The following is a 67,403-nucleotide window of genomic DNA, read 5'->3' as shown; positions in this document are numbered from 1 at the left end:
ACTTCAGCAATTTACTACCAAGCCCAAGTCCTTTGCCTTGTCAACTCTTCACAAATTTATTATTTGTTTAAAAGATAAAAAGCTTCCTGCTTTCACTCAAGTCTCATATTTTTATGGGGCTTGCATACAAAGTAAAATTTGTTTTTCTCCTATTATTCTTTTATGTCAATTTATTAGACAAGCCTAAAAACATAGGAGGAAATAAGGAAAAATTCCTACCCCTACCATGCTATGTAGAAGTTAACACACTGGGTATTTTTCTGTTAAGACTGTAACTTATTTAACTTTGAATGCCTTATACCTGGCACAAAACTAACAAACATGTATTTATGTTGAATTTTTGAATGTCTACTCATGTGCCATGTAGTCTGCAAGAACACTCAGTTGCGCATAAATAGTGTAAAAATGCCCAGAGGAACTTATTTTTAACATGGTAAAAACAAAAAACAAAAAAAAATAAAGCAGACACTACTCAGTCTAGTAGTCACTGAGTTCAAATAATCTACAGAAACCAAAGGCTCTATCATTTCTTTACTTTGCAACTATCATCAAATCTAAAATGCATCTAAAGGTGGAGTTCAGAAAAAGGTGGGTAAATGGTGACTCATTCTCAGAAATAAAGAGCAGAAATCAAAGTATGACTCCATGGGGAACTCTGGAATAAAGCAGCAAAAATTATTCTTTGTAATTTCCCTATATTATTTTGTTACGCTATTACTTTATGTATATTACTTTTGTTTCTGTAGTGATTAGCAGCAGGATTGTTGAAATGAAAGAGGCCTGAATGCTTGCCACTAAGGATGGCAAGGAAGCTGGAGAAGTTACTCGGTTTTATTCCACACCTAAGCTTGCAGGGGAAATCCATGAAATAAGGGTATTGGTAGCTACTGAGAAAGTAGTAAAGCAGGATGAATCTCTGAGACCTTCAAACAGAAGGTAAGGGGAACTGAAGAAGTCCCTTTCAGACATGTTAAAGACATCTGAGGCTGGGAATTAGAAATCCCCAAGTGTGGTTTCCACACACACAAACACACATACGCACACAAAAGAAGTATAGCGAGTAACAGTTTAAGCACTGAAAAATTAAAGAGACTGCTTTCAAATCCAGCTCTGCCATTTCTGGATATAAGAAGTTGCATTCCTCCAAGCTTAAGAGTGTACCTTAAAAATACAAAGTAAATGGGGGAAATAGAGAACCTAGCTCTCAACACCAAGTTCAGCATAATTTTCCATTTTCCTACATAACACAAGGAAGAGACCAGAGAAGAGCACTTTTAAAAGTACCTTCTTGATTTTTGTCCAAAATCCCTTATCTGAAAGCAGTATACACAGATCTCTTTCAGAATTCAAAAGTGTTTGGACCTTAGAAAATAAATACAGTCATATGTTATACATATCATGTCACCCTACCTAACCCTCCTCTAGAAGTGTTAAATACACTAATATTTGGCAGTCAATCTTAAGAGTTTTCACACTGAGATAAAGACTGTTAACCTCATATCAGGTTAAGCTTGTGCTGAATCAAGAAAATACTTTGTTATCCAAGCTTTTCAGATTTTTGGAACTGCAGACTAAAGACAAGGGATTGGAATATCCAGCCAGTTGTGAGCATGCTATCTTAATGCTTCTTTGCCAGAAAGTCCTTCAGTTTAGGAATTCCTTTTCTCCTGTGGGAATGCTGGTTGAATGAGACAGGGTCCTGACTGATCACGTACAAGTTTATTAAGAAACCTCTAATCCAACTAAAAAAAATGAGAACAAAGGGAAAAAAGGAACCATGAACATTGATAAGTAGTGGTTACACAACCCATGCATTTGTGTACACCAACTCAACTTCTGTAAAATTATGTTTTTCAACCTAATAAGCCTGGTTATAAATGTCTCCTTGCAACCTTTATTATTGCCTAGAAAACAGAAGGATGTAGAAACTATCATAAAAACAAGAATGGAGAGTTGAAGTACTTCGAGCAAATCTGAAGAGTGATAGCAAAATAACATACTAGCAGAGCATAGTAGCCAGCCACCAGCTCTACATAGCTCCTTAGGAAAAGAAGCTATATTTTACAACATGCTTGTAAAGGTAAACTTAGATAATAATAATAAATACATATATAAAAAACACTGTCTTGTTGAAAACAAGAAGTGTTAAACATGTATTAAACATGGTTGAGCCTTAAAGAAATATTTACATTTGTTAACAAAACGCATCATTCAATACATATTTAAATTTACTACAAATGAACCAAACTATCAAAATAGTTAATTTTATGAGTCTTTTACACACAGTCGATGTTTTGTACATAGTGCATGTGTAGAATAACAAGGTGTTTTTATTATAACATGTAGACAGTCCACATCAGTGTGCACTAGCATTTTCTTTTCCTAGTCTTTTGCTCAAATATTAACTAGTGACATTGGACAACTGTGGCTACTACCATCAAACTATTTTCAACATGATGGTCCAAACACAAATGCTTCAAAACATAAAAACCTCTAAAATAATGATACTCTGGGAATAATCTAAAATACACATTTGCTTTTAGAACTTAGGGTATCAGGATAAAATGAAGATTCTCTAATACTCTTCATTCTTTAATGGTCTATAATGAAAACAAAATTTGATAAAATCTTAGCTTGATAGATAAAAAATAATTAAATATTTTGCCAACTGTTCTCATAATTACAGTACTATAGTCCTACCTCATCCACAGGAGATATGGTCCAAGACCCATCAATCCCTGAAAACGTGCATTGTACCTAACCCTATATATATATTGTTTTTTCTTATACGTAAGCTTTACAGCTTCTCTTTGGCATTCTGGAACTGTCAGCATCACTACTCTTGCACTTTGGGGCCATTAGTAAGTAAAATAAGGATTACTTTGAACATAAGCACTGCAATACCTCCATAGTTGACTAATGGGTGTATACACTGGACCAAGGGGTGATTCACACACGTCCCAGGCAGGATGGGGCAGGACGGAGCAGGACGGAGCAGGACCAAGTGAGACGGCACAAGATTTCATCATGCTGCTCATGATGAAATAGTGTGCAATTTAAAACTTATGAATTGTTTATTTCTGAAATTTTCCCTTTAATATTTTTCAGACCACAGTTAACCACAGGTACAACATGAAGATAAGAGGGGACTACTCTATATTTAAATACCAAAAGCATTGACTTCGAGGTCAAAGCATATTTGGATTTTTATTTATTTTGATTGATTTTAGAAAGAAGAGGGGAAAGATAGAGACAGAAACATCAATTTGCTGTTCCTCTTACTTATGCATTCACTGGTTGATTCTTGTATGTGCCCTGAGATCAAACCCACAACCTTGATGTATCAAGACAACTCTCTAATCAACTGAGCTACTTGGCTAGGCCCATATTTAGGTTTTTAAACCCTAGTCCTAATCAGTAACTTATACAATTTCTGAGCTTTAGTTTTCTGGTATGTAAGTCTAAAATACAAACTTCCAGGGTTGTTGTAAACATTATTAAAAAATAATGCCTAACAAATTTTAAATGTTCAACATATTCCAAATATCCTCAATATTTCCCTAGGAATGTGTTCAGTGTGGGAATATCTATAGCAAAAAAAAAAAAAAAAAAAAGTAATGCAAAGTCAGAATTCATGGCCAAACATAACTATTTATTAATTTTTGTAATAAACAGTTTCTCCCTTTAAAAAAAACCTAAATTTAAATACTTCTCCCCATCCCATCACGTACAAGTCTGTATACATTATTTACATCTCTCAGAACACATTACAGATTTTCAGACATTCGGTATCCTCTTTTAAAATAAAAATGATAAACCAGTTAAACTTTGATCATTAACTACAATTTGAGTAATTTTGGCACAGTTTACAACATAGCATCCATGTTACATTTTATATTTTAGACCATTTTTCCCCTTTCAGCTACTTTAATAGAGAAATTGTCCATCTCCAATGGAGCAGAATCCCTGTCTTTACACATTCTCTGCAATACTTATGCAAATGTGAATGCTGCTCCTATACTTCCATTGTATGGCACTGGCAGTATTCTGCTTTTGTCCTCATAAATGATTTCTACTCAGACTTTTAAGTGTTCTCATGTATACTGTATTGTCTCTCAAGCTAGATTCCATGACACTACTTCTAGATAATTTTAAGTAATCACGTATTAGAAATGTTCAAATAGAACGAAAGTTAAGTGTTCCCCGACAAGATTAGTGCACTCAGCACCCTAGTTATGCATGTACAAAAATAACAAATACAATTTAGTGGCTTTAAAAAACTACTTCCCCTAAAAATATTTATCTCAGCAGAACAATTTAAGGAGAAAAGTGTTCTTAAAATGAAAATGTACTAATGTAATCTATATTACAACCTGCAGTTATTTCAGAAATAAAGTAAAAAGAAAAACATGTGCAAACCAGTAAGAAACACAATAATATATAAGAGAAATTAAATATTAACAAAAATTAACTTATATCATTAATGATCTCATCTTCAGTGACATATTTAAAGAAAGCTGTCAGCAACAACAAAAAAATGCCTATGGAAGTAGCATCTTCAACAGTTCAGCTAAAACCTATGCATTAACAGCAAGTAACTTAGAAGGACTGACAATGAGGACCTGCACAATCAATCTGCTTTGTCTTCCACATGGGTGTGTTTTGGGGTGGTGGAGGGTATGCATAGTCAACAGCAGTAAAGAAGCAATTTACCTCCAAGGAGAAGGGGATGAGAGGTAAACATACAGCTGGGAAAGGCCAGATATTTCAATGTCAATCTCTGAGAACTGAAATCCAAAGTTATCTATTGTAGAGTATTATACATAGAAAAAGAAATTTGCATCTCGCTAGTAAAATTAAGAATACTCAATGTTTTAATCTGTATTTTCTCTTTTGGCAAAATTTATATATCAGTTCAGCTACAAGTAGCATACGTGGAGCACAGTCTTACAGCCTTCAAAATGAATTCTTCCATACGATTAGTTCATTAGGAAACCCCCCAAAATTCTACTTGTCTGCAGTCAGAATTGTTATTACATCTCAAAATTAAACTTTTTCATTGGGATAGTTTTACCTCTAAATATGTATCTTATACACCATTAAACTGACAGCTGAACAATAGTAATTCCTATTGTGAATCTTAACATTATGATAAAACTCCAGTATTTAAATTATTTTAGAAATGGTCCTTAAAATACAGATCTAGAATAGCATTTCTAAGAATTGGTGCATTCTTTAATATTCTAGATAAATTTCAAAATAAGTAAAGTTTTCCTCTTGGTATGCAGACACATTGTCAAATTACAAATATACTTCTGGTCCCACATCTTTTAAAAAGACATTCACAATTTTAAAGTTTTAAGTGAATATGAAATGGCTATAAGATTTTAAATATTTTATCAGTGGTATGTAGGCTGAAAACTCTGCCTAATTAACATATAAAATTTATTCCAACTTCTTGGTAAAATGATCTCCAGTCTTTAAATTCAAATTGTTCATCTGGGTGAAAATGTTTTTGTTTTGTTTTGTTTTGTTTTTTTAAAGGGATGGAGGTAAAGGCTGTTGTTTCCTTAGACTATATGTATTTTAAATATTGGGCCCATTTTTTTTCTTAACAGTTCCTTCAATCAAAACTATCTTACAGTAGTCAAGACTGAATTCAAGAATTATCAGGGAATGGAACAAAAAAATAGAAAGTAAGATAAAGACTTTGATTTTTTTACTATTATATTTAGCTGAAAAATAATTAAATTTAAAAAATAAATCCTATACATCCAAATGATACTGTCTACTTCAAAATAATGACATTTATTAAATGATGCTACCCTATACTCAAAATATTCTCTTCTGCAAATTCAGAACCGATGGCACATTCTTTGCCTCTAATGGTTTAGTTCTAAGAAAACAGCAAAGCAGAGTTACTTTGGTGAATGAGACAGGTCACATTATTTGCCAAAAACAGTTTTTGGTGTAACTAAAATGATAAAATAGATCCCCTTGCATAGTCATAAACTGATTCTCAAGGCATCTTTGAAAGCATTCCAAAAATTCTACACCTTTGCAGCACAGCTGGAATAAGTAGTGCTCCCAAAGGAACCACCCTGAAGATCAACTCTCATTTAGATGTTTAAAGTATAACATTTATTTTAAAAGAAAGTCCTATAACTTAGTAATTGCATCTCACTTATTTTTACCGTTTCAGTGGTTATCAAAACCTCTCTCAGAGAGGGTGTAGACAAAGGTATAAAAGAAAGCTGTCATTTTGCTATTTTCCCCATAAGGAAGGAAAATGCTAAAACATAAAATGGAGTCTGGTAGATTACATGTAACATATAAATATCCACATCACCTGTAATTCCTGAATATAAGCAGATTGTAGTGCTTCATCTTTCCTGATAAAATAGGCCATAATTCAGTCTGAGATATATTACATACTAAACATGTCTTCTCCTAATACATTTTATGCTGACCATTTAGAATTCACAAATGACAAAGGTAAAAAGTGACAGCAATCTAAAATCTTTTAATTTAAGATAAACTGACCTCCAAACAGTAAGCTAACACACATTCTTACTGTGTTAGTGCAGTTTAATGCAGTGGGTTTTATGAGAAAGAGTACTCGAGTCAGGAAATGAAAGCCAATAGCACCATCTACTGCGAACTAAAAGGTTTTCACACTCTGTTTTTTAAGTTCTCTCCAACATCATGACTCTGTCATTTAAAATAATTCCTAAAACTTGCTTCATACCAACATTTAATCAAAGCATTGTAAAAATACTGTTAACTTGTTACTTTATATTTTATGCTTTTATTAGCAGATGAGAAAACCAACTTCTGTTGTACATCTGTGTATAAAGAACAGGGGGGAAATCCTTATCTTGATTATTTATAAACTTAATAAAGAGATTTGGAAAAAGTCCAATAAACAGTTATAAGCAAGGTCTGCCGCAAAGCCAAGACTTGATGCTTACTTTATATCTCACTAATGCTCACGAGAACCGACTGAATCAAAGCAATTTTTTATTAAGTCAGTTATTTCTCATGTGCTCTGATGAATGCTTTCCTACTTGTAGCCATGTAACACCATGTACAATGCCAGGTCTCTCCCTGGGAGAACTTCCCTACTTTGTTACCATATATACACATACATAACCCATTACTTCCCAATAATTCTGTTTAAAGGAATACTCAGAAGCAGGCACCTGAGATTCTGGCACAGTGACAACCCCTATATACATACAGTGGGAAAGTAGGCCCTACTACTAAACATTAATTTATAGAAACACTTTTGCATTTTTACAGTGTACTACTGTATAAGGCTTAAAAGAACAAGAACAATTTTTCATTATTCTCTCTACACTTGGTTATTGCAACCCTTTTGATACTAGGTTGATGCAACATCAAATGCACTGTGGAAAACTACTTGAGTAATCATGTGCTTCATTTTCCTAAATAGATAAGACCCCAATCACTTGATGCCAAATTTTATTTTTGAATCAAACCATAATGGCTGATCTTAAATATTGGGATATTAAAAGATTTTGTTAGGGAAATCAGCTAGTCCTCACTGCTGTTTTTAACTAAGCATTACCAATGAATGTCCAATGTGTTTGTCTCTGCCTGTCTCTCCCATTACTTCTACTGTTGGTACCTGGAGAGTGATTGCTATCAATAAAATGGAGAAAAAGGCAGTTCCCAGTGATCAATGGCATTAAACTGTATCGACTTGTTAATAGTAAAAACAAACTGATTTTATTTTAGATTCTTCTAATATTTTCAGAGCGAGATTTCTATTCTACAAGGGAAAAGTTAAATATTTCTAAATGAAGGAAGCAGATTTAGCAGGAAAATTAAAACAAAGTCTGAAAAGAATATATCTCAAGAATAAAACTGAAGTTAAAATGTTAATATTTATTTTAAAAACTAATTTGCAGAATTTATTATGGGAATAATTCACTAGAAAGTCACAGAAAATAAAGTTAATAACTACTGAATTATCACTTTCATTGTTTGATATCACTGCAAAGAAAAGTATTTCCATTCACAGTGGAAAATCAGAAGTAAGAATGCTTCAAATTGGGCCAAGAATAAGCAAAGAATGTACTGTATCATTTAAAAATGAGAGGCAAACACCAGCTCCATTCACTGAATGGAAATGGTGGAAAGTGGTCAATTTCTCCAAACAGTCCTTGAGTTCCGTATTTAATATCAACACCTAAAATTAGTAATTTATTTTTAACTTCTCATGGAAGTTGATTCCTAAAAAAGAAGTCTCTAAGACTCTGCTTATAACAAACTGATGATTAAAATCTTCATGCCATTCTATTCAAGGGTTTTAAGACAGGACCTTCTTGAACTTGACTCCCCATACTTAATTCCATTCCTAAGTCCCCATACAAACTAACCCCCCCCCAACAAAATACACACTCCTATCCCCACTTCTTCATAGTAGAGGGGGATTCTGCAGATTTATGGCTCATTTGGCAATTGCTAAGAAACCTCACAGTTCAGCATCACCTCTGAAGATGGCAAACCTGTATATAACCTGAATATTCACACCTACAGTGCAGTTAACATGTAGAAAGACAAAATGCAGTAATAGGTATTTCATTTCAACATCCTCAAGTTTCAACATCACAGATATCAAGAGATGGAAAAACATCTGCTTGTAGGACTTTATGCATTTGTTGAACAGAATCATCATTAATATAAAAAATAATTAAAGTATTACTAATTTTTTTATGTTCTACACGCACAACTTGACTAATTGTGTTTCTTCAATGTAGTAAAAACTGGAGATCACCAATTTAGGTAAACTATGGCTTTAGCACAGATATTTTAATATATGAATCAGTTAAGTGCCCTGGGTAGTAATCTAATATTGTTTCTAGCCCTGTTTGGTTCTATGTCTGTGCTTTGCACCTCAGAAGTGAGCCTGCCAAGGCACTTAAAAACATAAGTCTTTTGGGGATTTCAAAACTTGGCCACCATTTACACAACACAAAACCCCATCCATCAGCAGTCCAATCAATAAGCATTTTCTTTCAACACACAGTATTATCAGAAATTCCACAAGTAACCAAAACCAAGTTAAAAAAAATACCATATGCCACTAAGAGAAAATTTACCCCTATCAAGTGTATAGAGAATGATTCTTGGCTTTCTCTAGCAATAGAATATAATTTTATTTATTCAGAATGAAGGAAAAAGAACCCCCAAGGCCCCCCAAACCTAAGACAAAACCACTGAGATAAAAATAAAATACAATGAAATCCAATACACTCCACACAACTTCATTTAAGGAACAGTTCTGCATCCTTTATCTGTCCTTTGAGGTGAGTTTTTCAATCAGTTCTTGGAGTGGTGCAAGTTCTCTTCTATCAACGAGGTTGAATTCCTATGCATGATAAAGAAAGGCAGAAGAAATAGCAAAAACATTATTTACATCTCAATCCAAAGCAGATTTCCACTAATACTGGCTGGAGATTAACTTTTACAGTAAGCAAAAGTAAAATCTTTTTTTTAAGTTTCTATTCCCTAGCTGTCTTAAGCAAATCACTTAATCACTTCTGATATTGTTTTACATATGTAATAATATTAGGATAAATCCTCCTACCTCATAAAATTATTGTGGGGATTAAATGTGATACTGTTAACCACTTCAAGTAATCCCTGGCACAAAGTAAACACTCAATAAATGGGAATTGCTGCTCTCTGTTAAAGGAATAACTTGGGCGCCATTTAGACTTAGTGAACTAACTAGAGACCAAAACATCCAGCATCTCAGGCAAATTCACAATAAAAGAATTAGTTTATATTATAAACTAACATTTCTGCATGCTATCATGAGATGTGTCATTCTGAAGTTCAAGTCTGAATAGATTTCCCCTGACTGAGCTATAATAAATAGAGGCTGTCTATACTTCTGATCTTCTGCCATGGTAGGGCATTCTGAACTCCCAATTTCAGTGATTTATTAACATCCATCATGTGCTAAGCACTGCAGTAAGTACTGGGGGGAAGCATTAGGGGGCATTAAATAGCAAGCCTTCCACCAAGATTTGTGGGGTGTGGACCAAGAACACAAATGTATATATATAGTATGACTAAATTATTAAATTTTATATTAAGCTAATAGATTATTAAATAAAACATGTTCTATTCTCCTCCCTTTACAAAAATATACCTTTATAGTGACCAGGAGAAAAGATTCAAATTTAGAATTCTCAAGACTCCTCAGAATTCTGCACTGTGAAGTAGTGACAGGAGGAGAGACAGTCCCTGGCCCTCAGCAACCTTGCTGGTCTCCCAACCGCCAGCTCCATCCTGCTCTTCAGGGGGCTTCACACACGAGCGTGGACACCTTGTCTCGCTTATCCAGGCAAAGCAACACACCCTCACCAACAGCTGCCATCTGGCTACCCATTAGGTCTAGAGGTACACATATCAGAGGTATGACCTTCCCTCAAAAGAAGAGACCCAAGGAAAAGATCCATGCTGACCCTGGAAACAGACTTGGGACCAGTGGGCAGGGAATTCTGGGGTAGAAGCACACACAGAAGGGACGTGGGAAGGTATGTGGTTCACCCTGTGGATTCCTCACTCTGTGGGGAGGAGTACAACTGGAGAAGAGCCAGGGCAGGATTTTCTAAATTGTGAGGCCAAGGGCTTATTCAATCAAGGGCTGATACTGCATAACTAATGGACCCACGTTTAAGAAGGGAACCGTATCCTGAGCTCTAAATAGGCCCAGATGTGGTAAATGCCATGTATCTACCCCCTACTCTTTGCTAAGAGTTGGGAGATACAGTGTATTTCAAGATCATAAAGTAAGGTAAAACTAACCCTTCTGGTGGGAGAATATCCTTTCATAAACCACTGACTAAACCAAAACAGAGATACAAGCTCTAGGATAACATTTTCTTTGTTTCTATGGATAGATGGAATACCATAGTAAAGTAATTGCTCAGAGCAACACTTTAGACATGTTACTATCTCCTAATATGTGTTTATACAGGTGAAATTGAGACACAAAAAGTGTGCCTCAGTGTGAGAAGTGTGTAGAGAAGGAAAACAGACACGTTTTTCTTTAGTGGAGATGGGTCATTGCAAAGGCATTTATAAGTATATGCCCAAAGATATACAAAAACAACACAGATTCAAGCCTTGGACTTCTCCTGCCTACCATAAACCATTCTCAACCTCGAATGGGGGCAGGAGGTGGGGGGAACTGGTTAGCTTATCTTTCCCCCCTATTTTTCACTCCTGACTCTTAGTTCTCTAATTATTATAGCACAGTGAGACTATCTTCATTCCTCTAAATCTCACCTGGAAGGCCAGTTCTGAGAATAAAAAGAAAAGAAAAAGCCGGTCAACTAAGGAGTCAGATCAAAGACTAATGGACCTCCTGGAGTAGCAACACTGTTTGGGACAATTTTCCTTCTTTGGACATAGTGGACAGTACCTAATTTAAAAATTATTCAGAATGCTCAAAGAAGAAGAAAGAAAAAGGAGAGGGGAGATGTGACATTCAAAACCCATTGTCAGGACAGAGTATATAAAAACATTCCAAGGTAGCCAGGAATTGAGGGTTAAGAAGAATAAGAGAAGTGCTAAAAAGCTCAAGAGATCAAGTTCATCTATGGGTCTGCTAAACCAGCCAGGTTCCTTATTCGGCCCCTCCATATCAGCCTGTTAACCGAAACAAATCCAAGGCAAGAATTCTCAAAGCCATCTTATTTGGACCTTCATGCCACCAGCGTGAAGATGAATGAAATTCAGAAACAAAAGGCAGTCCTTATCATCATGGCAAGTATAGAAAAGAAGACTAGAGAGATAAAGCAAGTTTTATCCTTACAGTATGAATACAGTTTTTACCTCAGAAAACTGTAGGTAAACTGCTTTTACTGAACAAAAAAAGGCCTCCCAATCAAACTTACCTGAACAAAAAAGATAAAGTGCTTGAAAGATGTATTCAGATGCGCTTCCTCCTGAAGCTGGATCACAGGGTCGAAATGCTGATGATAAATGTGCGCATACACCCTAAAGAGGCGTTTGAGTATAGTTTTTGCCACAGACATGAAGTTCTTCGGGAATGGGACCCCTAGTAAATAGATAAACAACCTCAATCTATTAACAAGAGACAGGCAATATGAGTTTGTCAGCAAATGGCGACATAAATCACCAAGATAAGGTTGAAAAGAAGTACTCATGAGTTACTACTTAATATACCCACTGTACTTTTCAGAAGTTCTCAACATATCATGAAAGAAAATAAACTTCAAAACTTCTTTTTTTTGTTTTGTTTTGTTATCAAAACTTCTATGGAATAAGAACTAGTCTTCAATATAGCCCTTCAGGCTTCATACCAACACTTTACTAAAATGAAACAAATGAATGCCTAAGATGATAATGGAGCTAAAACTCACACTCAGATCCTTATATTTTGTAACATAATATATTAATACAAATATATGCTAAACACAAATAATGTATTAACTATGCTCATTTTTGTTCAAACGCTTGCAATATATTTTAAAATTGTTTTCTATAGGAATTATTTCGTTACAACTCCAGGTCTACATTTATCCTGAAAAACAGCTGCAATCTCTGGTCAATCGGGCTCATTGTTGTGAATTACAGCATTTTTACAGCATTAAGCAAAACAAACAAACAAACAAAAAAAACCCCTAGAATAATACAAAATTCCATATATTTTGTTGCTCTTGCTAAATAACCCAGACTAGCAAAACACAAGCTAAATACTGGTACTACTGTGTTCAGTGTCATCATATTACCTATTGCTCGTTTAAAAATATTATAGAGATCACAAGAAAACATAACATAAACCAAAATAAAGGGACATTAAATAAAATAGCAGGCCTATATACTCTTCAAAAATATCAGTGTCATGAAAGTCCACAAAAGACCAATGTGTGCATATGCCACATTAATGAGAAGGCTAATAAGACTTGACAACTGATTGAAAAGAAAATGTTAAAAATTTTCTCTTGCTCTTGGAGATCACATGGAGGGTTATCAGAGGGGAAGGGAAGCAGGTAGATTGGGGGAAAAGGTACAGGGAGGAAGAAGCATAAAGGGTAGGCACAAAATAGACAGGGGAAAGAAGAATAGTGTAAGAAATGGAGAAGCCAAAGAGCTTACGTGTACAACCCATGGACATGAACTAAGGTGGGGGAATGCTGGTGGGGGGTGGGGTGCAAGGTGAATGTGAATAAAGGGGAGAAAAAAATGGGACAATTGTAATATCATAATCAATAAAGTATACTTTAAAAATAAAAATTTTTCTTGTTCTAAAGGATATTATTGGAAAAATCTAAAAATCCAAATAAGGTCTGTAAATTAGATAATTGTATCACTGTTAATTTCTTGATTTTGATAGTTATACTGTGATTTTCTAAGGAAATACACACTGAAGCACATATGGATAAAAGGGCATCATATATGCAACTTATTCCCAAGTAGTTTAGGAAAATGAAAGAATGTCTGGGAAGAGAAGGAAGGAGAAAGAGAAGGCAAATGTGGTAAAATGGAGGCAACTAAAGAACCTGAAAGATATATAGGGATTCTTTGCATAATTCTTGCAAATTTTTTAAAAGTCTAAAATTGGATCAAAATTAAAAGTTAAAAATTATGGGGAATAAAAGATAAGGTGAGGGCATTTATCCAAAACCATTATGATGTACATAAATAAAGCAGCCATGAAAAATAGACCTTTAATTAGAGATGCTCCAAGGCAGTGACAGCATATAGTAAATGTGTTTAGCCCTGGCTGGTGTGGCTCAGTGGATTGAGCGCTGGCCTGCAAACCAAAGGATCGCTGGTTTGATTCCCAGTCAGGATACATGCCTGGGTTGCGGGCCAGGTCCCCAGAAAGGGGTGCATGAGACGCACCCACACATTGATGTTTCCCCTCTCTTCCTCCTTTCCCCTCTCAAAAAATAAATAAAATTTTTTAAAAATTTTAAAAAATAAATGTGTTTAAAACAGTCAGTAATAACAACTATTTACATTACTGTCTCCTCCACATACCCATCTGCCAAAAACTAAAAGCATGAAATATAGTCAAAAAGTTATTGTGAGAAAAGCAAATTCTTAATTTTTTCAGAAAACACAGTTATAAGAAGTTTGAAAAGGTAAAATCTTATGAACTGTCTAGATGTGAATAATTTCTACTTGAAAGGCCAGCTCTTAAGAACAAATATGAAAAAGCAATAGTCACTCAAGTGGTAACAGGCCAACCCCTCAAGTCTTGTTTTCTTCTCACCCAGCCTGATTTCAGTCTATAAAATTCACACCATGGGTCATAAATTCAAACTCCCTCTTTGCCACAAATATAATGTAAAACTGGATATAAGTCATATAAACTCCTTCCCTAAACAAGAAATGGATATGACTGCTGAAGATGATATTGACTGCCTACCCAATATCCAGTCTCTTTTTTTCCATACCACAGGCCAAATTTTGTTACTATCTGACTTATGCTGATCTTTTCATTGTTTAAAAAACAGGGAGGCTTACCTTAACAATCATTATAAATTGGTATAAAAAAGATAGGAGGCTTTAAATGTATAAGATTAGAAATATCTTGATAAATACGGTAACCTAGTATGGTTCCTGGAATGGAGAGAAAATAAGCTCTAGAAATATAAAAAATTAGATAAATCATGACGGATTCCAGTTACGCAAAACTACTGCACCTATTTTTGAAGGAAATAGTGTTTCATCATCCAACTGGTCCTGAACCCAAGTCATCAAGTAATCAATATACTTGGGCGCCGAGCACTTGATCGGCTTCTTTATGTTTGTTCCATCTGCCCAATGATACTCATATCTGCATTGGAAAAATAAAAAGCACACAGAATATTAGTATATACCTATATACAGTGTGTATATTTTTTATAGTATACACGTATATGTGTTATGAATGTATACAGGGCATATTTTAAATAATCCATTCCTCCAAATAAAGATTTTTACAATTGGCATTTAAATGTAATGTTTTCAAATGGCTACTGAACTACTTTTCATTTATCACAATCCAACCTAAGCAGATCTCATCAAACTCATGTTTTGTGTTCCTATGTTCTCCTCCCATGTTTTAATTTTATTATATAGCTTTCCCTCATATATAAAATTTATATTTTAGAATCATGCATTGCCATAATAGAAAACCTAGCTTACTTCCCACTTCAATGATGACCATCCTTAATTTTTATGGTTGTTATTATTCCTTGATATTTCTCAAGGAAGAGAGGAAGATTGTTTTTCATTTCTGCAGCATCTTTTTTTTTTATTCTTTCTGAGGCCTTTTTTTTTCCCCCCAATTTTTTTCCCCAAAATTTCCAAATTTGCTTTTGGAGAGAAAGGAAGGGGGAGAGAGAAACATCGATGGAAGAGAGAGGAACATAGACTGGTTGCCTCTGGCCAGGGCGCATTTCTGCAGTATCTTTATGGAGATACCATGCCTTATAAGTTTTGAAGAATTACGTACATTCTTCCTATAATTCTCCCTAATTATACAGGAACGAAATATTGCCTCCCTAAGGGGCAATAATTCTCCCTAATTCACAGGAACGAAATATTGATGTCATATCAGAAAACCTCCCAATAAAATACTAGTCAATTACAAAGGCGGAGAAAATGACAAAGTTGAGATGAAGACACCTTGCAGACACTAACTTGATAAGGTAATTAGGGTTAACATCACCAGTGATGGCACTGCCAACATTGTGGGCCTCCTGATATGATCCATTGAAAAAAGAAGTATCATTTTTGTGGGTTCCTGTCAAGAATGCATATAATCATACTCACAGGTATGAGTTACTACAGTGAAAGAACACAGACCAAAATCAGCAAAAAGGAAAGGCAAACTGAGCAACGTCTGGAGGAAACCAGGAGCAAGCTTCTGAGTCCTCTTCCAGTGGAGTCACACAGGCTACCCTTATTCCCCAAGGACTGAACTGTGCTATCACATGCTAAAAACTGTCTGCCAGAGAAGTTCATTAGAGACTTAAGAGTCCGGGTTTTTATTCAGGGGGATAGTCAAGAAGACACCACCTCCATGACCCACTAAAATTCCAGATGCCCAGAAGAAAAGCATAAGCCATACCATTTGTACAGTTTAGGCACAGTAAGCCACTCTTAACTGTTAGGGTTGTGGGAATTCTTCAGAAATACAAGTTGGAAGATGCCATCAAGGGCCAACCCTGGAGGCAGGGCTTTCAAGAGATCGTAGTCAGGTCTGCTAAGATAACTCTTTTATGAACAAAGGCCAATACAGGGAAAGAATGAGGAACTATTCCAGATTGAAGGTACCTAAAGAGATAGGTCAAATAAATGCAATACATGTTCATAGACAGGATCCTTGACCGGAAATTAAAAACTGAGATATTACTGAGACAGCTGATGAAATGCAGATGGTGTCTATGAAATGGAGGAAGTGGTTCGGAGGGTTTCTGTGCTGGTTGTGTAGAAGAGTATCCCTGTTTCTGGAAAATACACAATTGAATATGTTGGGGTAAAGGGGTATAATGTCTACAATTTGCTCAAAAGGTTCAAAAAAAGATTAGTATTAATGACTACACAGTGTGGGTGATGAAGCATGCAGTAAAAGGTTAATAACTGGAGAGTCTAGGTAAAAAAGGATGTGAGACTTCTTTATGCTGTTTTGGTAACTTTTCTGTACACTTAAAATTATTTGAAGTTTCAAAGTCTGAAATAGTTTGAAAACGTTATTTTTCAAAAAATTACCTTAGAAAATAATCAAAATATATTATTTTGAACATCTTTGAGGATGGTAAACTGTCAGTTCTTTTTAAAAGGACTAGATTCTGAGATACATCTAAACTCAGTGAGTCTCAATTTGAGGAATAAGGTAAACAACTCTAGATAATATGTTGTTCAACATGTAAATTTTGTCAATAAATAAATAATGACTATGAAGTAATAAAATTGAATCTCTTGGGTAGCTAGTGATCTGACTGACACTGTAATTTAAAAGTTACAAAAAATATTCTGAGCAATGAGAGCATTAGCACAATGAGTGATTAGCAATCTAAGGTCACTACTTTTAATGATAATATTTCTAAGCACTAGTAAGTTTGGAGAGTTTTGTTTTGATATTTTTACTTTGTTTATAATTGGGGGGAGAGAATATACTTAAAGTCAGCACTAAAAACAAAATCTATATATAATTTATAAATATCAATTAATTTTTCTTATAAGAAAATAATACAATGTAGGAATTAAGTGTACAGGCAAATCAAAGAGTCCTGGACTTTAATCCTGGTTCTTTTTCTGGATAACAGGACCTTGGACATGTTACTTAGCTGTTTTCAGACTCAATTTCTTTTCCTGTAAAATGAGAATAACAATAGTTTTCTTATCTGACAGGTTTGCTGTATAAAGCCCTTACATTTAGGTAGCACTGAATAAACGGTGCTGGCATTGTTTTTATCAGCCATAGTAACAACAAAAGTCAGTTTCAAAAATGTATTGATCCAAGCAGCATTTACAGAGTGGTAACTAGACGGTAGACATTGTTTTTGCATCAAAAGAGATTTAAAAGAAGAACGAATCTAACAGGTTAAGTTAGACACATAAATAATATAATTATAATGTAACAAAGAAATAAAAAGACAAAACTGTTAAATAGAAAGATCACATCAGTCTGAAGAAATCAGGTTTCATGGAGAAGGAAGCACCTGAGGTGGCCCCTGAAGATGGGTAAGATTTTTGGAAATGTTAGCAGAAGATGGTAAGAGGAGGATGGTAAGAAAAGAAAAATATCCAGGAGAACAGAATGAACAAATTTTCAGAGTATAAGTAATGGAGGGACTAGCAAGCAAGGCACTTCCAGTAATCTAGTCTGGATAGACCAGAGGAGATGAGTAAGTTAAAGGGAAAGGCAGGATGGAGAACAATGTAGGAAGGGTGATGAAGCTCAGGCTAAGAATCTGAACTTAATATATTACTCATTGGTAAACCAGTGAAGGAGATGCTTAGTGCACAAATTATATGGTCAGAAACTTTCTTCTTTTCTAAGAACTGTAAAATAAAGTAAAAATGAGAACTGATCATAAACCACATCTTACTTTGGGCCGGCTGACATCACTGGACAACTTTCCTCTGTACAGAAATCTGTGATTGTTCCATAAAGCATGTTGATCTGATTGAAAAAATCCACGGCTGTAAAGCAAATATCAGTCATAAGTAAAATATTAAGTTTTAACTTTACTCAAGCAAAACCTAGATTTATCTGTGTTCTTTTCAAACATAAACAGATTTCCTAGTTTTTGTTAATGATTTCTAGCTAAATTCCACTATGGTCAAAGACTGTTTGTTACGTGATTTCAATCATTTCTATTTCTGAAAATGCACATGTGTATAATCTGAGGTGCTGAGACCAGGTGTTCATCAGGTCAAGTCTGTCGATCATGTTGCTCAAATTCTTCCAATTCCTGGTTGATTTTTATCCTCTCTTTCTATCCATTACTAAAAGAGGAATGTTTAACTCTGTGCATTTGTCTATTTCTTCTGTTAGTTCAGTCAACTGATTTTATTTTTGAGATATTATTAAAAACACCTAAATTCAGAATGTCATATATTGGAACCATCTTCTGCTAACATTTCCAGAATGTCTTTGTGAACTGAACCATTTGTCATTTTTTATATCTTCCTCTTTGGTTTTTTTTTTTTGCCTTGAAGTCTACTGTATCTGATATTAACATGACTGTTCAGATTTCTTTATATTAGTGTTCAACTTTTTAGTTTCAACATACTTTGCCCCTCCTCCAATATTTATGGACAAATACTATATATGGTGACTTTGAGATCTGCCCCCCCTTCCTCTTTATCTCTTTATTTATAATCCCAAAATACCTTTTCATCCCATTAATTACCCATGACCAGCACTTTGCTTTTTCAATTCAGACTTTCTAGAGCAAAGAAAAAGAAAACTTTACATGGAACATAACTGTTGATGAAAGTAGAGCAATAATAAACATTATACTAAATTTAATTGCACAAGTTTTCCTCTGCTCTCCTACCTCACAAAGAGCCAAGATTTACTAAGTAATGATTGCAATTTAATAATTCTTAAGTTGTCCTCCACAAGAACCCACAAGAACCGAGGACAACCTATGGCTCTGAAATAATGCAAGTCTGAATCCCAACTCCTATACTTACCAGTTGATTACTTAATCTCCCTGATCCTCAGTTTCCTACTTTTAAAATTGAGTTTATTATCGAGCACTAAAAAAAATATGCCTGCCATTAAATGGGCATTTAATAAATATTAGTTTCCTTTCACATATCAAGATCTGGCCTCAGGATTCAGTGCCACATAAATTATTTATAAACCATCCATCTGGCTTTTCCAAGAACCCTGAACCTTCTTTCTTTCTTCGTTAAGCTATCACTCTTTCTAGCAGAAGAATGTTCAAAACTCGGCTCTGGTTTCTGGCTGTGAGACTAGTTGTTGAATTTGTAGAGATTTCCCATCTTCTACCATCTTCATCTGGCAAGGGAACTGAAGCCAAAAAGCCATTAAGATGCCAATCTTATCAACAAATTCCCTTCTCTCTTTTATGTATCCAAAATGTTTATTTAATCACTGTCAGTGAGTGGAAACATCTAGCCTCAAATCTTATTCACGTCATCAAGTGTCATTTGGGAAGATTTCTATAAATAAGAAAAACTTTAGAATCCAATACTTCAGTTAAATGCTGTACTTTCAAGGCAGAATTATCAGCTTTAAGGGGATGTTCTGACGCTCCAATTCAAAGTAATTCTTGTCTGGCTATAGTTGCAAAATGCCTGTGAAATTTTAGAAGTTCCTGAAGTTCTAGGCATTTCAGTAGTACTGATAATCTGTTCTAGCAACTGAGAGAGAATAAAGACAGAAAATGATGATCTGCTTTTATACATACAAGTAAAAAGCTCTAGGGTGCCCTCCTTAGATTTTTAAAATCAGTGAATTCTTAAATAAATGGCACCAATGCCACAAAAAAGGCACAAATAAGTACAAAAAAAGAATGTACATAATAAATTGGACATTTCTTCTAAATATTGTCTTTGAAGTGTCACAGAACCATTTTATAGATAAGCTGGGTGTTACCGATAAAGCAAAAATCATTTTATTTCTTTAGTAACTAAACTCTCTGGGTCCAGGGAAATAACCACATTAGAATAAATACTGCTCGTATGCAAATACTGTCATAGTAAGGTTTTCAGACATCTCAGTAAAATCCTTTAAGTTCCTAAAACTAATTAGTGGGTGGCAGCTCAATTTATAAATCCCATGATATATTTCAATTGCAGTAAGATACCATCAAATATTACAAAAAGAAATACTGTGGTTTTGTTTTTTCCTTAAACAAAGCTTAGATGTATAGTGTATGTTCTCAATTAAATTTCATTTTATTTTTACAAGGTTCATATAAAAGTCTTCCAAGTATAAAATTCTATTAATTTCTTCACTAATGCCAAAAAAACCTGAATATTAAAAGTACCACTTTTATTCCCCAACTTTCAATGGCTTAATTCCCAAAAATATATTTACTTTTTAACTTATATGTTTTTCTTCTTTGATGCTAAGAATGTCTCATAAATATACGTTAATAATTTCAAAAATCGCCCTGGCTGGTATGGCTCAGTGGATAGAGTGCCAGCCTGCAAATCAAAAGGTTGCCAGTTCGATTCGTAGTCTAGGGCACATACCTGGTTTGCAGGCCAGGTCTCCAGTAGGCAACCACACATTAATGTTTCTCTCCCTCTCTTTCTCCCTCCCTTCCCCTCTCTAAAAATAAATAAAATAAAATCTTAAAAAAAAAAAGAACCTTTAAAAAAATAATTTCATAAATCACTAGTGAATTGTCTTTTTTTAAAAAAAAATAGCATAATCAGCATAACTAAATAGGCTACTGAGAGAGGCAATTTATCGTAGTGGTTAAAGTGCAGTCTCTAAAATTCTATAGCTCTCTATTAAAGCCGAGGCTCTGGCACTGAAGAGTGGCATGACCTAGGCAAATTACTAATCTTTCTGCCTCAGCTTCCTTGTCTGTCTTAAAATGGGATAATAATAGTACCTACATCATGAGGCTGTAAATATGGAATAAAATAATCCATGTAGAAAGGATAGCAGAGTGCTAAACACATAATTAGTGTTTCATAAATATTAGTTGCTGTTATCATTTTTTCCCCTGAAGATGATAAATCTATGCTTTGTATGTCATTGTAACAGGAGACAAGAATTTCCCAAAACTCATATTCAGAAATAAAATAACATAAAGGCTAAAGTGGATTGAGGTATCACTATATTGTGATATTAGATTGCTAACTAGATCCTAGAACAGACAGCACCCCAAAACTCACCTACAATGAGGCTTCTACCCTAACTTAGAATCTTCTGGGAAACAGAAAGGCTACTTACTGTTCACTGCAACCCACTCATTTAGATCTTCTCCCTCAGGAAGCATCACAGCCATGCGGAGATTGCCACTGCCGAGTGTGGCTTCTGCATGCTTTAAGAGCTCGTATTGGTGAGAACCCTCCGGTATGTTCTTCTTTGGTTTAAATGTTTTAGAGGAGCGACTACCACTATGAAGAGAGAAGACAGGCATTTCAATATTTAAGGCATAACTTTCAACAGAGTCAAGTACACTATATCACTGAATAAAATAACACAGAGGTGATCCTAAATGTCCACAAATAAACAACCCTAACTTGTATTGGCTATATTAAATCCCAGCATTATAATTGCTGTAACTGGATTTGCTGTACTGGATTTGATATCCAAGACTCCTATAAACCTTCTCCTATAGGTTGTAATTTATAAAAACAGAAAATTACTTTTTTCATAACCTAGCTATTTTATTCCCTTTCACCCCTTAAGTCTCTCATCTTATAGAAATAATTTGTTTCCTTCATATACAAAGCATAAAGATACAATTTTATATCAATAAAACACAATAATCTAAGAGCAAGGAAGAAAAGCTACATGTTCTTCTATCCAGTTATAGGAAGCATCAGCAATCCTAATCCAGAATTCTAGGTATACAGATAAGTAACTAGACATTAATAACTGGTTTGCTCAAATGTCAGATGTATTTTTAAATGGATTAAATGAAACTAGTTTTAGAATAATTTTTAAAGTTTTAAGAGACAGATTCTCCGTTAATGCTGGCAAGTTCTTATCAAATTGTACTATATCATAGTCATCCCTTTTTAATATGCCCTTTCCCTCTCCATATGAAAAGGAACAGAAGGTAAAGAATTAAGAGTCTTGGTTAGAATTCCATAAAGTTTAATGTTACTAAATTCATACCACCAAAACATTTAGGCATTTGAACATATGAATACAAAAGTGTAGTTTTGAAAAGGGTAGATAAACAAAAGTTAAACTTTCCAAGCTTTCTATAGCTTTTCACTTATTACCTTCTCCAAAACTCAACCCCAAGATCTCTTCCTTGTTCCCCAACATAAAGTGGTAGTTTTCAACCCTGGCTGATTTTATAATCACCTGAGGAGCTTTTAGAAAGTTTTGAGGACCTGAGACAAACTAAGAATCTACCAGTCAACCCAAATATCTAATTAATGACAGGTATTTTTCCCTGTAAGTTAATGGCATTCTCATTTAAAAGTGAATCTCTGCTCAGGCGTTTAAGAGTAAACTGATGCTCTTGCTCTAACACTAAGAGCCAAGATATCTCTTTAAAAACACTGATCAAATGATGTTACCCCTCTGCTTAAAACTCAGTGGTTTTCCATTGCATTAAGAGTAAATCCAAAAGTCAAACATCAGACACCATCAGGCTCTGGATCCTGACTGTGTGGAAACTCTTCTTCAGTTTAATCAGATACCACATTAAACATCAAAATTCTCTCCCAGCATAGAGGATCATTATCATCACAGAGCTTGAGTGAGGCTTATTTCATTTTCCTGCTTTTTTACCCTAGAAAAATTTAGTGTAAGAAACAAATTTCACCAAAATTTTTTACAAAATGACATTTTACTAATTTATGTGTGATTAATTAAAAAAAAAAGCTCTCTTAACAAATCTGACACGTGACTTCAGGCAGGGTGTAAATTCAGTACACTCCCTAGAACTGGCCCACAGCTCACAAATGCAGCAGCTGAAGAGGGGACAAGCTGCTCTGTAAAGAGCTGGCAGACTACGTGAGAACTACAAAGACATCCGCTGTGCCTGCACTGGGGAGGACAGAGCCTCACCTGCCCGCCCCCCGCCCCCCGCAGCCATTTACTTATTGAACCACTCTGCCCTGAGGTTTTAGGCTTCCAAATATTTTCTTGATCAAGGACCCATCCAGAATCAGTTCCCACAAAGCTAAATAAATCTACCTCATAAGACTTTATGGTTGGATAAAAAGAAAAAAAATAAATTTGAATTCAGTTTTGTAAAGGCTAGCTTGGACACTTATCAGCTATGTTATCTCAGGCAAATTACCCAACTTTCTTGACCCTATTTTTTTTTAACAGCAAAAGCCTAATAAAAATATTGATAACAAAACATCAACACAATCTGTATCATAGAACTGCAAAATGAGAAAATAATATTCGTGAAAAAAACTTTTAAAACTGTAAAATGCTGTGCAAATGTTAATATTTTCATTATCCTTTCTTTTCCTGAACCAGAATGACTTGGTAAAAACAAATGGTAGTACAGTGTCCAAAGCTTTCTTTCAATGTCCATTCCGACCTTCATCTCCTAACAGTGGACGCAGAAAGATAAAACCTTCCGAAACAAGTGCTTTTACACATCAAGTTCAAAATAGAATTTTTAAAAAATGTTCGTCTTGTTTTTTGTTGCTATACCTATATCAAAATTCAGGTGATCTCAGAATAACTGTGGGGCTAGATTGGAAAACCAAGAAAACAAGGTTCTAGTCCTCATTTTGCATTTTCTTCTTATTTACATAGGAAACCACAAAATGTCATCTGGGCTTCAATTTCTTTGGTTTTGAAAGTCTGGAAAATAACTTTTTACAAAAGGGTATAATTTAGAGATGAGATAATGTTTATAAAATGGTTTTAGTTCCCTGTGGACTTTCGACTCCCTTCCTGTTCCTCATTTCTATGTACATTCATACTTCCAAAATGCTTTCAAGTTCTCCAGCTAATTTTGTTTTCTGGCTCTTCTGTTTTATTTAGGCAGAATAACCTAATCATTTCAATACTCTATATTTTTTAATTTTTTTTTAAAAACTATATTCAGCTTTTTCTTCACCTGCTACCTAAAACTTCTACCAGTACCCACCCTACCCTAAAAGAGGCACTCGATACTGCTCCTGATTTCTAGATCAAAAGGCCAACTGACAGAGTACTCTAATTCAAAAGCACAAACACCAAAGCATGAACACAAAAGTCTTCATCAATGAATGCAAGCTCTTAAGCAACAATGTATGGCCAAATACATATGTTTCACATGGCATTTTAAGGTATTTGATACAAATATTCAAAAACATTTTGATAACAGAGAGGATGCTGCCCTTCTACCCACCCATCTCAGAAGAAATCTGTGTATCAAGGGGAATCTCAGAAGAAATATCTTGCATATCCTTCCAGAGTCTATGCCTACACAAGCGTAAGAATGTTTCTGTTTTTACACAATCGTTGCATACTAAATATACTAAATATTGTTTTTCACTTTAAGGTAGAAGCAGATCTACTTATTCTTTTTAAAGATTGAATAGTATTGCCTTATACAGATATATCTGTGTGTGTGTGTCTATTTTTTTTTTAACTAGTCATCCACTGATAAACACTTAGGTGGTTTCTAGTCATTTGTTACCAGAAACAATGCTGCAGTAAATATCCTTGTGCATAAGCATATATAAAGGATAAACTCCTGGAAGTAAAACTTTTGTGCTAAAGGGCATGTACATTTTTAAATTTTATATAAGGCCTATTTTTATCCCCAAATAAACTGTACCCTTGTACAATTCCATTAGCAATGTATGAAAGTAGCTATATACCTTTTTGGTTTTAGAAAATAGGAATACAGCCCTGGCTGGTGTGGCTCAGTGGACTGAGCGCCAGCTTGTGAACCAAAGGCTCACTGGCTGGATTCCCAGTCAGGGCACACGCCTGGGTTGTGGGATGGGTCCCCAGTAGGGTGCCTAAGAGAAGCAACCACACATGGATGTTTCTCGCTCTTTCTCCTTCCCGTCCTCTCTCTCTAAAAATGAATATATAAAAATCTTTAAAAAAAATAAACAAAAAAACAGGAATACAATTGTTAATTTTGCTTGAATAGCTCCCAACACAATATCATCATTACATGAGAATTTACAGCTTTTTGATTAGAATGTGAATGATATATTACACATGAGGGGTGATGTATTGATAATTCATAGTATTACCCTGAGGTTTTTTCAGATTTGTTTTCCCGAGTGCTCTTACTCATATTTGAAGGCCAATTAATTTCTAGAGCAAGACAGGGTGGCTGAGCCCTAAGGGAAAACTCTGAGCACTCATCCCTTATAATTACCCATCCAATTTGAGCTAACATTTGTAAATTTCAACAGCATCATTTATTTCCTCTTTGAAACCCTAAAAAACAGATCAGGCCCTGTAGTGACACCTACGTTAACTCCCATATGCCAGTTCTTCCCCTCTCAACACTATCGCATCCATCATTACCCTTACTTTTAATCCTTTATTTTCAATCCAACTATCAACGAAGTTGGTATTTTCTAAATTGGAGGAGAGAATCTTAAAGCTGAAGGAACTGGGGGGTGGGGAAGATTTATAGAGAACTCAAAAACGGGCAGTAGTAGGAGTAAGTAAAATAGATATCTATATTTTGACACTGAAGAACATGTCAATATATTTAAAATTAAAAACGAATTAACATTAATTTATTTGAGTCAATAGTCCTATTCCTTCAAGGTTAAGCAAATTAATCCGACCACACAGCTAAATGGCAGAAGTGGGATTCAACAACAGGCTATTTTCTTGAACAAGTTACTTAATATTACCAAGCCTCAGCTTCCTCATTGACAAAGTAGAAATAATAGCTACCTTACCACTGAACACTGTGATAAGAACTCGGCTAATATTAGTTCTTTTTGCTCCACCATTGGTACCAACCTGTCATAAACATCAGTAGCTCCTTCCATAGGTCTAAAATCCAATATTAGAGATAACGTACTTCATAAATACTTACTAATTGATAGTTCTAGTCAACTTCAGGCTGAAAACTCCTCATCAGGACAGTAATGATGATGATTAACATAAACTAATATTTACGGCAGGCTTTATGCTCAGAAGTATTTTACATGCAGTATCTCATTTAGTCTTCATAACTCTATGATGTACATGCTATTATTTTCTGAGTAACTAAACTGAGGCTTCAAGTATGAAGTCTGTCCAGAAGGTATCCAGCCATGTAATGAAAAATAGACATTTACTGAAGGTACAGGATACAAGAACTATAGTACATGGGACAATGACATCTTGGTCCCGTTCAAAGTAGGCACCTTAGGACCTCACACCATTCTCCCATTCACCATCAGCTGCCCCAGCGTAGTTTCCTGACTCTCACTATTGGTCTAAAAATCTCTTCCCTTTCAAAGGTGATTTTAGTTTTAGTAAAAGCCAGGAGTCTCAGGGCGCAAAATCTGGCTGAAGGGGGATAAGTCGCCTGGGATGTTCAGATGCCAAAATTTGAGGCAGATAACTTTGCTCTACTCAGTCATTTTGAATGCATTGGCCACACAGTACACATGCTCAATGGTGTCTACCGCCCCCACTGACTAGTGCAGTGAAGTCATCATTTGTTCACACATGCGCATTCCAGTCCACTCTCCTTGGCTGCCAGTTTACATCGATATTGCTCTCATATTAACAATGGCTAGACTTTTTCTGGACAGACCTTAATAATTTGCTCAAGATTAGAAAAGTAGTGAATTTAGGAGCCAAAATTTAAATCTAGAATTTAAATCTTTAAAGCTCACACTCGCCTGTGTGGCTCAGTTGGTTGGAGCATCCTGCCACAAACTGAAAGGTCATGGACTCCATTCCTGGTCAGGGCACATGCCTAGGTTGCATGACCCAGTCATGGCACGTATGAAAGGCAACTGATCAAAGGTACTCACTCTCTCACATGGATGTTTCTCTCCCTCTCTCCTCCCTCCCTTCCCCTCTAAAATCAATAAGCATATCCTCAGGTGAGGATAAAAAAAGAAAATCTAAAGCCCATTCTTTTATCCACTCCCCAACACTACATGATGATTACCTTTATCTTCTATCAAATTATTTGTAATAATTTTCCCTCTATAGGACTACAGTTTAATCAAGTCACTTATGAAACACCACAAGTCTAATTTATACTGAGTTATTAGTAGGCACATTTTAAAAAAATCTTCAAGCTACCTAATTCCATTTCCTCTCCTCACACCTCATCTAGATGAATTTTTAGTACTACCATTAACGTAAAATAAAATTACACTAGAGAGCAAATCCCCTCAAAGGTTGCCAAACACACTTATGCTTTTAGAAAGGTAATTATACACCAGAAAACATGTTAAAAATTACTGAAATCAAGTAGAATGTATTCTACAAAAATAATAAAGCTAAAAACTGCAAGTACCTAAAAGAAAATCTTTTCTCTTTCTTTTTATTGAATTTACTGGGGTGACATTGGTTAATAAAATTATATAGGTTTTAAGTGTACAATTCTATAATACAGCACTTGTATATTGTATTGGGTGTTCATTACCCAAAGTCAAGTCTCCTTCCATCACCATTTATTCCCACTTTACCTCTACTACCTGCTCCCATCCCACTTTCCCTCTGGTAATCACCACCCTGTTCTCAAAAAGACAATCTTGGTTCAAGAAAGTTAGCAATCTGAATAAACATATCTTACATTTCTGCCTAATATCCCCTTTAAATCATTATTTTTATTAGTGGTGCTGTTGCTGTTATTGTTTATGATAGGAGAGTAAAAAATCCTCCATATTCCTGGAAAGCAAGGCAGAAGGTTGTCAGCAGATCAGAAACTGAGGAATTATGGTAAGATTAAAACAAGGAAAGTGTAAGGAGCCTCTGGGACAACTTCAAGTGTTCCAACATTCACTTTATAGGGGTGCCAGAAGGAGGGAAAAAGAAGCAAGAAATTGGAAATCTATTTGAAAAAAAAAGAAAGAAAACACACCTATTGAAATGGCTACAATCTACAAAACTGACAATACCGAATGCTGATGAGGATGCAGACTCACTCATTGCTGAAAGGAATGCAAAAGTAAAATTGAACAGCCATTCTGGGAGATAGTTTGGCATTCATTACAAAGCTAAAAATATTATTGCCATACAATCCAGCAATCCTACTCTTAGGTATTTACTTAATTGATTTGAAAACCTATGTCCACAAAAAAAACCCAGCTGTGAATGTTTATATCAACTTTAATCATGCCTTCAATAGATGAATGAATAAACAAACTGTGGTACATCCATAAAGTGGAACCTTATGTTCAATAATAAAAAGAAATGAGCTATTGAGTCACCAAAAAAAAAAAAAAAAAAAAACCCCACAAAAAACCCAAACAAACCATGAATAAGCCTTAACTGAATACTGCTAAGTGAAAGAAGTCAGTCTTTAAAGTCTACATAGTGTATGACTCCAAATACATGACATTCTGGAAAAATTATAGAGACAGTAAAATGGTCAATGCTTGCCAGGGAGAGAATCAGTTGGAAGGGAGGGGAAATGACTAAGTATATTCCCCCAAAAACTGAAAAATATGTCCAAAAACAATTTGTATAGTAATGTGCATAGCACCATTATTCATAGAGTCAAAAAGTAGAAACAACCCAAAAATCCATAAACTGAAGCATGGATAAATAAAATATGGTATGTCTATACACTGGAATATTACTCAGCCATAAAAAGGAATGGAATACTGACACATGCTATAACACAGGTGAATATTAATAATATTATGATAAGTGAAGAGAACCAAGATACAAAATATGTAGTATCACATATTAAGTGATTCCATTTATATGAAATGTCAGGAAAGGCAAATTCATGGAGACAGAAAGTAGACTAGTGGTTTCCAGGAGCTGGAGAAGAACTGAAGAATGACTACTAATGATCCAGGGTTTCTTTGAGGGGCAATAAACATGTTCTAGAATTGTCATGATGGTGGCACAACTCTGTGACTATACTAAATCCACTAAAGTGTACACTTTAAAGGATGAATTTTATGGTATGTAAATTTTTACAGTATAGCTCAATTAAATTTTTTTTCAAATCTTTACTATTCAAAAAATAAATAGCCTCACAATAATGCACCTTACACCTCTATAAGTCAGTTTTTTTACCCACTTATTCACTTTTGCATTCTTTCATCCAACTAGCATATTCTGACAACAGTTCTACATTCTAAGTAGTTGTCCTAAGCCCTGGAAGTTCACAGCACTAAACAAGAGAGATAAGATCTCTACTCTCATGGTAGGGAGAGGAGGCAAAATAAATAAATAAATAAACCAACAACGAAACTCTAAGGGTTCCCACAAGTCTTACAAGCAGGGGAACAATGGGCAGTGGCAGCTCACCCGAGGCTCACCCCCTGAACACTGTTCCCAAGGCCCCCTTTCCTCTGACTTCCCACTGAGCCAAAGCAACTCCACTTAGGCTCTCTCCTGTTGCTTCTTCTATCCTAGGCCCTTCCTTGTTTCACTGTCCCCACTTTAATAAACATACTCTCCAAATCAATCAATCAATATAAACCAAAATAAAAAAAAACAACACTACTGAGTACAGGTAAGCGCCATGATGAAAGTAACAGAATGATGTGACAAATAATGTGATGTGACAAGGCAGTATATTAGATTAGGTGGTTAGAGAAGGCCTCCCCAGTGCCAGAAAGGCAAGAAGGAGCCAATATGTGAAGGTTTGGAGAAGAAGGAAGAGTCATCCGGACTTACGGGATATAGTGCGAAAGCAAGTTTCTTAGGAGTAGAGGTTAAAAGGTAACTGTGACTTAGGGCATCATGAATCATTGAAATAGTGGTATAAGAAAAAAATCAGAAAGGCTGGTAGAACCATATTACCTAAGATTTTAGAGGCCGAAGTATGGAATTTAGATTATCATTTTAAGAAAAAATGGGAATCCATTGGGGATTTTATTAAAAACCAAAAGTAGTAACATGACTCAGTGTTTTTAAAAAAAGATTATTCTAGTTGTCATGTAGAGAATGGATGGGGAGGATGGCAAAGGAGGAAACAGATAAGCCAGTTAGGAAACTACTACAAAGAGAGAATGATGGCTTGGATTCACAGAGGTGAAAAGATGAAGACAGATTCCAGTATTTATTTGTAGGCAGCACTGGCAGGACTCACTATTGGATGTCATGATTTGTGGAGAGTGGTAAAGAAGAAACAAGGATGATGTCTAGGTTTTTAGTCTTAAGTACGTAGAAAATGGACTCTTTAATTGAGATCGGCATGGGGACATGGGTTTTGAACACATTAACTTGTTGAAACCTATCAGACATCCAAACAGATATGTTAGATAGGAAGTTATACATACAGGCCTCAAGTACAGAGGAGAGATTACACTGAAGAAGGCTAATAATGTTGGTATCCTCACTGGTTAGCACAGTGCTAAATGGTACACTAGTATATTATTAAAATAAGTATTTTATAAGCTATAAGAAGTCCTATAGTAAAGAAAATTGTGTATGGCTTAGCTCAGGGTTTCCCAAACATCTTTAGTTATGGAAGCTTTTCTTCCACATTTTAACATCTTGCTCTTTAACCATATTAGGGAATTCTGCTCTAATACGTCAAACTGCTAACTGCGTTGCCTCTCAATTTACAGTATGTTCATTATACTTCAATTTTATAAAGTGTAACTCAGTGACTTCATACAAGAACAGGAAGAAGGTTAGCCAATTCCCTGTTTATTTAATACCACATAAAGTTTTATAATCTAATCTTTAGAAAATAATAAAGCACTTCACATGCAAAGGCCAATTAGTTTCTACACCTGTGATGTTACCTGAGCCATTATCTCAGCTACAGATGAAGGCACTCAAGTTTAATTACTCCTCTCCAATCACTCTCTGAGCTTTTGAGTCAGGTATAGCCAGTAGTTTCCTTTGCCCAGCACTAAATTCATTATTACAGACAGTAAACAGGTACTGAAACCACAGGAGATTTTAGTAAGTGCCCATAGTCAAATGCCTGCGTGATTTCCATGCAACAGCGTAACTCCAATTTCAAAATCCTATCAATGGGCTGGATTGTTAAAAGGAGGAAACCAAAGCCTGCATATGCAGAGCTCAGAATGAACATGAACCTGGCAACTGAATTGGCAGGAATTACAAATATACTGATATTTCAACCAAGAAACATCTAGAGAGCTTAAACATCACTTCTTTTATACAAATTTTTCCTAACCTTTCATGAAAACCTGTCCATCCTCTCATGTGTCTTACTATAGCTTGAAGCACCTGTAACACCTTATGTGTATATTTATGTGTTTATTAAATGAGAGGCTGTGCCTGTCATCTTCATTTTTGTAACTCCACTCCCTAATATAATATGGCGGCTGACATATAGTAGAGGAAAAGGTACAGGACTTGGAATAAAGACTCAGTTTCAGATCCTGTCATTGTAAATTACTAGTTATGAAATCTTGGACAAATTATACAACTTCTCTAAGCTTACAATTAAAAAATTGGAAACATCACCAATTTCGCAGGACCATTATGAAAATTAAATGAACACATTTAAAGTATCTTAATTCTGAGGTAGCTGTCACACAACAAATGTGCAATATATGAAATTATAACTTAAAAAGGTATAATGAATGACTACACATATATGCACTTTTATATGCATGGATATGTATGAAGCACCAATCCACACTTTATTCCCGTCTTAGTTCCTTCAGGCTGCTAAAACAAAAATACCAAACTGAGTAGCTTATAAACAACCAGAAATTTACTTCTCACAGTTTGAAGATGCTAGAAATCTAACATCACGGTTCCAGCATTGTTGGGTACTAATAAATGCTCTCATCCAGGAAACTGGCCACTTCTCACTCTACCCTCAAATCCTCATTTGATGGAAGGGGCTATGAAAATTTGAAACTCTATAGGGTCTTTTTTTATAAGGATGCTAACTCCAATCACAAGGGTGGAGCGCTCATGACCTAATCACTTCCCCAAGGCTCCACCTCCTAATACCAACCACATGGGGCATAATGATTTCAACATATGAATTTGGGGGGAGGGACACATCCAGACAACAACATTTCTCCTACCACAATTCTACTAATCCATAAAGGGTCAACTTAAAACATTACATCCTCATGTTTATTTGTTTACATTTTACTTTCTCTCTCTTACTGGACTATTTACTCAAGAATATGAACCATGTCTTAGTCAATCTTGACCTGCAGTACCTAACACAGAACCTGGGACATAACAGATGTCTAATAAGTGTTTACTATCTTAAATAATGATATTGAAAGAGAGGAAAAATCTTGCTATTATTCCAAGAACTGTTGTTCTCAATATTAAAAGAAGGAATTGATTCCTCATCTTTATTCAGTATAACAAATCTAAAAGATTTTAACTGCAGCAATAGAAGTTAACAGATGAACTGGGGATACTTCCTAACCCTGACATTAAAAATTTCATTTTCAATTTTAGGTCCTTTACAGCCCTGCCCTACTTAAACCTTCACTATGGGAGGAAAAAAAAAAAAAGTCAACCCAAGTCATCCTAGCAATTCTAGGCAAGCCTACTCCTCCCATTGTGGAAGGGAGAGAAAGAGAAGAGGTAACTTTTATATTTTTAATAATTAATGTGCACTTCCTTGTTGTAATAGAATTACTTTTTTCCTTCAAACTAAAAGAGCAGAATTTCCTCTGACATTTAATCCAAAACCACAGCCCATTATAAAGGGTGCAATGAAAGATCAAGCCTGCAGCCTTGGCAGTAATTGGAACAACTTTTATATCAGATACAGATGTCAACACTGGGGCAAAGATTCACCTACAATTCCTATAATCCATTATTTGCCTGCAAACATGAAGCAGTAACATAATACACATCCAATGTCATCAGTGACATAGCATTTTTGTGGTCTAAATGCTTTGAAATTAAATTCTTACAATAAAGCAAGCCTGACCAGAAAAAACAAAAAACAAACACAAAGTTAAAATGAGATGGAGACTACTCTTTATTTCATACACTTTTAACTGAAAATTCTTTTTTCACTGGATGTCTAGTCATCCCTAGACAATTAATTAAGGGATCATTTTCCTCAAGCAGCTTCCCTCATAGCCTAACCTGGATTAAGGACACCTTCTCTGTGTTCACACAGGACACTCTCATGTGTCTCTATTTTGCAATGTTCCATGAGTCTCCCAAAGGCAAACCTGTTTCTAAGTCATCCCTGCATCTCCTGAACCCAGTGGAAGGCCTAGGTCAAAACAGATCTGCAATGTTTGTTGAGCTAAACTGATAAGGGACTCCAGGTAAAAATGGTAGATAAAGCAAATATTCTGGCAATATTTGCTAAATTTATATTCTCAGCTTACACAAGTAGGCCCAGTTACAGTAGATACAAGAGCAAAGTACATACTATATATGGACGTAGTATACATCTTATGTTTAAACTAACAGTTTAGTAGTACAATTGAACAAATGGAGTCATCCAAGCATATAATTACAGTACAAGACTGTAGAATTGGATTTACCATGACACTAGCATTTTAAACTTCATGGATTCTCAATGGCAGGATCCCTTCCAAGGTACTAGCAGGAATGCTAACAATGTGTTCCCATGGTCATGTTTTCATAAAAACTGCAAAAGTAAGCTAACTGCAATTAGTTAGGACTGCTGTCTCTGACTTTCCCCAGCCATCACATTTCCTCCTTGGTTAATGTGGTATTTTGGGTATTTGGATAAAGGGAAGATGCGCAGGAGATATATTTACTTTAGGTTTTACAGGTATATGTAGTTCATAATCACTTCCACATATGATTAGATAGATCATTGCTAATCTAAATATAGGAATGAATGACTTCCAAGAATATTCCCACCACCCAAGCACTGCCTTATCTGATATCATTTACACTAGTATGCAGGACTGGAGTCATCTATATATGAGTTCCATAGCCTATTGGCACAGATATACGAAGACTGTACTTCATATATGAATGAGACTTAGTAGAGATTACCCCAAATTTGGGACCCATCTTAAAATATTACATGACATTACCAATAAATAAGTTGTAAATCTGAAACCTTTCTAAACTGTCAATAATAATAAACACATTCTCATTATCCATGTTAGAGGAAAAGTAAATAATCTTTCTATTCTCTCTACAGAAAACAGTAACCCTATTTTATAAATATTAACATAAAGAATTATCAAAAAGTATGCAGCCAAAATGTAAATAAATAAGAATTGAGATATCAGGCAGTTAACTAATAAAAATGTTATTTTTCTATATTTTGTGATGTTCACTGACTTTGCCTTCCAAAAATTATAAATTGTGATTTTTTTTTTTTTTGCTCTAGTTGGTATAGCTCAGTTGGATGAGAGTCAGCCACAAAAGTGAAAGGTCGCTAGTTCAATCCCCAGCCAGGGCACATGCCTGGGTTGCAGGGCCAGTCCTGGTTGCGGGCAAGCTAGCGGCAACTGATCATCGCTGTTTCTCTCACACATTGATGTTTCTCTCCCTCTCTCCCTCCCCCCCCCCTCTCTAAAAATAAATAAATAAAATATTTTTATTGTGATTTTTTTCTCAATATAAATATTTATTTTGCTACCTAGTTTTGTATTCATACCTTTTTATTTATTTTATCAAGGAGGGTCCCCAAATCTGGATTAGTCTCTATCCACTTGAAGGCTCATTAAAAATACTGAAAATGGAAAATTAGAAGTTATAGCCTGATATAACTGATTCTCTGTCTTCCCCACACAAACCTATTTAGGTGCTACCTCAGAGAAACTGTTCTTGACCAACCCCTCAAGAATTAACCATGCCTTCTTCCAGATACTATTATTTAATCCTAATACAATCAACTGGAAAAGTGACATTTCACATTATCTGAGATTCAGCAATGCTCCCCAATACCTGGAATGGGCTTTAGCTGTGGCCATTTAAAACTAAGAAAGAGTAACACAAATGAGTGAAAAACCATGTATATTACTAAATGCAAAAATTCTATTTTCTCTCCAGTTTCTTTTTGAACTAAGTAAAATGTAAACAACAGAACTGCCATTTTAGAAAAAGGAACAAATTTATTAAAGCTAGCAGGACTTCTCACACATACAATTGTATAAACTATTTACTGATAAAATGATAAAGAATGTCCTGAATGGTCATAATATAACTTACTCATGCTTAAATAATTTGACCTATAAATGCTCAAAAACAATAGCCATATCATAAACACATATTCTTCAGATTCACAAGCAACTGGACACTAATATTTACTCTCTGGAAAAAACTCAGCACCTTGAAATAATCCAGAAAGAAAAGACCCTGGCATAGCTCTCTATCAGACTTCATGAGAAAAGCAATAAATTCACTAAGAGCAATAACAAAAAACAGCTATGGAATGACATCCATAGGTCATGAGCCCTGACCAATGTGGTTCACTTGGTTAGAACTTGTTCCACAAACCTAAAGGTCACTGGTTAGACCCTTGGTCATGGCACATGCCTAGTTTGCAGGCTTCAAGTATGCCATATGCCTCCCAAGTGTGTTTATTATTTGCATTAATTTATCAGTTTAGTATCTGCATTAAAACATCAGAAAGATAACTAAGAAACAAATTCAATTGGGATTACGTATCTCATTTTGTAAAATCCCCCTTTACAGACTATAATCCCTGCTCATCTTGGAGAAAAGATGTATTTTCCTGGTAAGTCATTAGTAATTTTAAACTTACTACAGTAACTGTAAACACATTTACTAACAATTTTAAAAGTTATATTCTACCATTACTTTTCACATGACTGTTAATTTTTTAATTTCATTTATTATCAAAGAGTTCCATTCTAAATTTTAATGTAAAAGATACTATTTTCCTTTTTTAAAATAAAAGAGAAAAAGGTTGATGGCAATGGAAGCAAGCACCCTAACTTTGCCAAAGGACAGAAATTATTTGGAAGAATCTTTACTAGTAACTGTTTACTTGGTATTAATATAAAAAGCCCAAGAAGCTTTCATGATTATTATTCTTAGTACAGCAACAGTGGTGGGGATGCAGGGAAATGCCACTTTCATTTGCTGCTGTTGGAACACAATTTACATTGACAGGTGGAATACATGTGCCAGGTATATGCCAATGATCCTTGAAAGAAGGGTAAAAAAAAATATCTACAAAATTGTGAAGTAGGCATCCAATAAATAGGTGTCCCCAAATTTTCTGTGCACAGGAGCGCTATTCCCATTTCCCCAGAAGTCTCTGGAAGGGGAAAATTAGAGCAGAATGAAAAGAATCACTCATATCTCCACCTACCACTGTGAAAACACTTGAAAATGCCACTGATTTGTTAAAACAAACAAACAAACACCAAACTGCATGTAATACATACACTGGCACTATACTAGGTGACAGAAATTTTAAAATAGTTTTGAAACTGCTGCATCAGCAAAGAGGTCACATGTTCTGATGAGAAAGAAAGGCCTAAAAACTGGCCAGTAAAATATCTTTGGTAAGGGCTACAAATAAGGACTGCAGAGGACACTGAAATGGTATCTTAACAAACTGGGAAGGGCGCACAAGTTAGGGAGAGAGTTGGCTCCAGAGTTAAAGAAATGAAGGCAGGGAAGAGAAGAGCAGTCCAACCAGAGTAACAGGAACAGCATTTACAAAGGCAGAGAGATGTGGGAGAAATATATACATGTTGAAAGAAATGCAAATAAAATGGCTGAGCTCTGTGGGAGATGACAAGGCAGGAGGGCGGGTGCAGATGAGGCTGGAATGGTAAGCAAACACCCTACCATGGAAGCTCCCTATGCCTTGGGATTTTACCAACCACTTCCAGCCCCATTCCAATATCTACCTGAAAAGCCCAAGTGAACTGCAGAAAGAAAGCAGGCCAGAGTCAAACAGGGCAGAACCCCAAAATCCATCCAACAGACGCAGCCCCTTCCAAAAAATACAGAGACACACATCTGCAAAATTCCTGCAGTTCTGAATATATGAACATACCAGATAAACCTTATAACTTTTATAAATACCAAATACAACTATTTCACACCTATACCAAAGATGTTTATGTATAATGCAACATCAATAACCTTGAAAAATATATTAAAAATAGATAAAAAGTCTTGAACCTTCATTAGCAAGTGGACTTAAAACTAATGAGTTAAAAGCAATTATTGAGGAGCATATGCATGTCACATGCTAGTTTGATTTTTAGATACTTGAAGGCAGAGACCACATCTTATTTATTTCTAAACCCCATCTTTCTCCGCCCAACCCTAGCACCTAACATTTCACTTCATACACAGGAGATATCCAATAAATATTTATTGTATTGTATTGTATATTAATAGCAAGTATTTGTAAGACAGCTAAATTCAATATGGACTGTGAAAAGTGTTCACATAATGGGCTTGGGAATTTCATGAGCAAGGACAATAGTAGTGTTTGGACAGACTTGCTGGTTTATGAAAATTTCCATAACCATTCTCTCATTCAATTCTCATATGGGCCCACTGCAATAGGCATTCCTTTCCCCAGTAGACAAAGGAAACAGAGATTAAGAATTTAAGTGATATGCTTAAGGTCACATAGCTGTGGCACACCAAAAACTCTGAAACCCAAGTCTTCCCACTCATAGGCCACTATTCCTTCTACAACAACCTTCAACCAAAAATATATCTATATATTGAGGACATATTTACCAAACAATATACTAACAAGTCAGGAAATAGAATACTGAACAAACCCCATGAAACTTACCATCGGGGAAGGAGGGAGACACCTTAAATAATAATTATGAATAATTACAAGTATGCAAAGACAATCAGGTCACCTAACCTCCTTCAGGGTTGCTAATGAAAAAAATATTCACTGCCACATGTTAAAGGTGGCAAAGGCAGACTTTACTGAGGAACAATGAGATCGCTATTGGGACCACTGCAATGGAATTCTCCAGTGAGGGGGAGAGAGACAGGAGCCAAGTCTAAATACTGCATGGACAAGTGGGGATTTATAGCCAAGGAGTGGGGTGAGGAGGTGAGAGACGAAAGATTACTAAGAGGAAACACTGGGGGTGAGGGAGGGTTCTGGCTAAAGTGACCTAACAGAATTCTGGCTGAAGAAAGGCCAGGGTAATCAGACATCCACACCCTAGGGAATGGTGGAGGACGAAGAAGCTGATCAGATATGGAGGGTGGGAGGGTTCCGGTTAAACTGACCTGACAGGGTTCTTGCTAAAACTAGACTTTACAAGGAAGTGCGTAAATAGGCCTAAAAAAAGGTCCGAGAGCCTGACAAAAGTTCGGTCAACCAAAGAATCTTCGTCAGAGCCTCACGAGTCTCAAGGACAGAAGTAGCGTTACATTGAATTCCAAGGATTTTTCTTCTTTATCTTATTTTGAATCATTTAACTCAATATGCAGGCATTCATCCACTTACTATTGTCTAAAGCTTTTCAAACTTGAAGGTGTTTTTCATGTAGGGATTTCATTAAAATGCATTTTAATTCAAAGACTGAGGCCTGAAATCCTGCATTTCTAACAGGCTCCTATGTGATGCTGAAGTTCCATACTTTAAGCGTCTAAAGCAGACTTCTCAAGAGTTATGGTTACGTACAGACACTGATTTTCTCAGTTCTGACGGCAGACTTCACCACAGGACGAAGAGCAGCTTTTCTTCCCAATGATGCTATGTAAAATGACATTGGTACTTTTTTCTATATGTTGAATGACATTTTTAAAAAAGGAAGAAAAGGTAGCCCTGACTGGTGTGACTCAGTGGGTTGGGCATTGGCCTGTAAACCAAAAGGTTGCCAGTCTGAATCTGGTCGGGGACATGCCTGGGTTGTGGGCCAGGTTCCCAGCAGGGGGCATGAAAGAGCCAACACCACAGTGATGCTTCTCTCCCTCTTTCCCCCTCCCTATAAATAAATTTTAAAAAATCTTTTAAAAATAAGGTATATCTCTAGAACCTAAAGTTATCACAAGACAATACAGTCCTAACACCTTACAAATGTGTTCCTACTTGAGCAAAAGCTAAAATCAACACAGTTCACTTGGGGCATATTTTGTCCTCAAATGTCTCGCCACTTAGAATTACACTTTTTGGTATAGTTTTGCTCTACCTATAATTTGGAAAAAAAATTTACTTCAATTCTTGATAACTTGCCACTTCCCAAATTAAAAACTGACAATGATGACAAAGGATTATTAAAGTGTTAAAGAGTCTGACCGATAAAACCCTTTTGGGAGTCCTTAACAAGAGGCTGGAGACACAAGCATCAGTCCCCAAAATGATGCTGCACTCTGGTTAAGAGACTTCAGTTTTGACAAATTGGTTTGTTGTTCACTGACTCAAAAGTGCAATATTTATGAGTTAAAAATAAGAACACCAGCTGAACATTTGGCAGGGTGTAGGGAAAGATTAGGGACACTGAAATCAGGCATGTGGGAGTAAAAAAATCATACCCAAAGAAAGTTTTTAAACAAAGAGCTATTTCAGTAGATAAATCTAGTGCTGCAGGGTGCTATCGAACAAACAGATTCTCTAAAGAGCGGGAAGGTCATGCTAGGACTCTGTGTGGAACATGATCTGGCCCAAGATACCAGAAAAGTTGCCATTAAAGACTTTTACCCACACTGCCTCTACTTAATTATTCTATGTTTACACTGAATACTAAGAAAGTATTTATGTTAAACCATTATCTATTTCTACAAAGAAAAACACAAAAAACATTCTAATACCAAATACAACTATCGAACTATTCTCATAAAATTTCAGTTTGAGAATAACAAAAGGACTTAGGCAGAGAGATAAAATGATAGTAGCAATAAAAATAATTCAACCTTTCATTACAAATAATAATGATAAGGCTACTTGGCTATGAGATACCTAGACTAATTACCCAAATAACATTTGCTTACCTTCCAACTCCTGCTCTGTGTGTGTGTGTGTGTGTGTGTGTGTGTGTGTGTGTGTGTGTGTTTCAAAATACTCAGAAAATCAAAGTAGCACTAATACACATGATAATAAACCCACGGAAACTGGCTATGATTTAAGTAATCAGGAATAATGAATATTTATAAAAACTAGTAAAAGCTACTAGCAATCATCACACTGTTGAGTTATTGATAAAGAACTACATATCACTGCTGCAAATAATTACAACTTATTGAGCTAGGCCTTTTACATTCAGCATCTCTAATCCTCCCAACGTCTCTGAGGTACTGGCCCTAAAAATAGGAAAAATTAGATTACTGTCACACTAATACCATACACAGTAAAGTCACTGGCTATTTCATCTTTAACATGGCTGAAGCAGGGGTCCACACACGTTCAGGGGAATAGCAATGGTGGCTATTCAAGAGCCATAGGGGGAGTAGTCAGGTAACGTTAGGAAAATGTAATCAGAAGTATGAGCAAGTAAGGGTATTGAGGATAATTGAAGCCAAGTGTCTCACTAACAAAAAAAAAGATATGTAAAGGGAAAAGGCTAGAATGACCCTGTGCTACTGGTTCAGAACTGCAGTTATTGGTGTAAACTTATTCAATACACATGGACAGATGTATGTGGGTATGTTCTAGCACTGTCCAATGAGATAATACTTGGTCGACAGCCACTCAAAATGATGTTGCAGAAGTGTATCTATTGCCATAAAAAATGTACAAGTAAAAAACTTGGTCTATATACAATAGGAATCTATTTGTATATTTTTAAATGTATACAAACAAAAATGCAACAGAAAAGTTTAGAAAGTTACATCACAAAACACAAATAGTAGTTATCTCTGGCCCTGGCTTGTGTGGCTCAGTGGATTGAGTGCTGGCCTGAGAACCAAAGGGTCATCTGTTCAATTCCCAGTGTAGGGCACATGCCTGGGTTGGAGGCCAGGTCCCCAGTAGGGGGCGCACAAGATGCAACCACACATTGATGTTTCCCTTTCTCCCTCCCTTCCCTTCTCTAAAAATAAATAAAATCTTTAAAAAATAGTTATCTCTGAAGGTGTGATTATGAGTAATTTTTTTATTTTCTTCATTTTCTTATCAGTATTTCATGATTTCTCCAACATGTGTATCGTTTTTACACTAAAAAAAATGGAAGTAAAAATTAATTTTAAAGTATTATCTAAATTTGTAGGTTTCTATTTTCTCTTCCACCTAAATTCTTGGTCATAGCAGTATGAGATATTAATACCTAGTAACATAACGCGTCTCCTATTGTAAAAACAAAACCTATCTGAAAATCACCTTTTAATAAAATTTTATCTATTATAAATAAGGCAATATGAGGCAAGATCTCTGTATCTAAATTGCCAGGGTTCAAATCCCATTTATACTACTGACTGGCTACATAGTTTTGGGCATATTATTTAACCTCTCTTTGCCAGTTTCTTTATCTGTAAAATGGAGTATCTGCTATGCCTGGTTAGTACTTAGCTAGTTATTTATTATTTTCTTCTTCTTCTCCTCCTTTTCTTCTTCTTCTTCTTCTTCTTCTTCTTCTCCTCTACAGGTGAAGATTCCTCATCATCATCATCATCATCTTATTCTTTTACAGGTGAAGATGATAAAGCACTAAAATCATATGCCCGAAAACAACAATGCTGGGAAGGGGTGGGGTGAGGTGCGGTGGGGTGGGGGTAGTGAGACAGAGGCAAAGGAAGGAAAGAAAAGAGAGGTTGGAGAGAGACAGAAAGACAAGAGACAGTCATACAATGAAATCCTGGATCTCCTTTGCTAAATTGCTATCCTTTTGAAAAGACAAACGGAAGTTACCGGTATGCAGCATAATGCTCAATAAATATTTCCTTCCTTTCTTCCCTGTGGCACTCTGTTTCTTCCTATACAGAAACAGAACTAGTTTATATTCATTCACATCCCTAAACCACCTTTCCTACAGACTTGCATTTTAAAGTTAACTATTATTTGTTTTAACTCTGTTCTAAGTTAAATGTCTCTGTGGAATTCCATCAATCAGAAGGGACTTAACAATTTTAAAATGCTAGAAACATCGAGAACATCAGAACCCTTTTTGAATGATTGTTAATAACTCAATTTGGACCTGGCCGGTGTCTCGGTAGATTGAGTGCCAGCCTGAAAACTGAGGGGTCGCTGGTTCGATCCCTCGTGGGGGAGCATGACTGGGTTGCAGGCCAAAGGCAATGGATCAGTGTATCTCCCACACGTCATGTTTATTCCTCCCTCCCTTCCTCTCTCTTTGAACGTAAATAAATAAAATCTAAAAAAAAAAAAAAATGAACTCACTCTGATCTAAATTTTCCTGTATTTTATATGCATAAAATGTCAGGAGATGAAAAACTCGAAGTCAAAAGACCTGTGTTTAGATTCTATCCATGCCAATGATTAGGCCAGTAACCTGAAATTGGTGATTTTTGCCACTTTAGCAAAAAACAAAACAAAACAAAAAACAGGTGAGTAAACTATGTGACTGCAAGATTCCATCTAGCTTCAAAATTCAATCGCCTCTTGGACAAACCTGAAAATGGAGAATTCACAAGCAATTTTTCATGCCTCCATGTCTCCCCTGAGTACAATCTCCCTTTCCCCTTTCCCTTTTAGAGAACTCTTGCTATAATTTCCATTAATACCCATTACTTCTTTCATGAAACCTTCCCTCTAGCCCAAATAGAATAAATTCCTCCTTATTCTCTGGACCCATGAATATTACAGTCTATTACAGATGACTATTTACAAACTATCTACTATCTCCAGAGCCTCACATTTTGCACAATGCCAAGCACACGGCAGGTGCCAAGGAAGTGTTTAAAAAGTTTAGCCTACAACCCTGACTACCAGTCATGGTATAGTTCAGTTGGTTGAGCATCATCCCACAAAGCAACAAGTTGCTGTTTCAATTCCCAGTCAGGGAACATATGCCTGAGTTGCAGGTTCAGTTCCTGGTGGGGCTCGTACAAGAGGCAACTGATCCTGTTTCTCTCTTTCTCCCTCCCTTGCCCTCTCTCTAAAAAAATAAATAAATACAATCTTTTAAAAATAAATAAAAATTTGAGTCTACAAAGTTAAATTAGGTTCCTTTGAAGTTTTCCTATGCAAAGTTTCCCTATGCACCGTCTGGGAGTTTACAGTTTAATTTGAAGATACACAGAAGCCAATTCGCAGCACAACCAAAGCTTTGTCCCAGTCAGATCCCTTATTCGGTGCAAATTTATTCTGAGCATTTCTACAAAAACTACACAAAGAAATCACTGCAGCAGATTATCTGGACACTCTCTAGGGATTACCTAATCTACCTTACCTCCCTATTCAAAAAAACCTCTTCATCCTGCTCTACTTTGTTCCATGGCATTTAAGATCTCCTACTATACTATATAATTTACTGATGTTCAGTGTTTACAGTTGCTTAACGTAAGCTTCACTAATGCAGGGATTTTTATCCATTTTGTTCACAAATGATAGCCAATGCCTATATCAGTGCCTGGCACAATACATGATTTTTTTTTTTTTAACTAAAATTCTTTTCTTCTGTCTTAAAGCTGTCATGAGTTATGAGTCATCACCTTTATAATCTTATCTCACATTGCCCTTATTTCCTTGGGTCCACCCATTTACATAGAAGCTTCCAAGAACTGGAGGAAAATATTTGTTATTTCATTCCTAAATTACAACTCTTATTTTCTCTGCTCACCTGTTGGTACAGAAATAATATCCAGGAAACTATACCAAATAACAAACAGATGAAATAATCAAACTTTGTTCTTTACCTTCTGATAATTATTTCTATCTACAAAGTCTTCACTTCAGATTTTAAACTAATGGTGGACAGAAACCCAAACCAAAAATAGTGGATTATTCTTTTGACACACAAGCTAAAGATGTTGGGAATATATTAACAGTTACAGGTTACCTGATTGAAATACTATGCCCCAAATAGTACAAACCTCTAATGTGCTATATAAGTTATGGCAAGATCTTTGTTAGGTAGCTAATATGCTCAGGAGAAATGAACTTATCCATTCCATTTGTGTAGCTATTAAATATTAAGCCATGCAAAAATAAGATACTATAGTATTTGTATTCAGAAAATACTAACAAAACCTTGTCTATGCCCTAGTTTCCACCAAATATGGTCCTTCCCTGCTTCAACCAATTTAACTATGAGTTCCAAGAAACACAAGCCCAGCAGCAGCAGTCATGGACATCATCTACATTACTATTTTGAAGACAGCTTTCAAGTTCATGAAGAAATCAAACATAAGCAATGTAATAGACTCAAGATGAGAAGCTTTAAGCTGAGATGCCTAGATATGTTGATTCAAACTAAAATACAAAACAAAGACTTTCATGAAGTCACCCAGTCCTCTCATCTATCACCACCTATCTGACAAACTCAACTTCTAGGATGAGCCTTAAAAAAAGGCTTCACCACCTCAAATGTGTTAGGCAGGATGACAAAAGCCAGATCCCCTATGCATGTTAGAAATAATAGCAAGTCTGCCCGCAGGTTAGCCTTCTCAGGGGTCTCTCCTTCTCAGGGGTCTCTCAGTTTTGCTTAAACACCCGAAAAAGAATTAATATTCTAGATATGAGCATTTGAAAGTAAGGGTTAAATTCTAAGGATTCAGGTGTCAAGGTGATGACTAAAAATTAGGGGAGGTGGGGAAAGGAGAGCATCAGAACAGAAAATAATCATTAAATGCTCTTTTCTCTACATCAGTGAAGGAGTATATGGAGTGGGTTTAAATCTCCGAGTTTTTATTAGCTTTCTAACCACTGATTAAACATAAGTGAATCACAACGAAGCCTTCAAAAGTCTAATTCCTCAGAGTTCAAGGTCCTGTTTTCCGAGGATGTAAGGCTTGTGTGCTGCCTCCATACCCCCACCTTGCCATCCCATCTTTCTGCTCATACCCCAACCCCCAACACGTCTGTAATAAACGATAAGGGAAATGACAACCAGCACTAAACGTGATGTGACGTTGTTATTTACAAATGATTTGCAAAACAACTTCCCAGTGGACCTAATCAACCCAGTGCACACTACCCAGGCCCTATTTGGTGGTTGTCTGAAAAGATAAAACCCATGTTCTTTAGGGAAGCAAGGAGCTGCTCCAGATCCCAAGATCCCAGGCTGTCACCAGTGGATCCCGACCCGTACACAGCCTCGTTAAGTAGGTTACATTTACAGGACTTGTCACCCCAACTGCTCACTCCTAAAATCCAAGGGGGCAGCGAGTACAACGCTCAGTTTTCTGTACTTCGGGCCCAGGAAAAAAAGCAATGGGCAGGGGAGACTGAGACGGGAGCCCCGGTACCCGTCGGATATGGGTCGTGCAGGCAGTAGGAGGTATTTATTCAGAGCTGGCAAGTAAACAAACCCAAGAGCATCGCGGAGGGACAGGCTGGGGTGATGGATAAATGCACCAGGGTGTCTCGGGACTTGGGGTCCAGGGAGACAGAGCCTCCTTGGAGGCTGGACGGTTCCACGCGTGCTCGAAGCGGGCCGGGGAGGCGGCAGCGGTGGTGGCAGGAAGGCAGCGCGAGCGCTCGGGGCAGGTTCCCCGAGGCCTGCTCGGTGAGAACGCCCGGATCGGGCAGCGCGGGGCCAGGTGGGCCGGGGCCCACGGCCCGGGTCGCCTGAACAAAGCCGGTGCGCGCAGGGCCTGGCTACTCACAACAAGAAGCTCATGTCGGCAGCAGCGTGGGCTGAGGGCTCGGGCGGTGGCGAGGACTCGGGGCGGCGGCTGAAGCGTTAGCCAGGGAAGAGGAGAAAGGAGAAGACGACGAGGAGGTGGAGGAGGACAGCAGCGGCTGTTCTGGGTCTGCAACTTGCTCGGCTTCACTAGTTCCAATGGCAGGCAGAGGGGGCGGAAGTGGGAAGCACACGGCTTGAATCTCTCAAGGGGAGGGGAAGGAAAGGGAGGCGGGGAAAAGGCCGCTCGCTGGTCCCTGGAGAACTGCCACTGCGGCCGCCGCAGTGCAACCCTTGGCCTCCTCCTTCCAAGCCCCCAGCGGCCCCCACCCCTCGAACTCTCGCGAGAGCGACGCACGCCCACTCTGGCCCGCGGGCTGTGGCTCTGGGTCCTTCGGTTCTGGACACCTTTGTAGCTTCGAAGCAGAACCCGCGAGTATGCTAAAGCTTCCAGACCGATGAGGCCTGGCCACATCGGCCAGGAAGGAAGTGGGCTTCCACACCAGGATGTGAGGGTTCTGCAGTGAGGGATTGATTGCCACCAGAATTTTGCCCAGCGAACAATGATGAGTGCTCAGTAAACGATGATGGAAGGTTATGGAGTCTATCTGCTACTACATAAAAACAGGAGGAAATTCCTCTTGTTAGAATGGTTTGGGTGTGGTTCTGCCAGAAGAGAGGAAAGGATCTAAATGGGTTTTCAAGTCCCTGTTGTTTTATAGGCATATTTTAAAATCCTGAACTAGGAGATAGTCAGGCTCCATCACTGTCTGAACAGGAAAGCTAGGCTGCCATCAGCAGCTGGGAAAACGGGAAAACTGCTGTGGTGACATATTCGAGGTATGTGGATGTGGAGCATTTTTTAATAGATTGTAAAGACTTGCCTGGGTACCTTAACTATGTGAAATGCAGGTTCCTGTATAAGGGGAACTGAATAGTTTCTAGGATCCACAATGGATTGTGCCTCAGAGTGCCCCCAGGTTATAATGGACTTGCGACCCAAAAATGCTTAATCAGCGTTGCCACTGATGACCAGCCTACCAAAGCATTATCAGTTTGGGTACCCATTTATTTTACATAAGAGATGTCTTTCTTCTTCACTCAGCACCCATGAAGTCCACAAGTTTTTAAAGAATCTGAATAAAACTTAGGCGCAGCTATTAACCCAAGAGCTAATAGACTTGAAGGAGGTACCAAATGATATGTGTTCAATTGAGTTTATTCACTATAAGTTTGGTATTTTAGTAAATTAAACCACTTTTAAAGACGGAAGAGATTATTGAAATCTTGACACTATCACAGGAGCAGCAGAGGTCACTGGAATAATTTGAGAAGACTTAAGGGCTGAAAAGACTGAGGAAAGGTTGGAAAAGGAGGATTTATCTTAACATAATGAAAATAATGGGTTTATGGCATAAAAGTCCTGCATTCCAGATCTTAATATCCTACAAACTTACTATGTAATTCCTTAGGGGTCTTCTGAAACTAAAACTTGAGATACCAGCTTAGGAAATTACGTTTGGGAAGAGTAAGTCAGTTAACCTATTAAAACATCAGTTTCACTTCCTTTTAAAATGAGGGCCTTGAATCATTACGTGATCTCTAAGCTATCTTCCAGTTCTAAAATTCTGTCATGCTAGGGGCATCCTTCATATGACTGGCAGACAGTTCCCATCTTCTTGATTTGGTAGGGGTGGCTTATGTAGCCTAGTTTTTGGTCTAACATGATTTAGATGAATCCTATGACACTATCAGGACAACAACCAGCAGAAGAGAGAATCTCCAAAAATACCTGATAAGTTCTTCAGTTAGGAGAGTTTCCTAAAGTTAACAGTTGATAAAATTTAAATATGTTGGTCCAAAAATGAGAGAGATGTCATGTTAATGATACAGAAAATAATTCCAGACATTAGCCATTTAAACAATAGCTGTCACTTAAAATTATTCAGCACTTCAAAAACATTAAAAAATCCAGAATCAAAGCAAGAGTGTATTTAAAGGCATTTCTAATTACAATTTCTCCTTTACCAATTCATACACAGTGGGGCAAAAGTAGGTTTACAACGGTTTGCATGGAAAATAATACAATAATTAGTCAATAATACAAGAATAAACTCTGTATCATGTACTCACACCTATAAACCTACTTTTGCAAACAAGATCAAAATCTTATTTTGTTTATAAATATTTGTTTATGAAGCAAGATTCTTAAAATTTGTATTCTATTCACCCATTTTTCAAGGAATTAGAAATGACATGAAAGAGTAGAATGAGATATGAGTAGGTATATGCCCTCAAATATCTTTAAATATTCATTTGAGTTACTTTCTTGTCATAATAAGTAACTATATTTTTATAAAATATTATTTTATAATAGTGAAGGAAGAGGATCTAATTTAGATTAAGTGGTTAAGGATAGCCTTTCTAAGGAGGTAATATTTTTGCTGAGACCTGAAGGAAGAGAAGGAGCCGGCCTTGCAGAATACTAGGGGATGAGCATTTTCTGGTAGAGAGAATAACAAGTACAAATGCTATAAGTTAAGAAAGAGCTTAAAGTGTTTGTAGAGCTGACAGGTTATGCCCTCGGCAGAGTGAGCAGGAAGAGTGTCGTCAGATAAGCTGGACATGTAGACAGAGGGCAAGTCTAGACAAGACATTTGAACTTTATTCTAAGAACATTGAAAAGTCAGCAGAGAAGTAAAACAAGAAGAGGATAAGAGAAAATAAAATAGAATAACATTTTTTTAATTTGGAAATTTCAAACATATATGAAGGGGAAGAAATCAGTTTAACAAATCCATCACACATCAGTGATTATCAGCTCATGATCTCCGATTAATATATTAGAAAGATCACTGTCCCTTCTTGTAATGGACTAGAGGGGGCCAACATGCATAAGGTAAGGTAAGCCAAAATACTATTGTAATCGTCCCGTTGTTTCTCAACAGTTGTGATTTGGTTTAGGGTAATGTCAGCAGTAATAGAAAAAGGAAATTAATAATCTCAAGGTAAAATCAATAGCGCTTGCTGAGAAGTCAAAGATTACTCCTGTTTTTTGTTTGTTTGTTTGTTTGGGGGAGAGCTTTAACAACTGGTGGATGGTGCTGCCATTTATTGAAATGGGAAAATATGAATCATGATTTTGGGATAGAACTAAAAGTTCCATTTCAGATATGTTAACTTTGAGATGTTTTCAGACAGCAAAGTAGTGATGTCAGGTAGAGTTTTGGTACTGTGCCAAGCCTGGGGAGAGATCTCAACTAGAGGTATGAATGTAGGCGTCCTCACTAAGTAAATAGTATTTGAAGCCATTAGATGGGCTTCCAAATTGAAATTTTTATTCCAGTTAAGAACAGACTTAGAAAAGTGTTACCTTTATGCATCTGTGTTTCTTCTTTCTTTACTACTCTTCCCAGATATCTCAGATTTCTGATCACCATTTAACCACCTCTCTCTCAGTTTTATTTATATTCTCCTTTTCTTTGACGGTGAAGGTTTCTACAACCTTAAAGAAAATGATTCATCATACCTTTTTATCAAACAAATTAATCACTTTCCACTTGTTAATTAATATGTTTCCCCTCCCAGAAAAAATAACACCAGTTAAAGCCAAATTTCCAAATTATAGATGAGGGAAAATTTTCTTCTTACAGAGTATTTTAGTTTAAAAATGAAGTAAGAATAATTGAATTATTATTAGAATATCACCATTTTTGCAACTCCTTATAGAAAAATGGACCTGGACATTGATCTCCAATGGCTGCTAGTATCACAACAAGAGAGACAAGCGTACTTTTTGTGCATGCTATTGGAAGAACGTATTGCCTGTGAAGATATCTTGCCAATCAAATAGAACCTAAATTTGGACAAGCCTCCAGATGGAATTTACCACATTCCAGGAAATACAAGGAACAGAAAAATGCAGTAAAGAACATGTAAAATGACCCCACATGGATGTAATCAACAAAATCCAGACTGCGGGGAAACTATGCAGGACCCAATTTCTTCAACAAATCAATTGCAAGGTAAATATAGAGCTGAAGGAGAAATCTATAGGTTGAAAGAAACATAAGAGACATATCAACCAATTACAATGTGTACACTTATTTGCATCCTGGTTCAAAAAATAAATCTGGAAAAGAACAATAACAAATGTTCATGTCATTTATAGACAACTGAAAAATGTGGGCACTAAATTTGATGAGTCTATACATTGATTATTAATTGTGGCGATGATGTTGAGGTTATGGATTTTTAAAGAATTTTATAGAAGTATGAATTGTTGTCCTCGCTGGTGCGGCTTGGTGGAGTGAGTGCCGTGCCGGCCTGTGAATCAAAGTGTCACAGGTTTGATTCCCAGTCAGGGCATGTGCCTGGGTTGTGGGCTGGGTCCCCGGTTGGGGATACGTGAAAGGTGACCACACATTGATGTTTCTCTCTCTTTCACCTTTCCTCCCCCTTTCTCTAGAAATGAATAAATAAAATCTTAAAAAAATATATATAAATTGAGCCCTGATCGGTGTGGCTCTGTTAGTTGGGCGTCCTTCCACAAAGTGAAGGGTCACCAGTTCAATTCCTAGTCAGGACACATGCCTGCATTATGGGTTTGGTCCCCAGTCAGGATGTATACAAAAGGCAACCAGTGTTTCTCACATCAATGTTTCTCTCCCTGTCTTTCTCCCTCCCTTCCCCTTTCTCTCTAAATAAATAAGAAATATGAATTGAATTATTTACAGATGAAGTAATATGCCTGGGATTTGCTTCAGAATAACGTGGAAGGGAGAAGTAGGAGTACAGATGAAATAAGATTGTCCATGAGTTGATCATTGTTGAAGCCACGTGATAAGTACATGAGGATCATTATACTGTGCTGTCCACTTCTTTCAAGTTTTGAAAATTTTCCATAATAATATAAAAACAAAAAAAATAGCAGGTTTCCTTTTGAAAAGTCCCTGCAGAAGTGTTATTAATGATGGGAATTGAAAATGTGCTGATACATAACATGATTTTTGGGACTAGAGAATTCTTCCCTTGCCCTCACAATGAGCCAGATTTTCCTGCCTGTGTATAAAGATAGTCTTGGACCTATAAAACTACAAACAAATACTATTAATGCCAGTGAGATGAATGTTGAATTCAAACCTGTAGCTAACTTTGGGCCTCAGTATTTCTTGAACATCTGTTCTCTTCTGATTCAGAAATGTGATCTGACTCTGAAAGAAAAGAAACCTGAGCAACAAATACAAGAAAAAAGTATGCCAGAGCAACAAATCATCAGTAACCTGATAAAACGCATTCCATTGTGCACGAGTGTTTTGGTTATGTAATATGTAGATTGATGTATTTATTCCATCCAATTAGTTTATTACATAAGATTATTTTTACAGTTACCATTAACTGAATTTTTCTGATGGGCCACTCTGCTAAGCTTTTCATATATTTTATCTCTATTTCATTTATTCCTTACACTGCCCCATGAGTTATATTGTGTTATTTTCCCCCTTTTATAGATAAGGAAACTAATGCTAAAAGGTTATGTATTTAATTTGTTTAAGATCACAGAGCTTATAAATACAGCCTGAATTCAGTAAAGTCCATTACCCTTCCCTTAGTTTTCAATGCATTCTTTTATTACTAAAAGCCCTAAAACAGCAAAACTAAGCTTCTTATGTAATATGTTACAAGGGAAGAAGGACTTATCCAGTGGTCCCAACCAATACCCAATACCCTACCCTTCAAATTGTTTATTCTTTTGAAGGCTGTGTAATAGAATGCTAGATTTAAGGGAATGATGTGCAAATTGTTCATTTATTCATTCAACAAGTGCTATCTACTATGAGCCTCTGTGAGCAAAAAACACGGATATAATCCCTGTCTTCATAAATCCTATAGATCATTGGGAAATATAGGCAATCAACCAAATGAAAGCAAAATTAAAAATTGTATCAGAGTCAATGTCCATGAGTGTATATTACAGGAACCTCACTGTTTTTTGTGGTCAGAGAATTGGATCCTGTGGATTCAGAAGTGAATAATGTATATTTACTCCTTGCATTTAAATTCCTATTTATTTATAAATAGCATTATTTAATAAAACTACCTTCTCAGTCATCACTGCTAACCCATTTCTGGTGTTTTGAAGCACTACAACACAGTGATTTATTTTTGTTTGTGAGATGCCAGTTTTTTAGAACTTTTCAGAAGGTGCTACTTGCAATATAACTTTGAGGCTCTTAGTCCATAGGATAAAAATCATAAAATGTTTCTCACATGGGCTTTGCAGTTGTTCAGTAAAGGTTGAATTTCTTGACTTATCAAGTTTACTATTGTCTATAATTATTCATTTTTCCCAATAAACTTAAGCCGTGTAGCCGCTTTTCCAGTCAGCTACATGGGGAGAAGAAGGAGGGAGAGTCCCTTTTAAACCTATTCAAAGCTGCTTTTTCAAATTGATAGGACATTGCCAAGGTCGGCAAGCCTAAAATTAACTCCACCAGCTGTGTTTTGGTTTGCTTCATATAGCACATGGGCTCAGGGGGCTTAATCTGCTAGGCTTGCTTGCTGCTTCAGTCTGCTGTGCTCTTAAAAGTTTGTTTGCCTGGAGTGCAAGTTGTGCATAAAGACATGGTAACTAAGCAGCTTGAAAGTATATGGGGACTAAATAAATAACCCTCTCCATTAATCTCAGAAAAGCCTAGCAACAATGAGGGGCGGGGGGGGGGGGGGGGATCACTACGAAGTGTGTCAGATGAGCGGCTTAACTTTTAACCTTGCTGAAGTCTCCCACATGCTGCTGATGTGCTAACAAAGACCAAGAGATGAGGATGTAGTTTCAAGGACTCTATGTTTTTAGCCTAACCCTCTCCAGGAGGTCCTTTAGCGTGAAGAACCATATATAGACATAAAGAGTATCCCAACTGGCTGCACCTTAAAAATATCCTAAGAATCAGCAGCTGTTACTTTCACCCATACAAATTTTCAGTTGGCTTAATTAAATAATGCCTCGTCTCAAGAGCTGCAGCCTTTGGGTTGTGCCCTAAGTCCCTGTGCTGCTTCCCCTATTCCCTTCCTCAGAGTAAGCTAAAGCAGAATGAATGACGTGAAAGGGCTCAGGTCTGAGCGGTTTGGGGCTTGCAGCAATGCAAATAATGAACTGTAGAAGTCAGAACTACCAATACAGTCTTGAATCTCTGTCTATATGACTGCTGGACTCCAGGGACCCTGAGCAGTCGCTAGTCTCGGCCATTTATTCTCTCTTGCTCATGGCCATTACCACACCCTCTTCTTGGAATCTCTCTCATGTTTTCCAAAGTTGTCATAGTCACAACCATAGCAACCTGAGCAACCACAATCCTCTTATAGCTGGAGACATGAGATACAGCTTTACACAGTTTAATTCCCCTGCGTTGCACCAACTGGAATCTGATTCCAGATACTCAAACCATTTGTTTTTCCTCCAGAGAACTATTTCAACCTTCCTGAAATATCACTGTCCTTAAGGTCTGCATGGCATCAGGGCAACCAGGGCGCATTACAGAGAAGACCAAGGTAATCAATCTTACCTTGAAATCTGACCAAGTATCTCCAAATCCCTTTTTTATAGGCTGTACTCTGTGTTTCCACGTCAGTCATTCCATTTGAGTACAGGATAAAGGGATTTAGGAAAATAAAACCATTGCGGGCAGGAAGATTTCCTATCCAAAATGGAACTTTTAAAGGGAGTGATCTTGTAATGCACTCCTTATAAGGGATCTATTTGAGAACTTCCTGGAGCCCTGCAGGATAAAGGGCTCAGATCCAGTCAGTCAATCAATCAGTCAGTCAGTTGGTGAGTAATATTCATTAAAGATCTACCATAAGCCAGTTATCATGGTAAGAGTGAGGATACAAAAGATATATACAACATCACAACCCTCCAGGAGCTTGTTTCTAGTGGCAAAAATTCTGACATATGTACAAATTACAGCACAAAATAATTCCTCTTCTAATAGATTATATGCAAAGGGCATATGAGCTCAGCTGGTGAAAGAATGTCAGTTACTTTGAGGAGGAACAAGGGGACAAAGAGTTTTACCAAAAAAGTGAGTCTTAGAGGGTTATTAGACTTTCACCAGGTGAGGAAGTAAGGATGGAGGAATGAGAGGCATAGAGAAGACATTGCAGAAAGATGATGAAGCAGCTGTGAAAGTCCAGAGGCCTTAAAAAAAAATGCATGGATACATAAAGGAAATGTTCACTACCACAACCATTTATACCTTAGTATGAACTCTCATTCATTCATTCAACAAATATTTATTAAGCACTAACTATATGCTAGTTATTTATGTAAGCACTGAGGATATACAGTAAGGGTCAAAATGGACAAAGTCACCGACCCCAAGAAGTTTGAGTTTAGTAGGAAGAAGATGCTAAGTTTAAGTCAGTGTTTTCATTCTCTGGTTGTATATTCATTTTAATTATCCCTAATTATGGCATGAAATCTCAAACCTATTAAAGGAATATGTTAAAAGAATAGACATATCAGGAATCAAGGAGGGAAGAAATTCTGGGACGCCAGCATAAAGACAAAAGGTCTTCTGACCACCTGACAGACAATCGTCCAATATTCATTTGAACTCTGCTTCAGCTGATACCACAGAATCACAAATTCAATCCTATAGGAGGATCTGCGAAGACTTCAAGTACAGCCTTTAGCCATAAACTCAATAACTGCATGGTCAAATGGCAGGTCTAAAACTGGAGCAGGTGTGTGTGTGAAGAAATTAAGATGGGCCCACACTCTGTTGCTAGGGAGAAAGACTTCCTCTTCTCCCCTGCCTTTTCCCTCCCTCTGGCAACCTCCAGGGACCTGCATCATCTATCAGTGTCACTGTCACAGGGCTGTTAGCTTGCAATTTCCATAAATCTTCCCTAGATCATCAAAAAAACCTCATGGGGAGTGAGGGCGGGGGTGGGGGAGTGGCTACACAGCTTGGCTCAAAAGGCCAGTTCCTCCCAGGAGGCCTCAGTGGTTTCTCTGGACAGGACTGAAAGCAGCTCTTTGTTCCCTGTGATACTCTGGAGCCAATGTGGCTGCCTGTCCTGCCATGGCTCCTACAGTGCTTGTATTATCATGAAAGTGTATGAGCATCTAAGGCAGTGCTGAAAAGAGACCACAGAGTCTTCAGGAAATGAGGGCAACTAATATTTATTTTCTGCTGTGTATTTTCTGTCAGTAATCTTGCAAGACTCTTTATATCTCATATAGTTCTCACCACAACCCTAGTGAGGCAGATGTTGTTGTCCCAGTCCTGATGAGAATACTAAATCACATCTAACATAACATTGGCAGGGCCCAAATTTGAACTCAGATCTATCTAATTCACGTAGAATCAAATACAACCCAGGGATTGGTATTATGGAACAGTTGGGATTTTACATGGTACACAAACACAACATTATATAATATTCAATCACATATTAGGAAAGTTATTTCAACTCACTTCAGTTTCTGATTATCTCAAGGAGAAAGTCTTAGTTTGATGCTAGTATGTCTCTAACACAGTCTACCTTTTTAAGAGAACAAAGGCTTTAGACTCAGAGACTTCAGCAGGCAACAATATTTAGCTAGAACTTAATATCATTCTGCTCTTACTGACTTTAAATATTCTTCTACTATGTAAGGGATATAATACTGGTTTTCATTTATAATAGTGTTATAAAGTAGAACCTATTGTTTAAGCTCAAGATCTCTAGCATCATACTATCCACACTCAGCTACTTACTAGCTGTGTGATCTTGGGTGAGTTAACCTTCAGTTTCCTCATTTGTGAAATAGGTTTAATGATAGTACCTACCACTAAATGATGTGTGAATTTAGGGAGATATTGCATGTCAAGCATTTAGAACAATATTTAAAATATACTGTTGCTCAATAAATGTTACTTACTGTGAAATTTAAAAGAAAATGAGCTGATTTAAAACAGGGTTTCTTGTCATTGGCACCGCTGACACTGTGGGCCAGACAGCTCACGGTTGTGGGAGGCTGTGCTGCGCATTGTAGACGTTTACCAGTACCCCTGCCCTCTATCCACTAGATGCCAGTAGCACCCAGTTATGGCAAACAAAAATGTCTCCAGACATTGACAAATGTCCTCCTGGGGGAAAATCACTCCTAGTTGAGAATCATTGATTTAAAGGAAAATATTAGGTAAAAACCATGCTTAGATATATTATGGGGAATACATCTAAACATGTTATGGGGAAAAACTAAAGTTTGGGAAACACTACTTTGAGACAGTGCTATTTGAAATTTAATTCTAAAAGTCAGAAACTACTATTTTTATTTGCAGGTTTATGACTTATGCTCTAAGTGTTCTATCGAAGCTAACACTACCCAAACAACTTACAAGGGGCTGAACTACGTGAAAATTATCTTTATTTTTCTTTGACCTATTTTTTTCTTCTCCCACATTCTCTTCCAATCAGTTAGCCACCCAACACCCTCCTCGGCACACATATCCTTGAACAAACTAGGCAACATCCTCTATCCAGACTTCTCAGACCCCTCCCTCCCCAATCAGGGGTGAACTTCTCTTCCCCCAAGGCCCTATTCCTTCCTTTTTGAATGCATATAAAACGTAACTGATGTTTTAGCAGTTCATATGTTTTCAGTAACAGACAACAGAAAACTATGCTCTTAACAGATTAAAACAATAAGGAAATTTAATGGTTCACAGAAATGAAGTTCAGAGACTGGGAAGGTGTCAGGTCGGTGTGAACTCAGTGGCCCAGCTTCATTCCTTGAAGCCCCCTTGACTCTGCCCTTCTCTGTGTGCCAGCTTCATCCTCCACGAGGTGGAGAATTGGCTGCAGCAGTTTGGGACTTGACATTCACACCCAACCACGTTTAGAGGACATTTAAAGAAATTGGTCTTTGTAAGTGTCCCAATGTCTTTGATGAAAGTTTAGCTTTACATTATTCAACCTTGTAAGTTATTTGCTTTTAATGATTAGATGCCTGAAAAAACTCATCTCTGAAGTTCATTAGTTTACTAGGTTGTTGAATATTAAGTGGGAATATTAGTGACAATGCTTTTTAAATTGATTATGTAATTGTAAGATGCCTTTTCTTGGGAGACTCTTTTTTTTTAAATCTACTCAATTAGATCATTCACAGTAGAATTTATTGTACAAACACTTATAGAACAACAATGGGGAGTGAACTTCAAAGAAACTCCCAAAACTGAGTTTAAGGAGCCTAAATAGGACCAAATAGGTCTCAAGGAGACCTGGCGAGTGATTCTAGACTCAAGGCAGCTCTGGAGTACTGAGCAGCAGAAGTCATGGACCTTATTCTACTCTGCATTGATATGGCCTGATTATAATAAATGTTTCTCATTTCTTCTGTCCTGACACCAACTGCAAATAATTTCTGTATTTGTAATTCAAATTGCCAGGATGGGAACGCTGAATGACTGAGCCAGTAACTCATCAGTTTTTGGACTAAACCTTTTACCCATGCCACTGGACAGCTTGTGGGGAAAATGCTCTTAGCCTCCATGATTAATAACGTCTTTGAAAGGTTAAATGAATGCCATTTCACACTAAACAATGTGTTCTTGCACAAATCAAGAACTTAATTTAAATAAATGGTAAGCTACCACTATTGTATGAAAACATCAGCGCTCCCTAATTCAACTATAAATTTAATGCAATTCTCTATCCAATAAAAATATCCATAGGATGGAAATTTCAAAAATAAGTAAATAAATAAAAAGGTAGGCTTTTCAGCCCTGACTGGCATGACTCAATGGGTTAGATGTCATTACATGAAGCAAAAAGTTGTTGGTTGGATTCTGGGTCAGGGCACATGCCTGGGTTACAGGCCAATCCCTGATACCCAATTGGGGGCATGCAAGAGGCAACTGAAAGAAGTTTCTCTCATGTATTGAGGTTTCTCTTACACATCGATGTTTCTCTCCCTCTCTTTCTCCCCTCCCTGCCCTATCTCTAAAAATAAATAAATAAAATTTTTAAAAAATAAAAGATGGGCTTTTCAGAAAAGCTGAAATGTAGTGAGGGGGGAATAGCTTACTAGATAGTAAAACATTATAAAGTTACAATGTTTAAAATCTTGAAAAGAAAGTTATATCAATCGAAGGGAACAGAAAGAACATAAGTAGACAAAAATATATAAAGTAGTCAATGCAAGAAAAATAGATTATATAGGAGATGATAATGGGACAACTGAATAGCCATCTGAACAATCTTGAATTCCTACCATAATTTCTTATACCAAATTAAATGCTGAATGGATCAAAGATCTAAACATGAAAATTGAATCTAGAAAAAACATAGAAGAATTTTTATAATTTCATCAGGGAGAAAGCCTTTCCAAACTTGAAATAAACTCAGAATCCAAATCCACATGGATATCCACAGCAGATTTTGATAAATTTAATAAAAGATATTGCCAGACTTCCAGTCAAGATCGCGGCACAGGCAGACACGACTCTCCTCTTTGTACAACCACAGCAAAGTTCCAACTCAAATATAGAACAATGATTGCTCAGAACCAACAGAAATTGAGCTGAATGGAAGTCTGACAACTATGAAATTAAAAAAACCACATCCATTCAGACTGGTAGTAGGGGCACAGATGGGGAAACAGGCTGGTCCCACATCCACATGTAGTAGATAAAAATTCGGGAGGGATGTCTCAGGAGCAAGGAGTCCCAGCCCCACATCAGGCTCCCCAGCCCAGGGTTCCAGTGCCAGAAAGGTAAGTCCCCAGAACTTCTAGCTGCAAAAACCAGCAGTGATTGAATTGTTGGAGGAGGCTGCTGGAACCCTAAGCAGTTCCTCTTGAAGAACCCACACATGGACTCACCTACTCAGACTCACTCCCCCTTGGCTCCAGCATTGGGGAGGCAGCTTGAGGGGCACAGTGGTGTGCAGGGGGAGGCTGAGGTATCTGGCATCAAGGCAAGCAGAGGTCATTGTTGCTTTTCTGAGCTCCTCACCCCGCCCCCCGCCCCCTGCCCTGGAGCTGGCAGACTGTTGCCATATCTAAGATTCCATCAACCGGCTAACATTGTTAGCCCACCTTGGAGATCCCCAGACTCCTCCCCACCCAACTCACGGGTCCACCCAAGCTGCTTTTCTATATGAACAGACAAGCAACAGCTGGCCTCAGTGAGCCCCAGGCCCCAAACTAGAAGCCTAGTTCTAGATTCACAGCTTGGCTTCACCTGGATATCTCCAAGCCCAGGATATGTAACGGCCATCTCAGATAGCTTTATAACTCAGGTAGGGTGGCTCTGGGCAAAACACAGGTGGGGGCTGACCTTGGCCTGCACCACCCAGGAAACCCCAGGGCCAGTGCATCTAGGGGTCAGCTACAGACAACAATGGAGCACCACCACCTGCCCCTGCCCAGCTGATCCTCCATGGAGGATGGAGGCTCATGATAAGTGGCCATAGCCTGTCCTTGCAGCTGACTGGTCTGGGTAAATTCCTCCCATTGATCTGACAACAGCAATCAAGTCTCAACTGTAAGAGGAGAGTGTACTCAGTCCACATGAAAGGTACACCTTGGGTACCCAGCCTGGGTGACAGGGGAGGCTATGCCACTGGACCCTACAGGACACCTACTTCATTAGGCCATACTACCAAGACATGGAGTCATAGCAACTCTACCTAATATACAGAAAAAAACACAGGGAGGCTGTCAAAATGAGGAGACAAAGAAGCATGGCCCCACTGAAAAAACAGACCAAAACTCCAGAAAAAGAGGTAAACAAAATGGAGATAAGCAATCTATCTGAAGCAGAGTTCAAAACACTGGTTAAAAAAAATGCTCAAGGAACTTTATGAGGACTGCAGCAGCATAAAAAAGATCCAGTCAGAAATGAAGGATACACTAATTGAAATAAAGAATAATTTACAGGGAAACAACAGTAGAGTAGATGAAGCCGAGAACCAAATCAATGATATGGAAAATAAAGAAGCAAAAAACAACCAGACAGAATAACAGGAAGAAAAAAGAATCCAAAAAACAGGGATAGTGTAAGCAGCCTGCAGGACAACTTTATACAATCCAACATTTGCTTCATACGAGTACCAGAAGAAGAGAAAAAACAAGAAATTGAATATCTATTTGAAAAAATAATGAAAGAAAACTTCCTTAATTTGATGAAGGAAATACACATGCAAGTCCAGGAAGCACAGAGTCCCAAACAAGATGGATGGGAAGAGGTCGACCCCAAGACATATCATAATTAAAATGCCAAAGGTTAAAGATAAAGAGATGAGGGGGTGGTATGGGAGAATGGGTGAGAGGTGAGGGGATTAAGAAATACAAATCTGTAGTTACAGAATAGCTATGGGAATGTAAAGCACAGTATAGGAAAGGGAGTAGCCAAAAAACTTATACCATGACCCATGGACGTGAATAAGGGTGGGGGATTGCCTGAGAGAGTGGGGGGTGCTGGGTGGAGGGGAGCAAAGGAGGAAAATTGGGACGATTTAACAGAATAATCAATAAAATATAGTTTAAAAAAGATTGCTAATAATTAAAAATATTAATAACAAAATTTAAGAATTGACAAATTGAAGGAAATATTTAGAACATTTTACATATTTGTACTTATTTTGTGCTTTATAAACAGTTCTTAGAATTCAATAAGACCACAGAACAATTTTTTTAAATAGAAACAAATGTATATAAACAGAATTTTCTACAGCTGCTAAATAAAGCAGATCTGTATGAAATGATTTTAAATGATCTTTCAGATATAGTAAAGAAAAAGCAAAGGTACAGAAAAATAACATAGTATATCATTTTGTAACAGTGAAAAATTGTAACCGGGGGGAAATTGTAACCCACCCCCAATATTCCTTTGACATTGTTTCTGTAAGGTGCTGACTCTGACTAATACCTGACTATAGATAAACAGCATGTTTGTATAATAATCCTAGGAACTAGTTTCAAAAGATACAGACCCCGACCTTCAAGCATCCCAGCTCCGGGAGATTTGCTGACCTTCAACCGCGAGCCAGGATGACTAAACCAGGATGACGCACACCAGACCATCACCTGCCTTATCGGAATGGGTTGTGCTCATCTGCACGTAGAGAACTTGCAATTCCTTCCCCTGATCTTTTTGTTCTGTTCTTCTCTCTCTGTCCTTAAAAAACCTCTGCCTCCACTGAGAGGTGGAGATGATATGAATCCCCCATCTTCCTGGAGATGGGCTTTGAGACGTGAGTCCCCCATCTTCCAGCTGGCCGGCATCTGCAAGTAAACCATTTTCCTTTATATCAGCACTTGCCTCTTGAGTATTGGCTTTTGTAGCAGCAGGCAGCCAGACCTGTGTTCAGTTACAATGGGTTAAAAAAAACAAAATAAGAGGAGGGGCGGGGAAGACTAGGTTATTAATTCTCTATTGTTACTATACCAAATGACCACAAATTTAGTGAATCAAAACACACAAATTTATTATCTTACAGTTCTGGAGGTCAGAAGTTCACAGTGCGTTTGTTTCACGAGGCTAAGACCAAGATGTCTCCTGGACTGCATTCCTTTTTGAGGCTGTAGGGAAAAGCCATTTCCTGGCTATTTCCAGCTTCTAGAGGTTGCTCACAATCCTCCGCTCATGTTCTGTATCACTCCAACCTATGCTGCTTTCATCACATCTCATTTTCTGACTCTTCTGCCTCTCTGATCCATCTTTTAAGGACCCTGTGATTACATTGGCCCACCCAGATAATCCAGGATAATCTCCCCATCTCAGGATCCTTAATTTAATAACATCTTTAAAATCATTTTTGCCATATAAAGTAACAACATAGTGTCAAAGAAAAACTAGAGCTGTGTTTAAGAGATAAAATCGGATTTTATTCAGGACTATTGCAGTAGAGGAAAAGAGACCTCCGTATAGACCTGGGCTCAAATCTGAGTACAACATGGACAAGTGGGGATTTATAGCCAAGGAGCAGGTGGGAGTCAGTGGATGGAAATTTACTAAAAGGAAAGAAACATCAGGTGTAAAAGGGAATTTCTGGCTAAACTGACTTGAGAGGATTCTTGCTAAAGTCAGGACAGGGTGATCAGATATCATCTGGGGAACAGTGGAGGTTGAGGAATTTAATCGTATATTAAGAGTAATTAGATATCAAGTGTGACGTTTCTGTCTATACTGATTTAGCAGGATTCTTGCTGAAATTGAGCAATGCAAAGACAAACATGCAAGCCTAAAGGTCAAGACCTAGCTGAGAACATGGCTCAGAGGAGCCTGACTAAAGTTTGGTCCAAGAGAAAGTCTTTGTCAATAGTCACAGTTTGCATGGGTTAGATAGGGACCTGTGGGGAGCATGATTGCATCTACCATACCAGGCAAATTGACCAGCCAGAGAGAAAACAGAAAAATATATAAGCAACAAAAGGATTTTTTATAGTGGTTGAAAATACAATTAATATATAAAAAGCAATATCCCATCCATCTAGTAATCAAAGTGATAAAAATACATAAAAATATATATGTTCTTGATGATGCAAAAAAATAGCAAAAATGTCATTGGGTAGGGAAAACAGCAACCTGGGGATCCCAAGAAGGGAAGAGAATTATTTGTCAGTGTGTCCCCTTTTGCATCATGTAAGTCATTTTATGACCATCCTCTGATGAACATGTAAATCTGATCTTGTCACTCACTATTTAAAATCCTGTATTGGTTCTTTTCGTTGTGTTGTTGCTGTTGCTACTGCTTACAAAAATTGTGGGGTTTTTGTCTTTTTATGCTTTTTACAAAATGACAGGCACAAATCATAAATATACATGTACACTCTGATGAATGTTGACAACTGAACATATCCATGTATCCTGAACAGCAAACAAGATATAAAATATTGACATCAACTTAGAAAGTCCCCTGGTGCCCTTTCCCAGACAATCCTACCTTCCACTCCCTTAAGCAACCACTCTTCTGATTTATGTCATGATAGATTAGTTTGGCCTATTCTAGCATGTCACATAAATGGAATCGTATAGCACATGCTCTTGTTTTTTGGGTATTTTGATCAGCATGATACTTTTGAGATTTTTTCCTTGATATATGCATTAGTATTTTATGAAATAAATTATATATTTTATGCTATTAGTATTTTAGGAAATAAATACTAATATTAGTATTATTAGTAATAGTAAGCTAATATTAGTAATATTAGTGCTAATAAAATTAGTGTGATTTTATTTCATAAAATACTAATAGCATAAAAAATATTTTTTAAATAATTGTTACTGCACTTTTTCCCTTACTGTTTATCCCCCTCATACTCTCCCCACTCCCCTCTTCCCCGCCACAGCAGCCACCACGCCATTGTCCATGTCCATGGGTTCTTTTTCTCTTTTTGCTCAGTCCCTCCATCCTCCATACCACCAGAGCTGTCAGCCTACTCTCTCTGAGTCTGTTCCTATAATTGTTTTATTTGTTCTTGGTTGTTCTTTTTTTATGTCTGTTAGCCAAGTCCTTTTTAATTTTGGGAGAGCCTGCTATTGTGTTTGGTTTTGGTAAGACTCAGTGCCCCATCTTTTACCAGGAAACTGAAGGAGGAAGAAATTGGACCCTCCTGCCCAGGGCACTGACTCTGACGGTGGTTCCACTAAAGCTGCGGACATTTCCCCCGTTCATGGGGAACCTGCAGAAGCATCCTGCAGGGGTGAAGGTGGCCTCCTAGCCAGTCTGTTCTAATTAAAAAACAGCTATTGTACTTTGTATTTTTAGACCTGCAGGTTCCTTGGTTTTTTCCTGTTTTCCAAACCTTGAGTTCAGCCTCCTGCTGATTTTGTGAATCCTACAAACTGGGAATGATATTTTTTTTTCTTATTTCTTGCAACAAAAAATCCTGACTCCAAATATCAGTCAAACCCTTAGCAAGTCACACAGGATCCCACCTTTTTGTTTTGTCTTGTTTTGTAGGCTTCTCCCTTGTTCACTTAATCCCCAGTACATGCTTATGATTTTCATAGTATCCCAGACATCACATGCCTATTTAACCCTCCGTTCACATCTAGAATCTTTCTTCCTCATATAGAGGGGCAATGTCTCTCACCTTTTAATATTCACTTAATTCAACTGTAATTTCTCTGATTCATTTCCTCAAAGTACTTTCTTTCCTGCTTCTGTGGTCTATTATACTACTTACGTTTGAAGTATATTTGAACTATTCTGTATCAGACTGAGAAGTCCTAGAGAGGGTCAGACTTCCTTTATAAGTATTAGTTGACTAAATTAATAAAATTAGTTAAATGCATTTTTAATGATTCAGGATTATTATAACCACCATCACCTTTTTTTATCCAGCTCACTGCAGCTCTTTGGGGTTACAAAAGAGAATAGGACAATTTGTTCCTATAAAAAACTAATTAACATATTGCAGGTTAAAAATAGCTTCTATATATATATATCCTCAACTGATTTTTTTATGAGGGGTACGCTAGAGTAATGAGTTTCAGAGAAAGTGAGTAACTTTCCCAAGATTATACGATTTATAAATGGTAATAATAAAATTAATAAAAGAAAAAACTAACATTTATTATGTCCAAAGACTATTTTTTTACATTTTACTTGCTGTATCTAATTTGATACTTCCACTATGTGGTAAGTACTATTATTCTCTCCTTTGTGTCAGTAGAGAAACTGAGATCACCAGTTAGTAAATGGTAAAGCTGATATTTGAACCAGATTTATTGAAATTGAATTTAGTGTCTCAATGAAGGAATAAACCATTCAAAAGGGCAATTATGATGCTACACTGTAATTTTATTGTAACCTCCTGGGGGCTTCTAATGGTGTGCCTCATGGCTTCTTATAGTTTTTCTGTGCTATTTTCTTGTTAGCGTGCAGTGCCATCTTGCTGCTGCTAATTCACTACTTCTTCGCTCTGCTGGATATTAGGTAAATTAACTTATTGGCATTGTGTCTAAAATTAGGAGGAAATGAATGAATACCCATGGACTCTATGACATCTTTTATAGGGAAAAATGTTTTCCCTTTACCTCTTGAGTTTCCATCACCTTCTATTTAATAGAAGTCCAGGAGAATGCCTCTTCTCAGATAGCTTTATCTGAGTTAATTCATGCAATTGACCTGAAAACCAAGGTTACCTAGGTAGTCAATGAGGCATTGGAGTGGCAATAATCTGAAAGCTATAATCTGTTTCTCAGCACTGGAGCTCATCCACCTGAAGGAGAGAGGCGTTGGTCCGCTCAGTGCACCTCCCACAGCATAGCATGTCTGTACAATAAATTGCTTCAACAGCGTTAAATGGCTGAAATGATAAATGGGTATACCTTGCCAAAGGAATGGAGCTCACAGCTTCAAAAAAGCTGCTGAGTTCCTGAACACTTATTCGTAATCATCCTTTTGAAGGGTCTATTCTTTCATTAATATACATTTTTTCTTTACTATAACTTCTTTTTTTATATCATATATTCTTGTATATATTTGTGTCGCAAAAAGAGCTAGAGAGTTTGAATTTGCCTGAATCTTTCTTAGTAGAGAAAAGCCCACTTTTATCACATGTACTAATCCAAAGAACACAATAATTACCTGTGTGTGGGTATTGAAGTATTTTCATTTAGAAGAATGTTTAAGAAGCTGATTTCGGGTCCTTCAAGCATATTTACTGAGCACTTACTGTGTCCCCTGTCCTCTATACCTACTGGATATACAGTGGTGAACAAAACCAAGATGGCTCCTATCGTTATTGAGATTACACCTCTTGGCGTGCAGTCTCATTATATAATCAGCTTTTATTTTTAATTTATAATCCAAGATTACCATAAAACACTGCCCATAAAATTTTTACAGCAGTGCGAGACTTCCCAAATATACTCCCACAAAAAAATTATGAGGCCAAATATAATCACTGGATTTTAGTGCCAATATAAAATTTAAAATAGGCATATATTATGTTTTTCTGCAATGTCTTAAATTTTATAAAGCATTATATTAGTTTCCTATTGCTGCTGTAAAAACAAACCTGGTAGTTTAAAGGAATACACCATACTTTTCTTATTTTAGAGTCTGAAGGTCAGAAGTTCAAAATGGGTCTCACTGAACTAAATAAAGTCAAGGTGCTATCTGGGCTGTGCTCCTCCCGGAGCCTCTAGGGGAGAATCCATTTCCTTGCATTTTCTAGCTTCTAGAGGCTGCCTACATTCTTGGGCTTTTGGTTCCATTTCTCTATTTTCATAGTAAAATACCACTTTGTTAACTGTGGTGAGAGTATGAAAATGATTTCAATTCTTTTCTTTTCAGCATTTTCTGATGCATTGTGTTCAGAAGAGAGTAAATTTCCATGCAGCTGGAGCATAAGTTCATAGAACAGATCAGTAGGGACCAAAGCTATTCAGATCATCGGAACCAAATGAAGATTAGTTTTGTTGCCTGGGTGATCTGAACTTCACCTGATCAGCAATGGGAAATATGGGGGATTTTTAAGTAGATGATTACCAATCAGATTTATAATTTAAAAAGCTCTAATGATAGATTTTATCAAAATAAGATAAACTTTACTAATATTTTGTAATCCCCCATTTATATTCACCAAGTATAATTTAGTTAATCAATTGTTAATTTTGCCATTTCGTCATATCATCAGGGCTGATATCAATTTTAAATCCACTTTCCTATGCTATAAAATAAAGCATTTACTTTGATTTTGTATGAAAAAATGGCTGGATTGTTGATTTTTTGCCTAAAACATAAGTACAGGTAACAAAGGATGTCTGGTTGGTATTCAAACACTATTTCAAGTGAACTGCACTTTCTCAACAGACGAGGGAAGTGGGCTGAGAAAAATTTCAGCACACTGCTATGATTCGTTAGCCCCAGTGCTCTGTAGTATGATATATACAGTATCTTCTTAACCTTTGGCCGGGGAAAACAGTAGTGCTGATTCAGTAGGTTTGATTCTGCCGAATGAGAATCTATAGAACAGGTTTTCAGAAACACTGCTGTAAGGATCAGCAGCTGTTCGGGAAGGAACCTCCTGGGGTGGAACTCTGCCTCCAACCCTGCCCTCAGACATATGGACCACAAAGGGAAACTCCTTATTTATCTATTTCAAAGTGCCCATTAGGTTTTGAGACTAATTTAACAGAAAACCTTGGAACACACTAAATTAGCCTATATTTCAGGATCGCATTAGAAGTTATGACTGTATACTCAGCTTATTATTAAATAATGGTAAATGGCTTCTTTTGTTGTGGCTTTATATCCTTAAAGATCATTTTAGTGGCACAACAGCTATTTCAAATATTGAGGCACTAAAGGAAATTAATCAAACATTCCTTAGTAATTATTTCCCTGATTTTCTTGAAAAGTATCATATCTTAGAAGTGGCTTAGTTCTGCTAAAAGCAGTTTACTGTCATGATCTAGCAAGCATGAATTAGTATAGTTGCTTTAAACAAAATATATGGTTTATAATTTCTAGCTTAAAAAAAAGTC

General features: G+C 36.8%; 1 protein-coding gene across 1 annotated transcript; it reads right to left on the bottom strand.

Moving 5' to 3' along the window:
* Positions 1-9,160: 9,160 nt before the first annotated feature.
* On the bottom strand, positions 9,161-46,184 carry MOB1B (MOB kinase activator 1B). Its single transcript, XM_054591406.1, has 6 exons — positions 45,893-46,184; positions 21,455-21,621; positions 18,117-18,210; positions 14,721-14,854; positions 11,940-12,103; positions 9,161-9,397 (listed from the first exon to the last, which is right to left on the bottom strand). Exons 1-6 carry the CDS (start codon positions 45,904-45,906, stop codon positions 9,320-9,322), a joined length of 651 nt encoding a protein of 216 aa, XP_054447381.1. The 5' UTR covers positions 45,907-46,184; the 3' UTR covers positions 9,161-9,319.
* Between the last annotated feature and the right edge of the window lie 21,219 nt (positions 46,185-67,403).

This window comes from Pteronotus mesoamericanus, unplaced genomic scaffold (assembly GCF_021234165.1).
Source record: "Pteronotus mesoamericanus isolate MK-2021 breed Mesoamerican mustached bat unplaced genomic scaffold, CSHL_Meso_final contig_130, whole genome shotgun sequence".
NCBI classification, from domain to species: Eukaryota; Metazoa; Chordata; class Mammalia; order Chiroptera; family Mormoopidae; genus Pteronotus; species Pteronotus mesoamericanus.
The sequence above is the reverse complement of the archived record's forward strand: the minus strand, read 5'-3'. Positions and strand labels throughout refer to the sequence as shown.

Bases quoted from the DNA above. Each gene is read 5' to 3' on its own strand.
- MOB1B (XM_054591406.1), bottom strand. The intron at 18,211-21,454 runs GTAAGTAGCCTT...TTTGCTTTACAG, and splicing joins TGAGTGGGTTGCAGTGAACA to CCGTGGATTTTTTCAATCAG. The intron at 9,398-11,939 runs GTAAGTTTGATT...TATCATGCATAG, and splicing joins ACTTTATCTTTTTTGTTCAG to GAATTCAACCTCGTTGATAG.